General features: G+C 52.7%; 2 protein-coding genes across 4 annotated transcripts in view; one reads left to right on the top strand and one right to left on the bottom strand.

The window, feature by feature from the left end:
• LOC140390354 (nuclear factor 7, ovary-like) overlaps positions 1–3,637 on the bottom strand; it is a 9,802-nt gene extending 6,165 nt beyond the window's left edge. Inside the window, exons 1-2 of the mRNA XM_072475430.1 lie at positions 3,209–3,637; positions 2,421–2,618 (exon numbers count right to left, since the gene is read on the bottom strand). Coding sequence (XP_072331531.1) covers positions 2,421–2,618; positions 3,209–3,556 — 546 coding nt within the window. The 5' untranslated portion in view covers positions 3,557–3,637. The remainder of the gene's footprint in view (positions 1–2,420; positions 2,619–3,208) is intronic.
• A 13,638-nt stretch (positions 3,638–17,275) lies between these two features.
• On the top strand, positions 17,276–62,667 carry LOC140390353 (E3 ubiquitin-protein ligase TRIM39-like). Of its 3 annotated transcripts, none has more exons than XM_072475428.1 (6): positions 17,276–17,743; positions 22,368–22,463; positions 29,143–29,373; positions 33,049–33,071; positions 39,583–39,698; positions 61,776–62,667. In XM_072475428.1, exons 1-6 carry the CDS (start codon positions 17,324–17,326, stop codon positions 61,910–61,912), a joined length of 1,023 nt encoding a protein of 340 aa, XP_072331529.1. In that variant the 5' UTR covers positions 17,276–17,323; the 3' UTR covers positions 61,913–62,667. The 3 variants fall into 3 exon arrangements, with proteins under 3 accessions (XP_072331529.1, XP_072331527.1, XP_072331528.1); XM_072475426.1 differs by lacking the exon at positions 61,776–62,667 and adding an exon at positions 42,448–44,733 and having other exon boundaries at positions 17,281–17,743; XM_072475427.1 differs by lacking the exon at positions 61,776–62,667 and adding an exon at positions 42,448–44,733 and having other exon boundaries at positions 17,282–17,473.
• The last annotated feature ends 6,552 nt before the right edge of the window (positions 62,668–69,219 follow it).

Genomic DNA, 69,219 nt, shown 5'->3' with positions numbered 1-69,219 from the left:
TTCTCCCTCTCTCCCCCACATTCTCCCTCTTTCTCCCCCACATTCTCCCTCTCCCCCACATTCTCCCTCTCTCTCCCCACATTCTTCCTCTCTCCCCCACATTCTCTCCTTCATTCTCCCTCTCCCCACATTCTCCCTCTCTCTCCCCCACATTCTCCCTCTCTCCCCCACATTCTCCCCTTCATTCTCCCTCTCCCCCACATTCTCCCTGTTTCTTCCCCACATTCTCCCTCTTCCCCACATTCTCCCTCTCTCCCCCACATTCTCTCACCCCACATTCTCTCTCTCCCAGATTTGTTCTCTCTTCCCTCCCACATTCCCCCTCTCCCTCACACATTCCCCCCTCTCCCCACATTTCTCCTCTCTCCCCCACATTCCCACACTCTCCCCCACATTGTCCCTCTTACCCACATTCTCCCTCTCTCACCCACATTCTCTTTCTCCCCCACATTCTCCCTCTCCCCCACATTTTCTCTCTCCCCCACATTCCCCCACTCTCCCCCACATTGTCCCTCTTACTCACATTCTTCCTCTCCCCCACATTCTCTCTCCCCCCCACATTCTCGCTCTCCCTCACACATTCTCTCTCTCCCCATCATTCACTCTCTCTCTCCCATTCTCTCTCCCCCACATTCACTCTCTCCCCACATTCTCTCTCCCCCACATTCTCTCTCCCCCACATTCTGTCTCTCCATCTATCTCCCACATTCTCTCTCTCCCCCACATTCTCTCTCTCTCCCAGATTTGTTCTCTCTCTTCCCCCCCACATTCCTCTCCCCCCCAATTCCCCCATCTCTCCCCCACATTGTCACTCTTACTTACATTCTCTTTCTCCCCCACATTCACTCTCTCCCCCACATTGTCCCTCTTACTCACATTCTCTCTCCCCCACATTTTCCCTCTCTCCCACATCCTCTCTCTCTTCCCCACATTCTCTCTCTCTCCCACATCCTCTCTCTCCCCCACATTCTCTCTCCCCCCACATTCTCTCGCCCCCACATTCTCTCTCTCCTCCAGATTCTCTCTCTCTCTCACCCACATTCTCTCTCTCCATCTATCTCACACATTCTCTCTCTCCCCCACATTCTCCCTCTCTCTTGCCCCCACATTCTCTCTCCCCCACATTCTCTCCCCCACATTCTCTCTCTCTCCGCCCCACATTCTCTCTCTTCCCCACATTCTCTCTCCCCCCCACATGCTCTCTCTCCCCCACATTCTCTCTCCCCCACATTCTCCCTCTCTCTCCCCACATTCTCCCTCTCTCCCCACATTCTCTCTTTCTCCCCCATATTCTCCCATTCTCTCTCCCCCACATCCTCTCTCTCTCTCCCGAAATTCTCTCTTCCCACTTTCTCGCTCTCCCCACATTCTCTTTCTCGGCCCCAGATTTGCTCTCTCGGCACAGTAGCACCGTGGTTAGCACTGTTGCTTCACAGCACCAGGGTCCTAGGTTCGATTCCCGCTTGGGTCACTTTCTGTGCGGAGACTGCACATTCTCCCCGTGTCTGCGTGGGTTTCCTCCGGGTGCTCCGGTTTCCTCCCACAAGTCCCAAAAGTCGTGCTTGTTAGGTGAATTGGACATTCTGAATTCTCCCTCAGTGTACCCGAACAGGCGCCGGAATGTGGCGACTAGGGACTTTACACAGTAACTTCAATGCAGAGTTTATGTAAGCCTATTGTGACAATAAAGATTATTATTAATAAAGATTATTATCGGGGAAGCACCGTTGCGCAGTGGGTTAGCCCTGCTGCCTCACGGCGCCGAGGTCCCAGGTTCGATCCCGCCCCGGGTCACTGTCCGTGTGGAGTTTGCACATTCTTCCCGTGTTTGCGTGGGTCTCACCCCCACAACCCAAAAAGATGTGCAGGGTAGGTGGATTGGCCACGCTAAATTGCCCCTTAATTGGAAGAAGATAATTGGGCATTCTAAATTTATTTAAAAAAAATAAAGATTATTATCTCGTCCACATTCTCTCTTAGCGGTCCCCTGATACGCTCTCGGGAGCCAGTCAGTTTAAGTGCAATTAGAAATGGACAACACACGCCTGCTGCCCTGTGACCATTATCGGGTTTCAGGTAGTTAGTTACAAAGCAACATCACTCTTCCTCTACCTCACCATGCTTCTCTGCATTATACCCCTTCAAGGCTGCAATTATTTGAACATATTCTGAGTCAAAATATCTAGCCCCAATGGAAAATAAGTGAATATTTCTATAATTACACTGGGAGGCCAAAACAGACGTAGCTCTCTTTAATCTTCATTTTCATAATTCCCCAAAATTGGGAGAGATTTGTCTCAATAAAATGAATGAAATCTCCACATTCTAAATGAGGGGTGCCTTTATTTATCGGCTTGACGAGCAAGAGTGTTACCCTTATAATGGTTGAAACAGCAGCTGCAGGGGGGTTCAAGAAGTACCTGCAGAAAATTCCACATCACTTGGCCGAAGGAAAGATTCATCTCAGCAGTCGTTCTGGCTCCGCTCCTCCCTCTGGACAGCATTTCTTGCTCTCTCCGGTTGAGTCTTCTCTTCATCTCCTGTTCTTCTTCATTAAGAATCTGGTGCAATTCAGCAAATTCCCCTTCGAAACGATGTGTCAGCTTCTTCGCCTTCCTCTGCAGAAAATAACAAGACTGCATTGTACTCCCTTTGACAGGAGACGAGTATCCATAACAGAAGATTAATTCCAATTATTAATTCGGAAGCAAGCTGGAAAAATTCCAGTTTCCAACCTCTGATGTAGTTGAATGAGCGGAGACATTTTTGAGTTAAATAAAGATACCAGGGATAAAATATCAAAGAGAAAATTGAGGGCATTATTTGTTTAATTTTCTTCGTGCATTTTATTGATGGTATGTGGGTGCCGCTTGTTAGGCCAGCATTTGTTGCCCTTTGTAAGGTGGTGGCGAGCTGCGTCAGATCATAGAATTTACAGTGCAGGAGGCCATTCGGCCCATCGAATCTGAACCAGCCCATGGAAAGATCACGGTACCGAAACCACCCTATCCCATAAACCAGTAGCCCCATCTAACATTTTTGAAAGCTGAGGGCAATTTATCACGGCCTAGCCACCTCTCGTCTCGTGAATGAGTCATTTGGCATTGGCAGAGATATGTTCAACAAAAAATAAAGCCCACACCCAGTGGGCTGCTGAACAATTACTGGCGGGAACGGTGAAGGAAGATGCCCCCCCCCCCCCCCCCACCTTGATGTGCCCAGTGTTGGGGCTGGTCGGGAAGGACACACTCAGCTTCTCGACAGTCTCTCCTCCTCTTCCTTGCCAGGCCAGAGTCAGGGACCGCACCGTGCTCACGATATTCGCCATCTGCCTGTTTGGCCTCAGCGCCTTCCCCGGCGACAGGAGCCGACACTCGGGGCAAGAGCTGTCGCCCCCCAGCCAGAAGCCCAAAATGCAGGCTCGGCAGAAGCCATGCCCGCAGTCCAGGGAGACGGGCTCCTCCAGAAAGTCCAGGCAGATGGAGCATGAGACCTCCTTGGTCAGGTTCTCCAAGTGTTTCCTTTCCTCCATTTCAGGCCGGCTGCTGCTGCGCATTTTCTCACTCTCACTTTCGCTTTGCTGAGGAAGGGTGGGGTTCACAGCCCGGCCACCGCTGCGGGGGCCACACCCTGAGCCACAGGTAGAATTCCCCCAGATCCAACTCCTCATTGACAGAAAGTTGGTGGGGGTAAGGGGGGTTAGGTGGGAGGGGTGGTGGGGGAGTCTGAGTTTGGGGGGGAGTGGGGGGCACTGAGTCGGGTGGGGTTCAGGGGGGCTGAGTTGGGTGGGGTTTGGGGGCTGAGTTGGGTGGGGTTTGGGGGCTGGGTTGGGAGGGGTTTGGGGGCTGAGTTGGGAGGGGTTTGGGGGCTGAGTTGGGAGGGGTTTGGGGGCTGAGTTGGGAGGGGTTTGGGGGCTGAGTTGGGAGGGGTTTGGGGGCTGAGTTGGGAGGGGTTTGGGGGCTGAGTTGGGTGGGGTTTGGGGGCTGAGTTGGGTGGGGTTTGGGGGCTGAGTTGGGTGGGGTTTGGGGGCTGAGTTGGGTGGGGTTTGGGGGCTGAGTTGGGTGGGGTTTGGGGGCTGAGTTGGGTGGGGTTTGGGGGCTGATTTGGGTGGGGTTTGGGGGCTGAGTTGGGTGGGGTTTGGGGGCTGAGTTGGGTGGGGTTTGGGGGCTGAGTTGGGTGGGGTTTGGGGGCTGAGTTGGGTGGGGTTTGGGGGCTGTGTTGGGTGAGGTTTGGGGGCTGAGTTGGGTGGGGTTTGGGGGCTGAGTTGGGTGGGGTTTGGGGGCTGAGTTGGGTGGGGTTTGGGGGCTGAGTTGGGTGGGGTTTGGGGGCTGAGTTGGGTGGGGTTTGGGGTCTGGGTTGGGTGGGGCTTGGGGGCTGAGTTGGGTGGGGTTTGGGGGCTGAGGTGGGTGGGGTTTGGGGGCTGAGTTGGGTGGGGTTTGGGGGCTGGGTTGGGAGGGGTCTGGGTAGGGTAGGGTTTGGGGGCTGAGGTGGGTGGAGTTTGGGGGCTGAGTTGGGTGGGGTTTGGGAGTTGGATGGAGTTTGGGGGCTGGGTTGGGAGGGGTTTGGGGGCTGAGTTGGGTGGGGTTTGGGGGCTGAGTTGGGTGGGGTTTGGGGGCTGAGTTGGGTGGGGTTTGGGGGCTGAGTTCGGTGGGGTTTGGGAGTTGGATGGAGTTTGGGGGCTGGGTTGGGAGGGGTCTGGGTAGGGTAGGGTTTGGGGGCTGAGTTGGGTGGGGTTTGGGGGCTGAGTTGGGTGGGGTTTGGGGGCTGAGTTGGGTGGGGTTTGGGGGCTGAGTTGGGTGGGGTTTGGGGGCTGAGTTGGGTGGGGTTTGGGGGCTGGGTTGGGTGGGGTTTGGGGGCTGGGTTGGGTGGGGTTTGGGGGCTGGGTTGGGTGGGGTTTGGGGGCTGTGTTGGGTGGGGTTTGGGGGCTGAGTTGGGTGGAGTTTGGTGGCTGAGTTGGGTGGGGTTTGGGAGTTGGATGGAGTTTGGGGGCTGGGTTGGGAGGGGTTTGGGGGCTGAGTTGGGTGGGGTTTGGGGGCTGAGTTGGGTGGGGTTTGGGAGTTGGATGGAGTTTGGGGGCTGGGTTGGGAGGGGATTGGGGGCTGAGGTGGGTGGGGTTTGTGGGCTGGGTGGGGATTGGGGGCTGGGTTGGGAGGGGTTTGGGGGCTGAGGTGGGTGGGGTTTGTGGGCTGGGTGGGGATTGGGGGCTGAGTTGGGTGGGGTTTGGGGGCTGAGTTGGGTGGGGTTTGGGGGCTGAGTTGGGTGGGGTTTGGGGGCTGAGTTGGGTGGGGTTTGGGGGCTGAGTTGAGTGGGGTTTGGGGGCTGGGTTGGGAGGGGTTTGGGGGCTGGGTTGGTAGGGGTTTGGGGTCTGGGTTGGGTGGGGTTTGGGGGCTGAGTTGGGTGGGGTTTGGGGACTGAGTTAGGTGGGGTTTGGGGGCTGCGTTGGGTGGGGTTTGGGGGCTGAGTTGGGTGGGGTTTGGGGTCTGGGTTGGGAGGGGTTTGGGGGCTGAGTTGGGTGGGGTTTGGGGGCTGTGTTGGGTGGGGTTTGGGGGCTGGGTTGGGTGGGGTTTGGGTGGGGTTTGGGGGCTGTGTTGGGTGGGGTTTGGGGGCTGTGTTGGGTGGGGTTTGGGGGCTGGGTTGGGTGGGGTTCAGGGGGGCTGGGTTGGGTGGCGTTCAGGGGGGCTGAGTTGGGTGGGGTTTGGGGGCTGTGTTGGGTGGGATTTGGGGGCTGTGTTGGGTGGGGTTTGGGGGCTGAGGTGGGTGGGGTTTGGGGTCTGAGTTAGGTGGTGTTTGGGGGCTGTGTTGGGTGGGGTTTGGGGGCTGTGTTGGGTGGGGTTTCGGGGCTGTTGGGTGGGGTTTGGGGGCTGGTTGGGTGGGGTTTGGGGGCTGGGTTGGGTGGGGTTTGGGGTCTGGGTTGGGTGTTTGGGGGCTGAGTTGGGTGGGGTTTGGGGGCTGTGTTGGGTGGGGTTTGGGGGCTGAGTTAGATGGAGTTTGGGGGCTGAGTTGGGTGGGGTTTGGGGTCTGGGTTGGGTGGGGTTTGGGGGCTGAGTTGGGTGGGGTTTGGGGGCTGTGTTGGGTGGGGTTTGGGGGCTGGTTTGGGTGGGGTTTGGGGGCTGAGTTGGATGGGGTTTGGGGGCTGAGTTGGGTGGCGTTTGGGGGCTGTGTTGGGTGGGGTTTGGGGGCTGTGTTGGGTGGGGTTTGGGGGCTGTGTTGGGTGGGGTTTGGGGGCTGTGTTGGGTGGGGATTGGGGGCTGAGTTGGGTGGGGTTTGAGGGCTGAGTTGGGTGGGGTTTGGGAGCTGGGTTGGGAGGGGTTTGGGGGCTGAGTTGGGTGGGGTTTGGGGGCTGTGTTGGGTGGGGATTGGGGGCTGAGTTAGCTGGGGTTTGGGGGCTGTGTTGGGTGGGGATTGGGGGCTGAGTTGGGTGGGGTTTGGGGGCTGGTTTGGGAGGGGTTTGGGAGCTGGGTTGGGTGGGGTTTGGGGGCTGTGTTGGGTGGGGTTTGGGGGCTGAGGTGGGTGGGGTTTGGGGGCTGTGTTGGGTGGGGTTTGGGGACTGTGTTGGGTGGGGTTTGAGAGCTGAGTTGGGTGGGGTTTGGGGGCTGAGTTAGGTGGGGTTTGGGGGCTGTGTTGGGTGGGGTTTGGGGGCTGGGTTGGGTGGGGTTTGGGGTCTGAGTTAGATGGAGTTTGGGGGGCTGAGTTAGTGGGGGGTCGTGGGGTTCTGTGTTGCTGGGGCTGCCTTGGTGGGGGTGTTGGGTGGTACATGGGAGAGGCTGGGTGCTGTGGGGTGGGGCAGAGCAGTGTGTTTGGAGTGAGGCTAGGTGGTGTGTGGGTGGAACTGGTGGTGTGTGTGCGGGCTTGAGTGGTGTGTATGTGGGGGTGGGTGGCTTTTCGGTGTGTGTGGGGGTGGGGCAGGGTACCGTGTGGGGGTGGGGCTGAGTGCCGTGTGTGGGGGGTGGGGCTGGGTGCCGTGTGGGGGTGGGGCTGGGTGGCGTGTGGGTGCGTGGGGTCGGGCTGGGTGGCGTGTGGGTGTGTGGGGTGGGGCTGGGTGGCGTGGGGGTGGGGCTGGTGCTGGGTGGCGTGTGGGAGGGTGGGGTCGGGCGTGTGGTAGGTGTGGGGATGGGGCTGGGTGGCGTGTGGGGGGGGTGAGGCTGGGTGGTGTGGGGGGGTGAGGCTGGGTCGTGTGTGTGGGGCTGGGTCGTGTGTGTGTGGGGGGGGGTGGGGCTGGATGTGTGGGGGTGGGGCTAGGTCGTGTGTGTAGGGGGGGTGGGGCTGAGTGGCATGTGGGGGTGGGGCTGTGTCGTGTGTGTGTGGGGGTGGGACTGGGTCGTGTGTGTAGGGGGGGGGTGGGGCTGAGTGGCGTGTGGGGGTGGGGCTGTGCCGTGTGTGTGGGGCTGGGTCATGTGTGTAGGGGGGTGGGGCTGTGGCGTGTGGGGTGGGGCTGGTGCTGGGTGGCGTGTGGGAGGGTGGGGTCGGGCGTGTGGGAGGTGTGGGGATGGGGCTGGGTGGCGTGTGGGGGGGGTGAGGCTGGGTGGTGTGGGGGGGTGAGGCTGGGTCGTGTGTGTGGGGCTGGGTCGTGTGTGTGTGTGGGGGGGGGTGGGGCTGGATGTGTGGGGGTGGGGCTAGGTCGTGTGTGTAGGGGGGGTGGGGCTGAGTGGCATGTGGGGGCGGGGCTGTGTCGTGTGTGTGTGGGGGTGGGACTGGGTCGTGTGTGTAGGGGGGTGGGGCTGGGTCGTGTGTGTAGGGGGGTGGGGCTGAGTGGCGTGTGGGGGTGGGGCTGTGCCGTGTGTGTGGGGCTGGGTCATGTGTGTAGGGGGGTGGGGCTGTGGCGTGTGGGGTGGGGCTGGGTGGCGTGTGGGGGAGTGGTGGTGGGTAGTGTGTGTGGGGTGGGGCTTGGTGACGTGGGGTGGGGTGGGGCTGGGTGGCGTGTGGGAGGGTGGGGTGGGGCGTGTGGGAGGTGTGGGGATGGGGCTGGGTGGCGTGTGGGGGGGTGAGGCTGGGTGGTGTGGGGGGGTGAGGCTGGGTTGTGTGTGTGGGGCTGGGTCGTGTGTGTAGGGGGGGTGGGACTGGGTCGTGTGTGTAGGGGGGGTGGGGCTGAGTGGCGTGTGGGGGTAGAGCTGGGTCGTGTGTGTGTGTGTGGGGGGGGTGGGGCTGGGTCGTGTGTGTAGGTGGGGTGGGGCTGAGTGGCGTGTGTGGGGGGGGGAGCATGAGGGAGCGAGTGAAGGAAGAGTTGGGAACTGCATAATTCTGTTTTTCTCGGGCTAACAATCTCAAAAGCATCAGGTTCAGAGTGAACATCGATGCAACTGTGTGGATCAGGTACCCTTTTCTGAACTCTTCATTTTGCTCCACTCCTGTAACTCCGCAATTCTCTCAAGATCCAACCTATGAGATGATGAACTTATTTGTTTCCTTAACTGACATTCTGTGCAAGCCTGCCAGACACCAATGATGGTAATGGTCTCTGAAGTTACCTCCTATCGACCAATCAATACTACAAGACTATTTCAAACTGCAACAACACGTCCATTCTACGTACTGTGGCGATCTCCCACTGCCATTTTAATGGGACACCCTTTGGGGCTGTTTTGCCCTCTGGTGAATTCCATCGCCAGTTCTGAGTTGGGGTGAACCAAGGATGTTGTGTCATGTGGTGTTCACCATCTAAATCACAGAGCTTATTTTAAATATAGTCAGTACTTTGAAGATCTGTGCTCCGAAACGGCGTGTGTATCACACCGGCACGCTACACCGAGGCAGTTGACCTCAGTGTTGTCTGTTTGTAAGCAAATGCATAAATGAGGGATATTGATCTTTCGGGGATGGGACATTGAACCAAAATTTGTTTGCCTGCTCGAGTGGACAAAGAACAAGAACAAAGAACAAAGAAATGTACAGCACAGGAACAGGCCCTTCGGCCCTCCAAGCCCGTGCCGACCATGCTGCCCGACTAAACTACAATCTTCTACACTTCCTGGGTCCATATCCCTCTATTCCCATCCTATTCATGTATTTGTCAAGATGCCCCTTAAATGTCCCTATCGTCCCTGCTTCCACCACCTCCTCCGGCAGCGAGTTCCAGGCACCCACTACCCTCTGCGTAAAAAACTTGCCTCGTACATCTACTCTAAACCTTGCCCCTCTCACCTTAAACCTATGCCCCCTAGTAATTGACCCCTCTACCCTGGGGAAAAGCCTCTGACTATCCAAAAGGCCAAGGACGTGGAAGACCTTGTCCTAGAAAGGGTTACTCATCAGTTTTTGCAAGTGTTGGCACACACCAGCTGTAAGACGACTGAAATATTATACAATCCTGCATGTGTAAATCGGCTTTGATCTGAGCATTTTGCAATTTTGCATTTCTTAAAATTTCAGTAAATTTCAAATGTTTTTTCATAACCTTGTCCCGCTGATGTCCTCTGTGAGTATGTCCAGCTTGGAACAGGGGTTCATGGCGGTGTGCAGTTTTATTTTGGCGTGGGGAGACAAATGAAATCCCAGTAAGTACAAGCAGCCCAGTCATTGTGTAACAATTATTAAAGACTATTGAAAACCAAACGGTGTCATTTATGGATTTGGGCTTCGCTGGCTGGGTCAGCATTCATTGCCCATCTCTAGTTGCCCTTGAGAGGGTAGTGGTGAGCTGCCATCTAAGCCTCTGCAGTCCCTGAGGCGTAGGTACACCCCCATTGCTGTTAGAGAGGGAGTTCTAGGATTTTGTCCCAGCGACAGTGAAGGAATGGCTGATGTATTCCCAAGTCAGGATAGAGTGTGGCTTGGGAGAGGAACCTCCAGGTGGTGGTGTTCCTCTGGATCTGCTGCCCTTGTCCTTTTAGATGGTAAGAAGTCTTACAACACCAGGTTAAAGTCCAACAGGTTTGTTTCGATGTCACTAGCTTTCGGAGCGCTGCTCCTTCCTCAGGTGAATGAAGAGGTCTGTTCCAGAAACATATGTATAGACAAATTCAAAGATGCCAGACAATGCTTGGATGACGAGCATCAGCAGGTGATTCAATCTTTACAGATCCAGAGATGGGGTAACCCCAGGTTAAAGAGGTGTGAATTGTGTCAAGCCAGGACAGTTGGTAGGATGCCGCAGGCCAGATGGTGGGGGATGAATGTAATGCGACATGAATCCCAGGTCCCGGTTGAGGCCACACTCATGTGTGCGGAACTTGGCTGTAAGTTTCTGCTCGGCGATTCTGCGTTGTCGCGCGTCCTGAAGGCCGCCTTGGAGAACGCTTACCGAGAGATCAGAGGCTGAATGCCCTTGACTGCTGAAGTGTTCCCCGACTGGAAGGGAACATTCCTGCCTGGTGATTGTTGCGCGATGTCCGTTCATTCGTTGTCGCAGCGTCTGCATGGTCTCGCCAATGTACCACGCTTCGGGACATCCTTTCCTGCAGCGTATGAGGTAGACAAAGTTGGCCGAGTCGCCGAGTATGTACCGTGTACCTGGTGGGTGGTGTTCTCACGTGTAATGGTGGTATCCATGTCGATGATCTGGCACGTCTTGCAGAGATTGCCATGGCAGGGTTGTGTGGTGTCGTGGTCACTGTTCTGAAGGCTGAGTAGTTTGCTGCAAACAATGGTTCGTTTGAGGTTGCGCGGTTGTTTGAAGTTGGCCAACGTTGTCTACCTCATACGCGGCAGGAAAGGATGTCCCGAAACGTGGTACATTGGCGAGACCATGCAGACGCTGCAACAACGAATGAACGGACATCGCGCGACAATCACCAGGCAGGAATGTTCCCTTCCAGTCGGGGAACACTTCAGCAGTCAAGGGCATTCAGCCTCTGATCTCCGGGTAAGCGTTCTCCAAGGCGGCCTTCAGGACCCGCGACAATGCAGAATCGCCGAGCAGAAACTTATAGCCAAGTTCCGCACACATGAGTGCGGCCTCGACCGGGACCTGGGATTCATGTCGCATTACATTCATCCCCCACCATCTGGCCTGCGACATCCTACCAACTGTCCTGGCTTGGTACAATTCACACCTCTTTAACCTGGGGTTAACCCATCTCTGGATCTGTAAAGATTGAATCACCTGCTGATGCTCGTATTCCAAGCATTGTCTGGCATCTTTGAATTTGTCTATATAAATGTTTCTGGAACATACCTCTTCATTCACCTGAGGAAGGAGCAGCGCTCCGAAAGCTAGTGACATCGAAACAAACCTGTTGGACTTTAACCTGGTATTGTAAAACTTCTTACTGTGGTCACCCCAGTCCAACGCCGTCATCTCCACATCTTCTAGATGGTAGCAACCTTGTGTTGCCCTATTACATTTTTTTAAAAAAAATAAATATTTTATTGAAAATTTTTGGTCAACCAACACAGTACATTGTGCATCCTTTACACAATATTATAACAACACAAATAACAATGACCTATTTTATAAACAAATAATGAATAAATAATAAATAACAAAAATGAAAACTAACCCTAATTGGCAACTGCCTTATCACAAGTAACACTCTCCAAAAATATAATTTAACAGTCCAATATATAATTATCTGTCGCAACGACCTATACATATTATACAGTATATATTAACAACCCTGAGAGTCCTTCTGGTTCCTCCTCCGCCGCCCCCCCCCTCCCACTCCCCCCCCCCCCCCTCCCCCCACCCCCCTCCCCCGATCCTGGGCTGCTGCTGCTGCCTTTTTCCCATTCCGTCTATCTTTCTGCGAGGTATTCGACGAACGGTTGCCACCGCCTGGTGAACCCTTGAGCCGACCCCCTTAGAATGAACTTAATCCGCTCTAGCTTTATAAACCCTGCCATGTCATTTATCCAGGTCTCCACCCCCGGGGGCTTGGCTTCTTTCCACATTAACAATATCCTGCGCCGGGCTACTAGGGACGCAAAGGCCAAAACATCGGCCTCTCTCGCCTCCTGCACTCCCGGCTCTTGTGCAACCCCAAATATAGCCAACCCCCAGCTTGGTTCGACCCGGACCCCCACTACTTTTGAAAGCACCTTTGTCACCCCCATCCAAAACCCCTGTAGTACCGGGCATGACCAAAACATATGGGTATGATTCGCTGGGCTTCTCGAGCACCACGCACACCTATCCTCCACCCCAAAAAATTTACTGAGCCGTGCTCCAGTCATATGCGCCCTGTGTAATACCTTAAACTGAATCAGGCTTAGCCTGGCACACGAGGACGACGAGTTTACCCTGCTTAGGGCATCTGCCCACAGCCCCTCCTCGATCTCCTCCCCCAGCTCTTCTTCCCATTTCCCTTTTAGTTCATCTACCATAGTCTCCCCTTCGTCCCTCATTTCCCTATATATATCTGACACCTTACCATCCCCCACCCATGTCTTTGAGATCACTCTGTCCTGCACCTCTTGTGTCGGGAGCTGCGGGAATTCCCTCACCTGTTGCCTCGCAAAAGCCCTCAGTTGCATATACCTGAATGCATTCCCTTGGGGCAACCCATATTTCTCGGTCAGCGCTCCCAGACTCGCGAACTTCCCATCCATAAACAGATCTTTCAGTTGCGTTATTCCTGCTCTTTGCCACATTCCATATCCCCCATCCATTCCCCCCGGGGCAAACCTATGGTTGTTTCTTATCGGGGACCCCCCCAAGGCTCCAGTCTTTCCCCTATGCCGTCTCCACTGTCCCCAAATCTTCAGTGTAGCCACCACCACCGGGCTTGGAACCCCTCAATGCTATCGCCAGGGGCTCAATCGCCAGTGCAAACAATAATGGGGACAGAGGGCATCCCTGCCTTGTCCCTCTATGGAGCCGAAAATATGCAGATCCGCGTCCATTCGTGACCACGCTCGCCATCGGGGCCCTATACAACAGCTGCACCCATCTAACATACCCCTCTCCAAAACCAAATCTCCTCAACACCTCCCACAAATAATCCCACTCCACTCTATCAAATGCTTTCTCGGCATCCATCGCCACTACTATCTCTGTTTCCCCCTCTGGTGGGGCCATCATCATTACCCCTAATAGCCTCCGTATATTCGTGTTCAGCTGTCTCCCCTTCACAAACCCAGTTTGGTCCTCGTGGACCACCCCCGGGACACATTCCTCTATTCTCATTGCCATTACCTTGGCCAGGATCTTGGCATCTACATTTAGGAGGGAAATAGGTCTATAGGACCCGCATTGTAGCGGGTCCTTTTCCTTCTTTAAGAGAAGCGATAGCGTTGCTTCAGACATAGTCGGGGGCAGTTGTCCTCTTTCCTTTGCCTCATTAAAGGTCCTCGTCAATACCGGGGCGAGCAAGTCCACATACTTTCTATAGAATTCGACTGGTAATCCATCCGGTCCCGGGGCCTTCCTCGCCTGCATGCTCCTAATTCCTTTCACCACTTCTTCTACCTCGATCTGTGCTCCCAGTCCCACCCTTTCCTGCTCTTCCACCTTGGGAAATTCCAGCCGATCCAAGAAGCCCATCATTCTCTCCCTCCCATCCGGGGGTTGAGCTTCATATAATTTTTGATAAAATGCCTTGAACACTCCATTCACTCTCTCCGCTCCCCGCTCCATCTCTCCTTCCTCATCCCTCACTCCCCCTATTTCCCTCGCTGCTCCCCTTTTCCTCAATTGGTGTGCCAGCAACCTGCTCGCCTTCTCCCCATATTCGTACTGTACACCCTGTGCCTTCCTCCATTGTGCCTCTGCAGTGCCCGTAGTCAGCAAGTCAAATTCTACATGTAGCCTTTGCCTTTCCCTGTACAGTCCCTCCTCCGGTGCTTCCGCATATTGTCTGTCCACCCTCAAAAGTTCTTGCAGCAACCGCTCCCGTTCCTTACTCTCCTGCTTCCCTTTATGTGCCCTTATTGATATCAGCTCCCCTCTAACCACCGCCTTCAACGCCTCCCAGACCACTCCCACCTGGACCTCCCCATTATCATTGAGTTCCAAGTACTTTTCAATGCACGCCCTCGCTCTTAGACACCCCCCTCATCTGCCATTAGTCCCATGTCCATTCTCCAGGGTGGGCGCCCTCCTGTTTCCTCCCCTATCTCCAAGTCTACCCAGTGTGGAGCGTGATCCGAAATGGCTATAGCCGTATACTCCGTTCCCCTCACCTTCGGGATCAACGCCCTTCCCAGCACAAAAAAGTCTATTCGCGAGTAGACTTTATGGACATAGGAGAAAAACGAGAACTCCTTACTCCTAGGTCTGCTAAATCTCCACGGGTCTACACCTCCCATCTGCTCCATAAAATCTTTAAGTACCTTGGCTGCTGCCGGCCTCCTTCCAGTCCTGGACTTCGACCTATCCAGCCCTGGTTCCAACACCGTATTAAAATCTCCCCCCATTATCAGCTTTCCCATCTCTAGGTATGGAATGCGTCCTAGCATCCGCCTCATAAAATTGGCATCATCCCAGTTCGGGGCATATACGTTTACCAAAACCACCGTCTCCCCCTGTAGTTTGCCACTCACCATCACGTATCTGCCCCGTTATCCGCCACTATAGTCTTTGCCTCGAACATTACCCGCTTCCCCACTAATATAGCCACCCCCCTGTTTTTCGCATCTAGCCCCGAATGGAACACCTGCCCCACCCATCCTTTGCGTAGCCTAACCTGGTCTATCAGTTTCAGGTGCGTTTCCTGTAACATAACCACATCTGCCTTAAGTTTCTTAAGGTGTGCGAGTACCCGTGCCCTCTTTATCGGCCCGTTCAGCCCTCTCACGTTCCACGTGATCAGCCGGGTTGGGGAGCTTCCTACCCCCCCCCTTGTCGATTAGCCATCCCCTTTTTCCAGCTCCTCACCCGGTTCCCACGCAGCTGTATCTCCCCCAGGCGGTGCCCCCCCCACCCATCCCCTCCCATACCAGCTCCCCCCTCTCCCCAGCAGCAGCAACCCAGTAATTCCCCCCTCCCACCCCCCCCCCCCCGCTAGATCCCCCGCTAGCGTAATTACTCCCCCCATGTTGCTCCCAGAAGTCAGCAAACTCTGGCCGACTCGGCTTCCCCCCCGTGACCTCGGCTCGCACCGTGCGACGCCCCCATCTTCTCTATTCCCGCCATGATTATCATAGCGCGGGAAACCATGCCCGCGCTTCTCCCTTGGCCCCGCCCCCAATGGCCAACGCCCCATCTCCTCCACCTCCCCTCCTCCCCCCATCACCACCTGTGGAAGAGAGAAAAGTTACCACATCGCAGGATTAGTACATAAAACTCCTCTTTCCCCCCTTTTTAACCCCCCTCTTCGCCCCCCACATTCGCCCCACCACTTTGTTCAAACGTTCTTTTTAATAACCCGCTCATTCCAGTTTTTCTTCCACAATAAAAGTCCACGCTTCATCCGCCGTCTCAAAGTAGTGGTGCCTCCCTCGATATGTGACCCACAGTCTTGCCGGTTGCAGCATTCCAAATTTTATCTTCTTTTTATGAAGCACCGCCTTGGCCCGATTAAAGCTCGCCCTCCTTCTCGCCACCTCCGCACTCCAGTCTTGATAAACGCGGATCACCGCGTTCTCCCATTTACTGCTCCGAGTTTTCTTTGCCCATCTAAGGACCATTTCTCTATCCTTAAAACGGAGGAATCTCACCACTATGGCTCTGGGAATTTCTCCTGCTCTCGGTCCTCGCGCCATCACTCAGTATGCTCCCTCCACCTCCAACGGACCCGCCGGGGCCTCCGCTCCCATTAACGAGTGCAGCATCGTGCTCACATATGCCCCGACTTCCGCTCCCTCCGCACCTTCAGGAAGACCAAGAATCCTCAGGTTGTTCCTCCTTGCGTTGTTCTCCAGTGCCTCCAACCTTTCCACACATCGTTTCTGATGTGCCTCATGCGTCTCCGTCTTCACCACCAGGCCCTGTATGTCGTCCTCATTCTCGGCTGCCTTTGCCTTCACGACCCGAAGCTCCCGCTCCTGGGTCTTTTGTTCCTCCTTTAGCCCTTCGATCGCCTGTAGTATCGGGGCCAACAGCTCTTTCTTCATTTCCTTTTTGAGCTCTTCCACACAGCATTTCAAGAACTCTTGTTGTTCAGGGCCCCATGTTAAACTGCCACCTTCCGACGCCATCTTGGTTTTTGCCTGCCTTCCTTGCCGCTGTTCTAAAGGATCCACTGCAATCCTCCTTTTTTCATCCGTATCCAGGGGGGATTCCCTTCTGGTTTACCGCACAGTGTTTTTAGCCGTCAAAATTGCCGTTGGGGCTCCTATCAAGAGCCCAAAAGTCCGTTTCACCGGGAGTTGCCGAAACGTACGACTCAGCTGGTCATCGCCACACCCGGAAGTCACATATTTTATTTTCATGTACAAATGATCTGTTTGAGCTGCACGCAGAAAAATAATTTTCATTGTACCTCAGTACGTGTGACAATAAACAAACAAATCCAGTTGTGGCTTTGGAAGGCACTGCCCAAGGAACCTTGGCGAGTCCCTGCAGTGGGTCTTGCAATTGGTACGCACGGCTGCCGATGTTGTGAGTCGGGGGTGGAGGGAGTGAATGTTTTGTGGCAATTTTCAGGCATCGCCTTCAGGTCAGGACCATCGAAGTGTCGAAACTAGGAAACGTACCCGCACTGGCTGGTGGCCCGCAGTGCCTGCCAGAATAGAAATGCATCATAGAACAGAATCATAGAATGATAGAATCTCTACTGTGCAGGGGAGGCCATTCGGCCCATCGTGTCTGCACCGACCTTCCGAAATGGCACCCTACCCAGGCCCATGACCCCACCCTATGCTTTTGGACACGAAGGGACAATTTAGAATGGTCAATCCATCTAATCTGCACATTTTTGGACTGCGGGAGGCAACTGGGGCACCCGGAGGAAACCCACGCAGACACGAGGAGAACGTGCAGACTCCACACAACAGTCACATGGCCAATATTTATCTTTCAGTCAACATTCCTGTACCAGCCTCCCCGAACAGGCGCCGGAATGTGGCGACTAGGGGCTTTTCACAGTCACTGCATTTGAAGCCTGCTTGTGACAATAAGCGATTTTCATTTTCATTTCATTCTAAAAACCTCGGTCTGGAGTCCCCGGTCCTCCAGCTGCCTGTTCCTTGGCGGTGGGATGTCCGCTGGCGGCGGGATGCTAGACTCCTGCCGCTTGTCAATGGGATTTCCCATGGAAGCCACCCCATGTCACCGGGGAAGCCCGGATAATTCCGGCCCCGATGACCCGGTTCTTGATGAGCCGAATCCCCTACACACCAGCACAGGGACTATTCTTCATAAGCCTTTGGCTGGAAGGCACTCAGGAAACTCCTGATGGTGAGATAGGCGCTATATAAATGCAACGTTTTATTTTTGTCTCTCCTGTCGCTTCCCTGCCACACTTCCTGGTTGGACGAAAGTGAAAGTTGCAGGGCGCTGGCTGCGGCAATGGCCACGTCTAAAGTGCTGGGGGACATGAGAGACGAGGCGATCTGCCCCATCTGCCTGGACTTCTTCACCCACCCGGTGACCATAGACTGCGGCCACAACTTCTGCCAGGGGTGCATCCTGGGCTACTGGGCTCCGCAGCGGGGCAAGGTGAGCTGCCCGCAGTGCCGGCGCCAGTTCACCCAGAGGAATGTCAGGCCCAACCACTTCGTCTCCAACATTGTGGCGGGCGTCAGGCAGCTGAGCCTGGACGGGGGGCAGGCGGGCGCCGGCACCGAGCCCCTCTGCCTGGAGCACGGCGAGGGGCTGAAGCTGTTCTGCCAGGAGGACCAGAGGGCCATCTGTGTGGTGTGCTCCCTGTCCCGGGACCACAAGCCGCACACCGTCAGCCCCATAAAGGAGGCGGCCGACCTCTACAAGGTAATAATAACCAGCTCCAGCCAACCCCTGCAGTGGGGGAGGAGGCCATTCAGCCCATCGAGTTTGCGCCGGTCCCTCCGAAAGAGCACCCTTGCCTCGGTCGCACCCTGGGCGCGATTCTCCGAGCCCCGCGGCGGGCCGAAAAGCCGCCGCAACCGCGCGACGCCGGCGCGCGACTCTCCGAGGTGCGGAGAATCGGCGGCAGTCGCGCCGGCGTGTTTGGCGCGGGGCCGCTGTATGAGGCCGGGCCGCCCCATTCTCCGGCCCGGATGGGCCGAGCGGTCACACGGGGAAAAAGCAGAGTCTCGCCGGCGCCGTCCTCACCTGGTCGCTGCCCGCGGGAACTCTGCGCGAAGGGGTCGGGGGGGGGGCTCCGTCCCGGGTGGGGCCTCCGATGGGGTCTGGCCCGCCATCGGGGGCCCACCGGTCGGCGGGCCGGCCTCCCCCCCCCCCCAGGCCGACTTGGTTGCGCAGGTTGGCGCGTTTTACGACGGCGCGAAACGGGCCAGTGCCGTAGGGGCCAGAATCGGTAGTCCCCGCGCCCGTTTCGCGCCGTCGTGAAACACGATGCCGTTCACGACGACGGCGCGAACACTCTGTCTCCATTTCGGAGAATCGTGCCCCCCTATCTCCCTAACCCCCCCCCGCCCCAAGTATCCCTCAGATTTTTCGACACTAGTGGGCAATTTAGCATCGTCAATCCTCTAACCTGCACCATCTTTGGACTGTGGGCACAAGCGGGAGCACTCGGAGGGAACCCAGGCAGACACTGGGATAACGTGCAAATTCCGCACAGCCACCCCCCCAAGGCCGGAATCGAACTGGGGTCCCTGGCGCGGTGAGGCTGCAGTGCTAACCACCGTGCCATTCTTGCGCTTGTTGGTATCACTGATTGCCGAGGCAGGGGTTGAAGGGGCCAATAACGAGGAGAAGGGGAATTTTAATCTTCAGGTGAGGGACATGGAGGTGTAGAGCGGATTTGAGGAAAAAGAAACATTTCAACCAGAGAGTAGTCAGGTTCTGGAAAGGGAGGTCGGTTTAGCTCAGTTGGCCGGACGGCTGGTTTGGGATCCGGAGCGCCGGCAACAGTGCGGGTTCAATTCCCGTGCCGGCTGAGGCTGTTCGTTATCTTCTCAACCTTGCCCCTCGCCTGAAGTGTGACGACCCTCTGATTAAATCGCCACCAGCCAGCTCTCAAAAGACGAGAGCAGCCTATGGTCCTCTGGGACCGTGGCAGCCTGTAGAGAGGAGGCGGTGACACTGCTGGACAAGTAATCCAGAGGCCCAGGATAATTCTCTGGGTGGCTTGGGGTTCGAATACCACCGCAGCAGGTGGTGGAATTTAGAAAGCTCAATAAAACATCTGGAATGCGCTGCCTGGGAGGGTAGAAGAGGCAGAAAACCTCACAACCTTTTAAAAAGTTACGTGGATGAGCACTTAACATTCAAGGCTATGGACCAAGTGCTCGAAAGAGGGATGAGTGTAGATTTAGTGTAGTTTTTGTCGGTACATAGTCGATGGGCCGAAGGGTCTTTTCTGTACCATATGACTGAAAAGGGGGAGGTGGCGGCACATGGACTAGCAATCCAGGGAGTCCTGGGCAAATGTCCTGGGGACCATGACATTTGGGGCAGCACGATAGCACAGTGGATAGCATTGCGGCTTCACAGCGCCAGGGTCCCAGGTTCGATTCCCCGCTGGGTCACTGTCTGTGCGGAGTCTGCACGTTCTCCCCGTGTCTGCGTGGGTTTCCTCCGGGTGCTCCGGCTTCCTCCCACAGTCCAAAGACGTGCAGGTTAGGTGGATTGGCCATGATAAATTTCCCTATAGTGTCCAAAACGTTTAGGAGGGGTTATTGGGTTATGGGGATAGGGTGGAAGTGAGGGCTTAGGTGGGTCGGTGCAGACCCGATGGGCCGAATGGCCTCCTTCTGCACTGTATGTTCTATGACAGCTGAGGGAATTCAAATCGGCTAAAAATTCATTGAGTTTACGATGAATAAATCTAGATTTTTTTTGTTTAGAATGCTCGTCCGCCAGACTATAAAACCACCGTGGATTGTAGGGGGGGGAAAAATCCACCTGGTTCATGACTACCCCTTTTAGGGAAGGAACTCTGCCATCCTTAGCCGGTCTGGCCTACATGTGATTCCAAGTCCGCAGTAATGTGGTTGACTCTCCCCCCCCCCCCCCCCCCCCCCCCCCCCCCCCCCCCCCACTCCTGAAATGGCTTGGAAAGCTGTCCAGTGTCAGGGCAATTGGAGACAGGCAGCAAACACTGGTCTGACCAGCAACATGCACAACCCATGAAAGAGTAAAGAGGAAACAAAAAACAAGTAAAGAAATGATATGCGTTTGTGGAGTGACTTCAGCCGGATAAACCATCCGGAGGAGCTTCACAAGAGCGATTGTCAGACAACATAGAACATACTGTGCAGAAGGAGGCCATTCGGCCCATCGAGTCTGCACCGACCCACTTAAGCCCTCACTTCCACCCTAACCCCGTAACCCAATAACCCCATCTAACCTTTTTGGTCACGAAGGGCAATTTATCATGGCCAATCCACCCAACCTGCACGTCTTTGGGCTGTGGAGGAAACCGGAGCACCCGGAGGAAACCCACGCAGGCACGGGGAGAACGGGCAGACTCCGCACAGACGGTGACCCAGCGGGGAATCGAACCTGGGACCCTGGCGCTGTGAAGCCACAGTGCTAGCCACTTGTGCGACCGTGCTGCCCTAAACATTCGGCAGCGAACCAAATGAGGCGATATTGGGAGAGTTGACATGAAGTTTGTTCAAAGAGGCTGGTGAGTGACTTGAGGTAGACAGAGAGAGAGAGAGGGAGAGTGAGAGGCAGGAAGGAGGGGAAGGAATTCCATAATGTTTGGGTGCAACCATGTAGCCACCTGAGTTGGCCACTTGCCGACTTAAAATGGAGAACCGCAAATGCTGAAGGGAAATTTAGCCAACACAGGCAAAGACTAGCAAATACAGGAATCATGTGTATTAAGACCTGTAAGGAACCAGACAGCACTGAAACCAGCAGCCATCTGCATAGTAATGTAGCAGCCATCTACATATTAATGAGCGATCCCCGGGAACAATCAAAACATTTTAAGGTAAACAAGGCCAAGCCAGACTCCTCGGCGCCAGCAGGAGCCAACACAAAAGAGGTTAACGGACACTTAAAGACTGCCCAACGACCAGGGAACCGCTCCAGCATTGGAGAAATCGAACCAAGCGATTGGAACGAAGTCCAATCACTTGGAACCAGGTACAGGGTCCGCCCCGAAAGGCAGGAAGCCCCTGGGGACTATAAAGTAAAGCCCCCAAGTTCAAATCGCCCTTCTTGACAGGGTCATTCAGCAACGCGAAGCAACCCCTGAGAGTGAACTGTCCAGCGGCCTCCAAGCAAGTAAGTCTCAAGTCATCGAACGCTACGAGATAGGCGCTCCTAGCAACCAGTCCATACCAGCTTTTGAATTACCTAGACTCAGGACCTGAATGAAAGGCCATTTGTTCCCCTGACCTGGTGGGCCAGTCCAAAGCTAAGTATAGGCCTGTTAGTGATAGAAATAGCTTAGAAAGTAGAGTTTATGCATGAGTAGTGATTTACTGTGTATAATAAATGTGCTTTGATTTGAATCTTACTAATTGGTGTTCATTACTTGAACTTGAACCTCGTGGCGGTATAAAGATACCTGGCGACTCTAGCGCAAAGGTTATAAAACAGAGCCAATTGAACCAACCAAAAGTTAGCAACAACCACCAACAGCGGGTCTTTGAAAATTGGCAATGTTCCGGGTTTGGAGCAATGTAGAAACCTGGGAGTGTTGTAGGACTGGAGGAATTGCAATCATACCCCCCAGGTCCTCTCCTCTCTCAAAAGAAGTCTGTGCCATATTCAGCATATTCGTGGCAGCACGGTAGCACAAGTGGCCAGCACTGTGGCTTCACAGCGCCAGGGTCCCAGGTTCGATTCCCCGCTGGGTCACTGCCTGTGCGGAGTCTGCCCATTCACCTCGTGCCTGCGTGGGTTTCCTCCCACAGTCCAAAGACGTGCAGGTTAGGTGGATTGGCCTTAGTGACCAAAGGGGTTATTGGGTTACGGGGATAGTGTGGAAGTGAGGGCTTAAGTGGGTCAATGCAGACTCAATGGGCCGAATGACCTCCTTCTGCACTCTTATGTTCTAAAAGACAGAATCAAAACCATCATCTAACGAATAAAGCATTCGTGTCATGTATCGTGTCATCAGGCAATATTCTCTTCCAGGATATCGCATCTCAGGTGGCGATTCCATAATGGCATTTCCCCCTTGAAAAACCCGAACACCAACAGCCTATTCTCTCCACACTGACCTGTACCTTTGCTTCTATAATTGATTGTTTTTTTTCCCCCTGACAAATTGCATCGGGCCGTGCCTTAAGCACCCAAGTTTGCCAAAGCATTCGTTGCTCTAATGATAATCTCCCTGATGCACCATTTTCCTTCCCGATCACCTTTCGCCCATTTCCTCACTGCTGCCCCAGAGAGTGAACTCCATGATCAGCGGCGGCAGATTGTTTCTGTCCGCCCATCGCAAACGCTTGACGATTACCTTGTTAAAATGCCTGCCTTCCAGGGACTGCTGGAGAAAGCTGTGTATTCGCTTCAGAAGCAAATGGAGGCGATGTGCGCAAGTCAGAAGGAAGAAGAGGCAGATATAAAGACTCTGAATGTAAGTCCTTCTTCAGTACAGGGGCTGCAGTGCCATGCATGTGAATACTGACCCAGAACAGGGGGTTGGGGGATGTTTTTGTCAGAGAGTAGTTTTTGCGTTTAGATGATCATTCAGCTGGTCCTGAAATGGGAATAATCTGGAACCTGAAAGGAACTTTGTAGTTGTGAGTACGTGACAGAAACTTCCCTATTTCCTTTGATCTCCTTTGAAATTCAACCTGTTAAACTAATGCAACAAATTAAGGGACAAATCAAAAGGGGCCACTCCTTGAAGGGGCACAAAAACAAAGATTAATTGAACCTTAAAAAAACATGTGATTGAAAGGGTCGTAGGGCACCCCAGACCGTGCGGTGCCCACTGGGCATGGAAGGCCTCGATGGTGCCAGTGGACACCGCATGCTTCCTTTCATGGGGCACCTGGCCGCGGAAGAGGGGCAGACAGTAGGGGTGGATGACCCCCTCGATCGCCCGCTGCCTGGACCTGTTCATGGCAAGTTTCGCCTGGCCCAGGAGCAGGTTCACGAGGGGATCCCCCTTCCCCGCCCCGGGTTGAATAAAGAGACGATCGAAAGTGTATTGTTCTCCTTCGAGAAAAGAGGATGGCAGCGATTTGATAAGAGGTCGCTCAGAATCCATGGAAGGTTTTGATACAGCACACAACGTTTTCAGTTTTATAAAACTGAGGATTGTTTTAAAGCAATTATCTCAATGTGACTTGCCACTCCCGAGTGTCCCCATTATTGCTTACCGATTAAAATTAAACCCCTTAATTTGTATTTATTCTTCTCACCTTCTTACACAATGGTCTGGGGTTACCGTCTGTGTGGAGTTTGCACTTTCTCCCCGTGTCTACGTGTGTTTCCTCCCGCAGTCCAAAGATGGTGCAGATGGATTGGCCATGATTAATTTCCCTTTAGTGTCCAAAAGGTTAGGTGGCGGTTATGGGTATAGGGCGGGGGAGTCGCCCTAGGTTAGGGTGCTCTCTCGGAGGGTCGGTGCGGACCCGATGGACCGAATGGCCTCCTTCTGAACCGTAGGGATTCCATGCACAGGGCTGTTTAACACAGGGCTAAATCGCTGGCTTTGAAAGCAGACCAAGGCAGGCCAGCAGCACGGTTCAATTCCCGTAACAGCCTCCCCGAACAGGTGCCGGAATGTGGTGACTAGGGGCTTTTCACAGTAACTTCATTGAAGCCGACTTGTGACAATAAGCGATTTTCATTTTTTCATTTCATGATTCTATAAGGAATGACATCACAATTCTCTCTGTTAAATTGCGACTCCCCATTCCGCCTGTTTATCGAATTCTCGCGAAGTCTCTTTTGCAACTTTGTCATGTTGCATTTCATCTGGAAATTTTGAAAAGATGTCCTTTATGCTCGACTCCAGATCACTGGTGTATATGGAGGAGTGGCCCTGAAATCAGGTACTGGGGAACATAAGAACTAGGAGCAGGCCATCTGGCCCCTCGAGCCTGCTCCGCCATTCAATGAGATCATGGCTGATCTTTTGTGGACTCAGCTCCACTTTCCGGCCCGAACACCATAACCCTGAATCCCTTTATTCTTCAAAAAACTATCTATCTTTATCTTAAAAACATTTAATGAAGGAGCCTCAACTGCTTCACTGGGCAAGGAATTCCATAGATTCACAACCCTTTGGGTGAAGAAGTTCCTCCTAAACTCAGTCCTAAATCTACTTCCCCTTATTTTGAGGCTATGCCCCCTAGTTCTGCTTTCATCCACCAGTGGAAACAACCTGCCCGCGTCTATCCTATCTATTCCCTTCATAATTTTATATGTTTCTATAAGATCCCCCCTCATCCTTCTAAATTCCAACGAGTACAGTCCCAGTCTACTCAACCTCTCCTCGTAACCCCTTCAGCTCTGGGATTAACCTAATGAATCTCCTCTGCACACCCTCCAGCGCCAGTACGTCCTGTCTCAGGTAAGGAGACCAAAACTGAACACAATACTCCAGGTGTGGCCTCACTAACACCGTATACAATTGCAGCATAACCTCCCTAGTCTTAAACACCATCCCTCTAGCAATGAAGGACAAAATTCCATTTGCCTTAATCACCTGTTGCACCTGTAAACCAACTTTCTGCGACTCGTGCACTAGCACACCCAGGTCTCTCTGAACAGCAGCATGTTTTAATATTTTAACATTTAAATAATAATCCCTTTTGCTGTTATTCCGAACAAAATGAATAACCTCACATTTGTCAACATTGTATTCCATCTGCCAGACCCTAGCCCATTCACTTAACCTATCCAAATCCCTCTGCAGACTTCCAGTATCCTCTGCACTTTTTGCTTTACCACTCATCTTAGTGTTGTCTGAAAACTTGGACACATTGCCCTTGGTCCCCAACTCCAAATCATCTATGTAAATTGTGAACAGTTGTGGGCCCAACACTGATCCCTGAGGGACACCACTAGCTACTGATTGCCAACCAGAGAAACACCCATTAATCCGGTAATGCAGGCCACTGTCTCCGATGTGCAAAATAACCATTTACCAATGCTCTCTGGCCCTTTGCCAGCCTTATGCCGACACACCACAGCACCTTTAATTACGTGGGAGTCAACTCTATTGTGGGAGCTTATCGAACACCTTTCTAAAATTTACTCGCGTAATGTCAGCCACACCCTGCTTACCCGTCCTCGCCCATCACCCCACCAAATGACTCGGTCAAGTTCGCCCAACTGGATTTGGCTCAAATGATTCTGTGGCGACTTTAACTCGTGCGTCCCCGAGTGCCAAGTATCTCCGACCAATGCCTCCAGTAGTTGACCCACCATTGAAGTTAAGCCGATGGAGCTGTAGTTGTGGTTTTACACATCTTCCCCATTCTTGAATAGGGGAGTTAAAATTGACAGGCCACGATTTTTTTACTGCCGCTCTTTTCCAGTGGGTTTGGCGACGGGAGTGGAAAACTTTGCGAGAGGCCCGAATCGCGTTTTACATTGACGGGGAGTCTTGGCTCGCTTGTCCTCGTCCCCTGCCTATTTTAAGCATTATAATAAATTTGAATCTCATTATCAAACCTTTATGATTGATCATCCCCGCCCCCCCACCCCCAACCACCATTAGATAACCCATTCACATCGGCAAAAAAGAGGTACGATTACGCCCATAGCCTTTACTTTTCAAGTAGCACTCCAATACCTGAGAACTCTTAAATGATTCCGGCCTGAAAACTGGGTGATTTCTCCGGTTGCCAACCTTTTAAGTACTTCATTTATAATGTATTTTTATCCTTTCGAGTTGCTCTTGAAGGTCCCATCCTGTCCCCGCTGGCAGTCCATTGGTGACTTGCACTCCAGAAAGGCCAGAAAATAAATCCTGAGGTGCTGGTTCAAAGGCACTCAGTGCTTCGTTCAGGGCCTTGACATCTGGAAAGTGCGATGGTGGGGGGTGTGGTAGTTCAGAGTCAGCCTCACATCTTTTTCTGTCAACACCCCGTCCCCTCCCCCTCCACCCCGTGATCCCCCCCCCTCCCTCCGTCATCGCCCTTGGCGCTAATGGGCTTCCTGTGGCTGCATTACCGGCCGCAGCCATGCCTCACTGATGGCGCTGCTAAGCAATGAAGCATCGCCAGCCAACCTCTAATTGGCTGGCGGCACTCAGTGGGTGGCACTTCTGACCCCCTGACATTTCTATGGTATAGAGATGAGGAGAGAGAGAGGGAAACTAAGCATGAGGAAAATCTCAAGCGAAGAGACTGACCTCATCAACAAAATTGCTTGAAGACAAAGAGGTGCGAAATAGAACATCAGAGTTACCCTGAGCCCTTGGAAAGATTTTCTTTTTCTTTAAATTTAGAGTACCCAATTTTCTTTCCAATTAAGGGGCAATTTAGCGTGGCCAATCCACCTACCCTGCAGATCTTTCGGGTTGTGGGGGTGAAACGCGCGCAGACACAGGGAGAATGTGCAAACTCCACACGGACAGTGACCCAGGGCCGGGATTCGAACCCGGGCCCTCAGCGGCGTAGTCCCAGTGCTAACCACTGCGCCACGTGCCGCCTTCCCTTGGAAATGATTTCTGATGTAATCAAATCGGATATTATGGTTTGGCCACAACCAAATCTATTTGACCAACGTTGCACATTTGTAATGTACAAAACTGATACTCCATAGGGTGTTCCAGTTTATCTTACACTTCTTGCATGTACTTTACATAGGTCTGTGAGTTAGTCAACAATTAATTCATATCGTTTGTAAAGGGGCAAACTGATTTCGACAATCCCACTGTGTAAAGCTAAAGTAGCAAAATGTCCACATTAAGGTATTTGTAGTATTAAATAACAACATCCTGAAGGGACTAGAACGTCCTCTGCTCATTTTATACCATTGAGACACATTTCAATGTTCCTTCCCGAACCCTTTCTCCGGTTCACGTTTTTTGGCCACATTTGTCGCAACTGTGAAGACTTTTCATTACCGCCAATGTGAGCTGGGGTGAAATTGGCTTAATCACGGAGAAATTGAGTAGATCGATCGCATTCCAAGAACGCCTCAGTACTTGGCCAAAACAACTACTGTTTAAGCCTCAATAATGACCGAGTGCTGCCAAGGTATTTAAAAGCTGTACAGGAGACGGGTGTGGGCGCTGGAGCTCAACTGAGGTTTAGTTTAAGACTGAGATCGTGAAGCAAAACTAGCAAAATGGATTTGAGGTACAGGTCAATCATAATTGAATCAAATGGTGAAACAATCTTGAGGGGTGTTTGATCTACCCCTTATCCGGTGATCCCATAGATGTATTCCAAATATGATTATCCGCTTCATTGGCTATAGGCTCTTTTCATCAAAAGTCATGATTGAGAGAGGACATTCTGACTAATATTTCACCTTTGAGGTCCCAGAGCCACTGGAGCTAATTGTTTCGCCCAGGTTTCTAATCTAGCTAAATTCATCCAACAACGAGGAATGGACGCTCCAGTCTACTTGATCTGCACGGCTCAATTATTAACCGTAGGAACCCAAAAGCTGTCAGTGGAATTTTCCAATATTTTCCCGGGACCCACTTTTGCCCACCTTCAATTCCCGCTCCGGCCGACCTTCGCGGCACATGGCACGTTTTCTTGGGAGCCTACTTGGTCCTCACGATCTCACAGGAGAAGACGGCATTGCGTATATCAGGTGGAGAGTTAAGCCGATTCCCTTGCGCCGCCCTCTTCGTCTCACCAGACTTGGTAACTTGGTTGCGGTGCTCCCCTTACCTTGCATAATTTTTCTCCTCCACCAAATCCCCTCTACCCATGCGTCACTGCCACAGCCAACCGTGGCTGGCCGCATGCGCGCCCGTGCAACCCCAGTCCTCCGCACATGCCACGTGTCTCCATTTCCAAGTGCCACACACCAAATAAGCCCACCCGCAGGCACCTAGTGTAAAATACCAATCAAAACATGACACTAGTTAGACCTCAGCAGGAATATTTTGTGCAATTCTGCACGGTTCACTATAGGGAGGAAGTGAACACGTTGGAGAGAGAGTAGAAGAGGTTGACAAGAATGGCCCCAGGGATGGGGAAATTCAGTCATGCGGATCGATTGGGAGAGGTTGGGACTGTTCCCCTTGGGGAGAAGAAGGCTGAGAGCGATGTTCAAAATCATGAGGGGACTGGACAGAATAGATAGGACGAAAACTGTTCCCCTTCGTAAAAGGATCAAGAAGGAGAGAGCATAGATTTAAAGTCTTTTGAAAAAGGTTAAAAGATGGTGTGATTTAAAAAAAACTTTTTCACCCAGCGAGTGAGTGGTTGAGACCTGGAATGCATTGCCTGCAAGTGTGGTGGTGGCAGGTTCAATCGAGGCGTTCGAGAGGGCATTGGACAATTGTTTCTATTCAAGTAATGAGAAGGGGTATGGGGAAAAGGCAGGGGAATGGTACCAAGTCATTTAGTGTCCTTTTAATCTTCTCAGTTAGTTTAAATTGTACTCTAGAGCTGATCGCCATGTGATGTCTGTAATTCTGATCGGTTTGTGGAGCCAGTTATTCCAATGGCCTCCTAGCCGACCTTCCACCGACCAACCTCCCTGAACCTGAACTCGTCCCTGAACTTTGAGTGCCTACAAAAATCCACTCTCTGTACCCTGACTTGCGACACATCCCGCTTACCCATCATTCTAGTGTTTGTGCACTTGTATTATGTCCAGGTCCAAGAATTGCAGAACACCTTTGGTCCATCCACAAGCAGGACTCGGGCCTTCCTGTCGCTTACCATTTCAACTCATCGTCCTGTTCCCACGTCCGCATGTCCACCCTTGGCCTGCTGCAATGTTCCAGTGAAGCCCAACGCAAACTGGAAGAACAGCGCCTCATCTTCCGATTAGGCACGTCACAGCCTTCCGGACTTAACATTGAGTTCAACAACTTCAGTCTGTGGACTCTCTCCTCCACCTTCACCCCATTTTTATTTCTATCAATTCATTTTCATTTCTTCCATCGATCCGCTTTCCCCTCCCATTGTTCCCCCGTCTCTCCCCACCCCACGAGGCTCCTTAAAACCTTCCTTTCTTCGGCTAAACATTTGAAACCCGTCCTAATATCTCCTCCCGCGGCCCAACAGCAGGTTTCGGTTTGATGATCATGTGTCCAAGTCGCCTTGGAGCAGGTTGCTGCAACGGTGCTTTTGACTGCAAGTTTCCATTCACTTTAACAGCAACAAGCCAAGGGTCTGCGGAAAAACATTGCGTCCAAGTTCGACCAATTGCACCAGTTTCTGCACCAAGAGGAAAAGGACCTGAAAACAAAACTGCAGCAAAATGAGGAGTCGATCTTACAAAAAATAAAGGAAAACCTGAACAAAATCTCTGAACAACAAGTGGCCTTTGAGCGAACACTGACGGAAATGCAGAGGAGGTTGACCCTGCAAGAGGCTGAGTTCCTGAAGGTACATTGTCCACTCTTTCATAAAGCAAGCGAGTTCTCATAGCAGTTGATCGGCATAAAGATTATGGGCTGGATTCTCCGGACCACTAGTTTCTCGGCCGCGTGGCATTTCCTGATGGCGGGATTCCCTACTAGCGGCGCTTGTCAATGGGATTTCCCATTGAAGCCATCCCACATCACCCGGGAAACCAGCGGGGTGAGGGGTGGCGGGGGGGGTGGGGGGGTTTCCTCCGGGTGCTCCGGTTTCCTCGCACAGTCCAAAGATGGGGATTGACCATGCTAAATTGCCCCTTAGTGACCAGGGATGTACTGGTTAGATGGGGTTACGGGGGTAGGGTGGGGGAATGGGCCTGGGGTAGGGTGCTTTCAGAGGGTTGGTGCAGGCTCGATGGGCCAAATGGCCTCCTTCTGCACTGGAGGAGTTCTATGTCTATGGAATGGAATACACTCCGCTTGCCCAGATGAGCGCAGCTCTGACAACACTCCGGCAGCTAGACACTGTCCAGGTTAAAGCAGCCCAGTTGACCAGCGCAGTGTATCATTTATACGATGCACTGCAGCAACTTGCCGAGACTCCTTTGACAGCCCCTTCCAGACCAGACCCACAATCTCTACCAATTCAAAAGAGCAAGGGGTGCAGCACGTATACAGGGACACCACCATTGGAGTGTTCCCGCAGTCTGTGTAGCCTTACTTGGATCTACATGGCAGTCCTGCGCTTTCGCTGGGTCACAGCCCTGGACCTCCCTTCCTCACGGCACCGATGACGTACACGCACCTCGAGGGCGGCAGTGCTTTCAGAAGGTGGCTTGCCGCCACCCTCCCCAGGGCAGTTCAGGATGGGCAATAAATTTGGGCCTTGCCGATGAGGCTCACATCCCATGAACAAGTATGATAAGACAAAATGTAACAACATGGGTCCAGAATAATGTTGAGATCTAAAATGTGTCGGCTAAGAAAAGGTTCGGTATGTGACCTTTGAGGTTTCGAATTTATTAGTCGCCACCCGTGCTTCACCTGAATGTGACCCGACGCAAAAAAAACTATACAGTCGCAAAGTTTTTACAGCACAGAAAGAGCCTTCGGCCCATCGTATCTGCCGGCCCATCAAGCACCTATCTCTTCTAATCCCACTTTCCAACACTTGGTCTGGAGCTTTGTATGATATGACATTACAAGTGCTCATCGAAATGCTTCTTAAATGTTGACGGTTCCCACCTCTACCATCCTTTCAGGCAGTGAGCTCCAGACCCTCTGGGCGAATACGTTTCCTCAAATCCCCTCTAATCTCCTTCCCCGTAAATCTCTGCTCCCTGGTTATTGATCCCTCTATTAAGGGGAAAGGTTCCTTCCCATCTATCCTATCTGTCTCCATCATACTTTTGTCCACCTCATTCAGATCCCCCCCCCCCTCAGCTTTCTCGGCTCTTCAGAAAAACAATCCCAGCTGAACCAGCCTCTCTTCATAGCTGAGATGTTCCAGCCCAGGCAACATCCTGGTGAATCTACTGTGCACCCTCTACAATATAATCACATCCTTCCTACGATGTGGCGACCAGAACTGCACCCAGTACTCCAGCTGTGGCCTCACCGGTGTTTTATACAGCTCCATCATAACCTCCCCGCTCATCATCATAGATCATAGAAATTACGGTACAGAAGGAGGCCATTCAGCCCATCGAGTCTGCACCGGCTCTTGGAAAGAGCACCCTACCCAGGCCCACACCTCCAGCCTATCCCCATAACCCAGTAACCTCACCCAACACTAAGGGCAATTTTGAACACTAGGGGCAATTTAGCATGGCCAATCCACCTAACCTGCACATCTTTGGACTGTGCGAGGAAACCGGAGCACCCGGAGGAAACCCACACAGACACGGGGAGGACGTGCAGACTCCGCACAGACAGCGACCCAAGCGGGAATCGAACCCAGATCCCCGGTGCTGTGAAGCAACAGTGCTAGCCGCCATGCCACCGTGCTGCCCATATCTATTCTAATCCTATTCGCTAACACTTGGCCCATAGCCTTGTGTGAGCTGTGGCATTTCAAGTACTCATGTAAATACTCTTTAAATGTTGTGAGGGTTCCTGGCTCGCCCACCCTTTCGGGCGGTGAGTTCCAGATTCCCACCACCCTCTGGCCGAAAAAGTGTTTCCTCAAATCCCCTCTCAATCTGCTCCCCCCTCAGCCTTCTCTGCTCAAAAGACAACAACCCCAGCCTCACCAGCCTCTAATTTCATAGCTGAAACACTCCACCCCCGGCAACATCCTGGTGCATTTCTCTGCACCCTTCCCAGTGCAATAACATCCTTCCCATGGTGTGATCACCAGAAAGGCACTCAGTAATCCATATGGGGCCTAACCTGTGTTTTATACAGCTCCATCACTACCTCCCCGCTCTTACATTCTATGCCTCGGTTCAGAAAGGCAAGGGTACCAACTGCCTTCTTAACCAGCTTATCTACTTGTCCTGCTGTCTTCAGGGATCTATGAACATAGAACAGTGCAGAAGGAGGCCATTCGGCCCATCAAGTCGCACCGACCCACTTAAGCCCTCACTTCCACCCTATCCCCGTAATCCAATAACCCCTCCCAACCTTTTTGGACACTAAGGGCAATTTATCATGGCCAATCCACCTAACCTGCACGTCTTTGGACTGGGAGGAAACCAGAGCATCCGGAGGAAACACACGCAGACACGGGGAGAACGTGCAGACTCTGCACACAGTGACCTAGCGGGGAATCGAACCTGGGACCCTGGCGCTGTGAAGCTACAGTGCTAACCACTGTGCTACCGTGCTGCCCCTGACATGCACACCAACAGCCCTCTGATCCTCTGTACTTCATACCATTCATTGTCAGTCCCTTGTCGTGTTCGTCCTCCCAAAATGCATCACCTCACATTTTTCAGGGTTAAATCCTATTTGTCACTGTTCCGCAGAGAAAATACCCTGACCGACTCTGGTTGTTCCACAGCCATTTCACACTCGAGTGAGCGTAAATTGGCTGCAGGCGGGACTTCTGCCTCCTCACTTGGGAGGACGTCTCGCCTTCGAGAGCTGCCGATCAGTCTGCTTGCCCAGCAACAGTATTACTGTAGCGACAGGATCTGCAGTGGATGGAAGAGGCAGTGCATGAAGATGATAAGAGCCAAAGTCCCAGTCCAAAAGGGGGTTTTCTCGAGCCCGGGGAGGGGGTGAGGGGGCTGGGGGTTGGAAATGAGGTCTTGGGGAAGGGAGCCCCAGCGACCTCGGGTCCAACGGAGCCCAAAGTTAGAAGGGGGTTTCTGATGGAGGCCTCCTCTTTCCCCCCCCCCCCCCCCCCCCCGCTCTCCGCCCCCCTCTCTTACCACCTGAGACCTAAGCCCACCTATCTTCAGGCTTCCTCCAAGCTTGAGACATTCCGCTGCCAACTTAAAAATGGAGGCTGGACAGGAAACAGCGCTTCGAAGCCAATAATTGCCCCCTCCAGAGCCTCAATTGCGACAAAGACCCTTCTGAGGCCTTGCCCCACCCAGCCTAAAAGCCCACCAGCGGGCGGGTGCGAAAATTAGGCCTGCGTCTAATTACAAATTAAACCTTAAGGGCAGCAAAATAGAACTGATTGCCGAAGGATTTTTTTTCTGATAGTTTAAACATCTGGCTCTCTATAATAAAATTTTTCTTTTTTTTTTAGGGCATCAATTGTATTCTTGACAGGTATGTGACCTTTTCTTCACCATGTTCGGCTGACAGTTAAATCTCGATGCGTCCTCATGTGGCTCTATTGATATTCATAGACATGCTATTATATAATTGGCGGGATTCTCCAGCCTGCCAGTCGCGTGTGTCTCGAATGGCGGGCGGCTGGATTCTATCTTCCCGCCGATTGTCAACGGGATTTCCCACTGTGACCTTGCCACCCGCTGGCAGGGAGGCACTGTCGGTCGGCAAATTGATTCGCAAGGACCACAGAATTCCTGCCATTGTATCTGAGCGTTATGTTCAGTTCCCCAGGAAGGAGCCCATCCCAGTGCCATCGAATGTGCGTTAGAGGCTGGAGCCTAGTGATGAGCATCAACGCAGCACTGAGGGTGGGTCACACTGTCCGAAGAGCCGTCTTTCAGGTGCGGTCACAAACCGAGACCCTGTCTGGTGTTCTCAGATGGACATAAGAAGAGTTGGGGGGAGCTCTCCCTACTTACCTTCCCACACTCACCCCTTAACCAAAAATTTAAATCCCGGACTTCCGGGTGCGGCAATGACCAGCTGAGTCGCACGTTTCGGCAGCTCCCGGTGAAACGGACTTTTGGGCTCTTGATAGGAGCCCCAACGGCAATTTTGACGGCTAAAAACACTGTGCGGTAAACCAGAAGGGAATCCCCCCTGGATACGGATGAAAAAAGGAGGAGAAAGTGGCCGGATTGCAGTGGATCCTTTAGAACAGCGGCAAGGAAGGCAAGCAAAAACCAAGATGGCGTCGGAAGGTGGCAGTTTAACATGGGGCCCTGAACAACAAGAGTTCTTGAAATGCTGTGTGGAAGAGCTCAAAAAGGAAATGAAGAAAGAGCTGTTGGCCCCGATACTACAGGCGATCGAAGGGCTAAAGGAGGAACAAAAGACCCAGGAGCGGGAGCTTCGGATCGTGAAGGCAAAGGCAGCCGAGAATGAGGACGACATACAGGGCCTGGTGGTGAAGACGGAGACGCATGAGGCACATCAGAAACGATGTGTGGAAAGGTTGGAGGCACTGGAAAACAACGCAAGGAGGAACAACCTGAGGATTCTTGGTCTTCCTGAAGGTGCGGAGGGAGCGGACGTCGGGGCATATGTGAGCACGATGCTGCACTCATTAATGGGAGCGGAGGCCCCGGCGGGTCCATTGGAGGTGGAGGGAGCATACCGAGTGATGGCGCGAGGACCGAGAGCAGGAGAAATTCCCAGAGCCATAGTGGTGAGATTCCTCCGTTTTAAGGATAGAGAAATGGTCCTTAGATGGGCAAAGAAAACTCGGAGCAGTAAATGGGAGAACGCGGTGATCCGCGTTTATCAAGACTGGAGTGCGGAGGTGGCGAGAAGGAGGGCGAGCTTTAATCGGGCCAAGGCGGTGCTTCATAAAAAGAAGATAAAATTTGGAATGCTGCAACCGGCAAGACTGTGGGTCACATATCGAGGGAGGCACCACTACTTTGAGACGGCGGATGAAGCGTGGACTTTTATTGTGGAAGAAAAACTGGAATGAGCGGGTTATTAAAAAGAACGTTTGAAAAAGTGGTGGGGCGAATGTGGGGGGCGAAGAGGGGGGTTAAAAAGGGGGGAAAGAGGAGTTTCATGTACTAATCCTGCGATGTGGTAACTTTTCTCTCTTCCACAGGTGGTGATGGGGGGAGGAGGGGAGGTGGAGGAGATGGGGCGTTGGCCATTGGGGGCGGGGCCAAGGGAGAAGCGCGGGCTTCGTTCCCGCGCTATGATAATCATGGCGGGAATAGAGAAGCAGGAAGGAGGGGGCGTCGCACAGTGCGAGCTGAGGTCACGGGGGGAAGCCGAGGTCGGCCAGAGTTTGCTGACTTCTGGGAGCAACATGGGGGGAGTAATTACGCTAGCGGGGGATCTAGCGGGGGGGATGGGAGGGGGGAATTACTGGGTTGCTGCTGCTGGGGAGAGGGGGGAGCTGGTATGGGAGGGGATGGGCGGGGGGGCACCGCCTGGGGGAGATACAGCTGCGTGGGAACCGGGTGAGGAGCTGGAAAAAGGGGATGGCTAATCGACAAGGGGGGGGGGGGTAGGAAGCCCCCCAACCCGGCTGATCACGTGGAACGTGAGAGGGCTGAACGGGCCGATAAAGAGGGCACGGGTACTCGCACACCTTAAGAAACTTAAGGCAGATGTTGTTATGTTACAGGAAACGCACCTGAAACTGATAGACCAGGTTAGGCTACGCAAAGGATGGGTGGGGCAGGTGTTCCATTCGGGGCTAGATGCGAAAAACAGGGGGGTGGCTATATTAGTGGGGAAGCGGGTAATGTTCGAGGCAAAGACTATAGTGGCGGATAACGGGGGCAGATACGTGATGGTGAGTGGCAAACTACAGGGGGAGACGGTGGTTTTGGTAAACGTATATGCCCCGAACTGGGATGATGCCAATTTTATGAGGCAGATGCTAGGACGCATTCCGGACCTAGAGATGGGAAAGCTGATAATGGGGGGAGATTTTAATACGGTGTTGGAACCAGGGCTGGATAAGTCGAAGTCCAGGACTGGAAGGAGGCCGGTAGCAGCCAAGGTACTTAAAGATTTTATGGAGCAGATGGGAGGTGTAGACCCGTGGAGATTTAGCAGACCTAGGAGTAAGGAGTTCTCGTTTTTCTCCTATGTCCATAAAGTCTACTCGCGAATAGACTTTTTTGTGCTGGGAAGGGCGTTGATCCCGAAGGTGAGGGGAACGGAGTATACGGCTATAGCCATTTCGGATCACGCTCCACACTGGGTAGACTTGGAGATAGGGGAGGAAACAGGAGGGCGCCCACCCTGGAGAATGGACATGGGACTAATGGCGGATGAGGGGGTGTGTCTAAGGGTGAGGGGGTGCATTGAAAAGTACTTGGAACTCAATGATAATGGGGAGGTCCAGGTGGGAGTGGTCTGGGAGGCGTTGAAGGCGGTGGTTAGAGGGGAGCTGATATCAATAAGGGCACATAAAGGGAAGCAGGAGAGTAAGGAACGGGAGCGGTTGCTGCAAGAACTTTTGAGGGTGGACAGACAATATGCGGAAGCACCGGAGGAGGGACTGTACAGGGAAAGGCAAAGGCTACATGTAGAATTTGACTTGCTGACTACGGGCACTGCAGAGGCACAATGGAGGAAGGCACAGGGTGTACAGTACGAATATGGGGAGAAGGCGAGCAGGTTGCTGGCACACCAATTGAGGAAAAGGGGAGCAGCGAGGGAAATAGGGGGAGTGAGGGATGAGGAAGGAGAGATGGAGCGGGGAGCGGAGAGAGTGAATGGAGCGTTCAAGACATTTTATAAAAAATTGTATGAAGCTCAACCCACGGATGGGAGGGAGAGAATGATGGGCTTCTTGGATCGGCTGGAATTTCCCAAGGTGGAAGAGCAGGAAAGGGTGGGACTGGGAGCACAGATCGAGGTAGAAGAGGTGAAAGGAATTAGGAGCATGCAGGCGGGAAAGGCCCCGGGACCGGATGGATTCCCAGTTGAATTCTATAGAAAATATGTGGACTTGCTCGCTCCGGTATTGACGAGGACCTTTAATGAGGCAAAGGAAAGGGGACAACTGCCCCCCGACTATGTCTGAAGCAACGATATCGCTTCTCTTAAAGAAGGAAAAGGACCCGCTACAATGCGGGTCCTATAGGCCTATTTCCCTCCTAAATGTAGATGCCAAGATCCTGGCCAAGGTAATGGCAATGAGAATAGAGGAATGTGTCCCGGGGGTGGTCCACGAGGACCAAACTGGGTTTGTGAAGGGGAGACAGCTGAACACGAATATACGGAGGCTGTTAGGGGTAATGATGATGGCCCCACCAGAGGGGGAAACGGAGATAGTAGTGGCGATGGATGCCGAGAAAGCATTTGATAGAGTGGAGTGGGATTATTTGTGGGAAGTGTTGAGGAGTGAGGAAGGGATTCTTAGAGCGTAGCAGGGATAGGGGGGGTCTGGCACTACCGAGCCTAAGTGAGTATTATTGGGCCGCTAATATTTCAATGGTGAGTAAGTGGATGGGAGAGGAGGAGGGAGCGGCGTGGAATAGATTAGAGAGGGCGTCCTGTAGGGGGACTAGCCTACAGGCTATGGTGACAGCCCCATTGCCGTTCTCACCGAGGAACTACACCACAAGCCCGGTGGTGGTGGCTACACTGAAGATTTGGGGACAGTGGAGACGGCATAGGGGAAAGACTGGAGCCTTGGGGGGGTCCCCGATAAGAAACAACCATAGGTTTACCCCGGGGGGAATGGATGGGGGATATGGAATGTGGCAAAGAGCAGGAATAACGCAACTGAAAGATCTGTTTGTGGATGGGAAGTTCGCGAGTCTGGGAGCGCTGACCGAGAAATATGGGTTGCCCCAAGGGAATGCATTCAGGTATATGCAACTGAGGGCTTTTGCGAGGCAACAGGTGAGGGAATTCCCGCAGCTCCCGACACAAGAGGTGCAGGACAGAGTGATCTCAAAGACATGGGTGGGGGATGGTAAGGTGTCAGATATATATAGGGAAATGAGGGACGAAGGGGAGACTATGGTAGATGAACTAAAAGGGAAATGGGAAGAAGAGCTGGGGGAGGAGATCGAGGAGGGGCTGTGGGCAGATGCCCTAAGCAGGGTAAACTCGTCGTCCTCGAGTGCCAGGCTAAGCCTGATTCAGTTTAAGGTATTACACAGGGCGCATATGACTGGAGCACGGCTCAGTAAATTTTTTGGGGTGGAGGATAGGTGTGCGAGGTGCTCGAGAAGCCCAGCGAATCATACCCATATGTTTTGGTCATGCCCGGCACTACAGGGGTTTTGGATGGGGGTGACAAAGGTGCTTTCAAAAGTAGTGGGGGTCCGGGTTGAACCAAACTGGGGGTTGGCTATATTTGGGGTTGCACAAGAGCCGGGAGTGCAGGAGGCGAGAGAGGCTGATGTTTTGGCCTTTGCGTCCCTAGTAGCCCGGCGCAGGATATTGTTAATGCGGAAAGAAGCCAAGCCCCCGGGGGTGGAGACCTGGATAAATGACATGGCGGGGTTTATAAAGCTAGAGCGGATTAAGTTTGTTCTAAGGGGGTCGGCTCAAGGGTTCACCAGGCGGTGGCAACCGTTCGTCGAATACCTCGCAGAAAGATAGACGGAATGGAAAAAAGAAGGCAGCAGCAGCAGCCCAGGATCGGGGGAGGGGGGGGGGTTGAGGAGGAACCAGAAGGACTCTCAGGGTTGTTAATATATACTGTATAATATGTATAGGTCGTTGCGACAGATAATTATATATTGGACTGTTAAATTATATTTTTGGAGAGTGTTACTTGTGATAAGGCAGTTGCCAATTAGGGTTAGTTTTCATTTTTGTTATTTATTATTTATTCATTTTTTGTTTATAAAATAGGTCATTGTTATTTGTGTTGTTATAATATTGTGTAAAGGATGCACAATGTACTGTGTTGGTTGACCAAACATTTTCAATAAAATATTTATTAAAAAATAAATAAAATTAAAATCCCAAATCTGGAACCGAAAGTCTCATGATGATCATTGTCGATTGTCACAAAAACCCCATGTGGTTCACTCATGTCCTGTAGGGAAGGAAATCTGCCGTCCTTACCCGGTCTGGCCTACATGTGACTCCAGACCCACGGCAATGTAGGCGACTCTTAAAATGCCCTCCGAGCAATTAGGGACGGGCAACAAATGATGGCCCAGTCAGCCTCGGCCACGGCCCATGAATGAAGTTTCAAAAAATAAATCCGCTCGTCATCTCATTGCTGTTTGCGGAATGTTGATACACGCATTGTGTGCATCTTGCTTCTACCGCAGTGCAAAAGTACAGAATTCACGGTAAAGTGCTTTGAGGTGACCCGAAGCTGAGAAAGGCACAATATAAATGCAAGATTTTAGAACATAGAACGATACAGCGCAGTACAGGCCCTTCGGCCCACGATGTTGTACCGAAACAAAAGCCATCTAACCTACACTATAGAACATAGAACATGTCCTTTGATCCGCTATGTCAACGTTTGGCCCTACAATCAGAATGACCACCTTGGAGGGGTGGCACGGCGGTCAGCGCTGCTGCCTCACAGCACCAGGGACCCGGGTTCAATTCTGACCTTGGGTGGCTGTCTGTGTGGAATGTGCACATTCGCCCCATGTCTGCGTGGGTTTCCTCCCGGTGCTCCGGTATCCTCCCACAGTCCAAAGACATGCAGGTTAGGTGGATTGGCCATGATAAAATTGCCCGTTAAGTGCTGGTTCGGTGAGTTGGTGGGGGGGGGGGGGGGAGTGGGTCTAGGTCGGGTACTCTTTCGGAGGGTTGGTGCAGACTGGTTGTGCCGAATGGCCTCCTTCTGCGCCGGAGGGATTCAATGGTTCTGTGGAATTTGGTGCCGATTAGGTACTGAAATCTGAGCCTCCGTGCCATTTAATTTTGGCCGTGGGGCATCTTTCTGTGTCAAGTTTTCAGCTGCCCCTCCTATTCTCCAGTCTCAGTTACATTCTCCATTTTGAACTTTGCCCAGGGCCGTAGTGCAGTTTAAGAAGCCCACAAGGATCTCCACCGATCTGGGCCCTGGCGATTTTAACGGCCCTCTGCAGTTCATCGCTTGGAAACGGATGCTGAAGCTGATTGACCCAGGTAACGCTTGTTGTTTTGGTCGGGACGGAGGGGCATTTGGGCCAATCGCCACTGTAGTATATTTCACCCGGGAGTAGGGGAGACGCAGGGAGACTCGAATAGAGACGCCCAAAATTATGCCATTGTTTGATTGGATAAATTAAGATCGTGGGCGGGATTCTCCGTCCCGCCGCGCCAGATTTCTGCTTCAGCACTCCGGCGGGATGCTCCGTTTCGCCGGCTGGTCGATGGGGTCTCCCATTGTGGGGCAGCCCCACGCCGTCGGGAAACCCCCCGGACTGCCGGCAAAAACGGAGCGTCCCGCCGGCGGAGAACTCAGCCCGAAGTGTTTCCGCTGGCGAAAAGGTTGACATGACCGGCGAACAGAGGTGTTGGGTCGATCCCAAACGATCCAGAGGCTACACCAGGAGATTTTGTTTTTTAAACCCATGAGTTGAGGGTAGACCGGCTGTCTCACAGCGCCGAGGACCCGGGTTCGATTCCGGCCCCGGGTCACTGTCCGTGTGGAGTTTACACATTCTCCCCTTGTCTGTGTGGGTCTCACCCCCACAACCCAGCACAGTAGCACAGATGTCTTGACAGGGTCCCAGGTTTGATTCCCTGCTGGGTCACTGTCTGTGCGGAGTCTGCACGTTCTCCGCGTGTCTGCGTGCGTTTCCTCCGGGTGCTCCGGTTTCCTCCCACAGTCCAAAGATGTGCCGGTTAGGGTGGATTGGCCATGATAAATTGCCCTTAGTGACCAAAAAGGTTAGGAGGGGTTATTGGGTTACGGGGATAAGGTGGGAGTGAGGGCTTAAGTGGGTCGGTGCAGACTCGATGGACCGAATGGCCTCTTTTATGTTCTATGTTCTAACCCAAAGATGGATTAGGTGAATTGGCTACACTAAATTACCCCTAATTGAAAAAAAAAAGGAATTGGGTACTCCAAATTTATATTTTAAAAAACAATAAAAAAACAATGAGTTCATGTCTGCAGTGGATGGTAGAAGCAGATTCAGTCATGACTTTCAAAGTACGCGACTGAAGGGGAGAGAATTATCGGGCGATAAGAAAAAGCAGGGGAGTGGAACTAATCAGACAGCTCTTTCAAAGTGCTGACACTAGCACGATGGGCAGAATAGCCATTCCCACAACTTTTAACAGATTGTGGTATGGGGAGCACACGACTCACTCTACAGGCGTGGTACAGCAGAAATGGAAAAGTATTTTTTAAAGCAAAACAATGTTTATTCTATGAACTCAAGTTAACCTTTTTAAAACATACAGCGAACATCTTAGCAACCATCAATTCAAATACAAACCCCAAAGAATACAACACTAAGTAATCCTTCAGCTGTCCTTTTAACATCCATAAGACTTAGAAAAAAAAACCTTTAAACAGAAGCATATCAGGTTGAAGTCACTACTGAGAGCAGTTATTAGTTTTAAATCACCAAAGGATCGATTTACAGTCTTTAGATTACAGAGCGAGAGACTAATACCCCTTCTAGCTGTGAATGCAGCTATCCAGCTCTGAAAACTAAAACACACCCTGCAGCAAACAACCTAAAACGAAAGCAAAATGCTGACAGACAGCCCAACTCCACCCACACTCTGACATCACTGATAAACACCCATTTCTTAAAGGTACATTTCTTAAACACTCATTTCTTAACGGTACTCCCACATGACAACTGTAAAATGCTATGTTCCTATGATTATAGGAACGGCATGGTAGCACAGTGGTTCACAGCGGCCGGGTCCCCGGATCGATTCCCGGCTTGGGTCACAGGCTGTGCGGCGTCTGCACGTTCTCCCCGTGTCTGCGTGCGTTTTCTCCGGGAGCTCCAGTTTCCTCCCACAAGTCCCGAAAGACATGCTGTTAAGTAATTTGGACATTGTGAATTCTCCCTCTGTGTACCCGAACAGGCGCCGGGTCATGGCGACTAGGGGCTTTTCACAGTAACTTCATTTCAGTGTTAATGTAAGCCTACTTGTGACAATAATAGAGATTATTATTATTGATTATTATATATTCACTAATCCTGAAAGCACATCTCACGTTCTTCTGTCATTGCTTTTAAAATAAGGCTCACCTCTCCTCAAACCTATTTCTCTTAATTTAATTGCATTTCGCTATTGTATAAATCCTGTACTCTTGATTATGGACAGGAGTATGTCACTCTCTGGCCAACCTTCTGCAGTCAAAATATATTCGGTTCCCTCAATTTACCATGTTAATCTCAATGAAAACAGCAATGCTGAAACAGGCAGCATGTCTGGCATTATCCGAGGGGAGATAAGTAGCAATAGGGCGATTTGAACACTTCCCGTTTTGGGCTAAATGCTGCTAGTTACACCGCTGCTTAATTTTGATCTTCATTTGAAGTTGATGGTGAGTCAGGGTCTGAAGCGAAAAATTCACCTGACCAGATTGGGTTTTTTGCTCAAATGAGACAGGTTAAAGTTCAAATTATTGACCGTTCACTAGTACTGGGAAGTTACTTTTGGGGATGAGCACCTTATAAGCCCAAGGGGAAGCTGGAGACAGGTCTGAAATAGGCTGAAGAGCAATTGAATTACTAAAGTTAATCACTCCCATTGCAATCTGCGTCGTGTGTTTGATGCTCATCGCTGGCCCATGTTTTGGCTGCAGCTACTGAGCTCAACTCTTTCCGGCTCATGTCCGCAGGGAGAACGGCAAACCTGCAGAGAGCTGGTCCATTAAACGGCTTGTTTCCCCGTCATTCTAACATTGCTCTTCCTTCAGTTCCAGCTGCTCTGAGCCTGGATCCGAACACAGCGCACCCCAGACTGGTCCTGTCCGACGCCCAGACCCGGGTACGATTTGGCGATCTCAAGCAGCAGGTCCCTGACACAGCCTGGCGATTCACCAACTGGCACATCGTCCTGGCCTGCCAGGGCTTCAATACCGGCAGACACCTCTGGGCCGTGGAGGTGGGCAAGAACAGCACCTGGGCCGTGGGAGTGGCAAAAGGCTCGGTGCCGCGAAAGAAGGACTTCTCGCCCGACCCCAAGTCTGGGGTCTGGGCCTTGTGGAGGTTGAAGGAGGAATACACCACTCCCACCACAACTCGCACCGCCCTCCGCCTCCCAACCAAACCCCGAAAGCTGGCAGTGTACTTGGATTACGAGGCAGGGCAGGTCTCGCTGTATGACGCTGATGACATGTCTCATCTGTACACTTTCACCGATAGATTCACGGAGAAACTCTACCCCTTACTCCTGACAGGCTGCTCACTCGATTCTTTGAATTTGGTCTCCTTGCAGATATGAAACCGTTTCATGACTGAAGCCCCCCCCCACACAGCGTCTGTAAATTGGCGCCTCATCGGAGCCGCTGCTCCACTTAAAGGGAGTGAGGACTATTTCATTACTACCCATCTCTGCATCACGCCAATTGCTGAAATTCCTCCACTTTCAAGAGTAAGAATTTTGCCTTCAAATGCTTCCAGCCCAAGCTCCGGAAGTTTGTTCCTAAACCTTACTCGCGTCTCTCCTCCTTTTCTAAAAAAGAAAGAATGCTCCTCGAGTGCTCCCCGTTTGGCCAAGCGAACGGGAATGGCCTTTGGACCTTGGCTTTTCCCTACCCCGTGAACCTAAAAAGTGTTCCAAACTTCAGAATGCAGTTGGCATTATTGTGCAACTTGAAAGATTCAGTTAGCTGGAGGTATCACACGCCCGTCGCAGAGTGTGGTTGTGTCTGGAACTGTATTGCGTTTGCTAGTGAGGTGAGATATACTTGAAAAGGTGGCCAAGAAGCTCGAGACCATCTCCAGACAAGGCGGCCCGCTTGATCAAAACCCCGCCCACCCACCGCCTTGACCGCTCACTCCCTCCACCATCGGTGCACAGTGGGTAACAGTGCGTGCCATCCACAAGGTCATAGAATTTATCGTGCAGAAGGAGGCCATTCGGCCCATCGAGTCTGCACCGGCTCTTGGAAAGGGCACCCTACCCAAGGTCAACACCTCCACCCTATCCCCATAACCCAGTCACCCCACCCAACACTAAGGGCAATTTTGGACACTAAGGGCAATTTAGCATAGCCAATCCACCTAACCTGCACATCTTTGGACTGTGGGAGGAAACCGGAGCACCCGGAGGAAAGCCACGCACACACGGGGAGAACGTGCAGACTCCGCACAGACAGTGACCCAAGCCGGAATCGAACCTGGGATCCTGGAGCTGTGAAGCAATTGTGCTAACCACAATGCTACCGTGCTGCACTAAGATGCACTGCAGCAACTGACACAAGGTGCTTTTGCCTGCTTTCAAAATCCATGACCCTGCATCAACTGGAAGGGCAAGGGGGGAGGGGGGGAATACCGGCTATTCCACGTCGCACATCACTTTGAATCGGAACTATGTTGCGATTCATCCATTGTCGCTGGGTCACGTTCCTGCACCTCCCTCCCGACAGTACGGCGTGTGGATATACACCACACGGCCTACAGCAGCATGGAAGGGCAGCTCACCACCTTGAGGGTAATTGGGGACGGGCAATAATGAATTCTGGCCGAGCCACATCCCAGGAACAAATACAGAAGCCTAAATAAAACCCGGTGCACGCCATTGAAACTCATTTGGGCAAACAGATGTAAGAGCTCAGGAAGTTTAACTTATGCTGCTTGTCCTTTCACCTCCCGTATTACAGTTCCAGACACAACCATATAGATTTGACTAATAACCCAGCCAAAACATTTCTACATTTCACTCAAAACATTACTACAATTTTTATGATGAATTGAATTTAAGAATAGTGGAGAAATACATATCGGAGAAATGCCCACAGAAAGACTTGTTTGCAATCCATGGTATATATCAATATCCTGAAATTCTGCATTTGTTTGAGCTTGGAGTGAATTTTTAAAAAAAAATTTCAGAGGTCACATTTGTAAACTCAAGCATTTCACTTTGAACCATGTTCTTCACCGGCATTAGCTGTTCATCCAGCTTATCTCTCCAATTGTTCTTCCTCTTTTGCAACGCAAAGTTACTCATTTAGTTATCAATAAAAACATATTTAACCTGATCGGTTGTGATGGATTCATAGATCCTGTCAGTAAATAAAAGAAGTTATGTCTCTCCTGTGTGTGACACAGTAACAAGGAGGTGCGCTAAGGGCAAGGTCCTTGCCTCTGATACAGAAGCTCAAGTCCCACCCCAGGACGTGATGGTCAAGGAAGGTGCATTTGTGACATGTCCAAACAGGTTATTTAAGGGCAGGCGACATTCCTGGTCAGCTATTTGATGGAGAGAAACTGGAACTTCTATCATCATGTCTCCGTACCTCCTGGCCATGTAGCAACAACATGCATGTAAAAAATAAAATTGCCATTGTGCCAGATGACCAGAGGTTGCATTCCTCTTTGAGGGGTTGGGGGGGGGGGGGGGGGGAGCTGACTGGCGGTGATTTAACCTGATGGTCACCACACCTCAGGCGAGGTGCAAGGTTGAGAAGGTGGGGCCTTCATGAATAACCTCAGCCAGCACGGGGATTGAACCCACGCTGCTGGCCTCACTCTGCATCACGAACCAGCCGTCCAGCCAACCGAGAGAGCAAGCGAGCTAGAGAGAGCAAGCAAGCTAGAGAGAGGGAGCGAGCTAGAGAGAAAGAGCAAGCGAGCTAGAGAGAGCATGCGAGCTAGAAAGAGAGCGAGCGAGCTCAAGAGAGCAAGCAAGCTGGAGAGAGGGCAAGCGAGCTACAGAGAGCAAGCGAGCCTGAGGGTCACCACACTCAGCTTGGAGACCTCCCTTCTTGTCCTACCCTCGGTGGAGAGCCTGGTGCTGTGGGCCAGACACTCTCTAGCTCGCTTGCTCTCTCGCTCGCTTGCTCTCTCTCTCTAGCTCGCTTGCTCTCTCTCTCTCTAGCTCGCTTGCTCTCTCTCTCTAGCCCGCTTGCTCTCTCTCTCTAGCTCGCTTGCTCTCTCTCTCTAGCTCACTTGCTCTCACTCCCTAGCTCGCTTGCTCTCTCTAGCTAGCTTGCTCTCTCTCTCTAGCTCGCTTGCTCTCTAGCTCGCTTGCTTTCTCTCTAACTCGCTTGCTCTCTCTAGCTCGCTTGCTCTCTCTAGCTCTCTCTCTCTCTAGCTCGCTTACTCTCTAGCTCGCTTGCTCTCTTTAGCTCGCTTGCTCTCTCTCTCTAGCTCGCTTGCTCTCTCTCTAGCTCGCATGCTCTCTCTCTCTAGCTCGCTTGCTCCCTCTAGCTCGCTTGCTCTCTAGCTCGCATGCTCTCTCTCTAGCTCGCTTGCTCTCTAGCTTGCTTGCTCTCTTTAGCTCGCTTGCTCTCTCTCTCTAGCTCGCTTGCTCTCTCTCTAGCTCGCATGCTCTCTCTCTCTAGCTCGCTTGCTCTCTCTCTAGCTCGCTTGCTCTCTGTAGCTCACTTGTTCTCTCTCTCTAGCTCGCTTGCTCTCTAGCTTGCTTGCTCTCTTCAGCTCGCTTGATCACTCTCTCTAGCTCGCTTCCTCTCTCTCTAGCTCGCTTGCTCTCTCTCTCTAGCTCGCTTGCTCTCTCTAGCTCGCTTGGTCTCTCTAACTCGCTTGCTCTCTAGCTCACTTGCTCTCTCTCCCTAGCTCGCTCTCTCTAGCTCGCTTGCTCTCTCTAGCTCGCTTGCTCACTCTCTCTAGCTCGCTTGCTCTCTCTCTAGCTCGCTTGCTCTCTCTAGCTCGCATGCTCTCTCTCTCCAGCTCGCTTGCTCTCTAGCTTGCTTGCTCTCTTTAGCTCGCTTGCTCTCTCTCTCTAGCTCGCTTGCTCTCTCTCCCTAGCTCGCTTGCTCTCTCTAGCTAGCTTGCTCTCTCTCTCTAGCTCGCTTGCTCTCTAGCTCGCTTGCTTTCTCTCTAGCTCGCTTGCTCTCTAGCTCGCTTGCTCTCTCTCTCTAGCTCGCTCTCTCTAGCTCGCTTGGTCTCTCTAGCTCGCTTGCTCTCTAGCTCGCTTGCTCTCTCTCTCTAGCTCGCTCTCTCTAGCTCGCTTGCTCTCTCTAGCTCGCTTGCTCACTCTCTCTAGCTCGCTTGCTCTCTAGCTCGCTTGCTCTCTCTAGCTCGCATGCTCTCTCTCTCTAGCTCGCTTGCTCTCTAGCTTGCTTGCTCTCTTTAGCTCGCTTGCTCTCTCTCTCTAGCTCGCTTGCTCTCTCTCTAGCTCGCATGCTCTCTCTCTCTAGCTCGCTTGCTCTCTCTAGCTCGCTTGCTCTCTGTAGCTCACTTGTTCTCTCTATCTAGCTCGCTTGCTCTCCCTAGCTCGCTTGCTCTCTCTAGCTCACTTGCTCTCTCTAGCTTGCTTGCTCTCTCTAGCTCGCTTGCTCTCTCTCTAGCTCGCTTGCTCTCTCTCTAGCTCACTTGCTCTCTCTCTAGCTCGCTTGCTCTCTCTCTAGCTCACTTGCTCTCTCTCTCTAGCTCGCTTGCTCTCTCTCAAGCTCACTTGCTCTCTCTCTCTAGCTCGCTTGCTCTCCAGCTCGCTTGCTCTCTCTCAAACTCACTTGCTCTCTCTCTCTAGCTTGCTTACTCTCTCTCTAGCTCACTTGCTCTCTCTAGCTCACTTGCTCTCTCTAGCTCGCTTGCTCTCTCTAGCTCGCTTGCTCTCTCTCTAGCTCGCTTGCTCTCTCTAGCTCACTTGCTCTCTCTAGCTCGCTTGCTCTCTCTCTCTAGCTCGCTTGCTCTCTCTAGCTCGCTTGCTCTCTCTCTCGCTCACTTGCTCTCTCTAGCTCGCTTGCTTTCTCTAGCTCGCTTGCTCTCTCTCTAGCTCACTTGCTCTCTCTCTCTAGCTCGCTTGCTCTCTCTCAAGCTCACTTGCTCTCTCTCTCTAGCTCGCTTGCTCTCTAGCTCGCTTGCTCTCTCTCAAGCTCACTTGCTCTCTCTCTCTAGCTTGCTTGCTCTCTCTCTAGCTCCCCTGCTCTCTCTAGCTCGCTTGCTCTCTCTAGCTCGCTTGCTCTCTCTAGCTCGCTTGCTCTCTCTCTCTAGCTCAATTGCTCTCTCTAGCTCGCTTGCTCTCTCTCTCTAGCTCGCTTGCTCTCTCTCTCTAGCTCTCTTGCTCTCTCTCTAGCTCACTTGCTCTCTCTAGCTCGCTTGCTCTCTAGCTCGCTTGCTCTTTCTCTCTCTAGCTCGCTTGCTTTCTCTCTAGCTCGCTTGCTCTCTAGCTCGCTTGCTCTCTCTAGCTCGCTTGCTCTCTCTAGCTCGCTTGGTCTCTCTAGCTCGCTTGCTCTCTAGCTCGCTTGCTCTCTCTCTCTAGCTCGCTCTCTCTAGCTCGCTTGCTCTCTCTAGCTCGCTTGCTCACTCTCTCTAGCTCGCTTGCTCTCTCTCTAGCTCGCTTGCTCTCTCTCTCTAGCTCGCATGCTCTCTCTCTCTAGCTCGCTTGCTCTCTAGCTTGCTTGCTCTCTTTAGCTCGCTTGCTCTCTCTCTCTAGCTCGCTTGCTCTCTCTCTAGCTCGCATGCTCTCTCTCTCTAGCTCGCTTGCTCTCTCTCTAGCTCGCTTGCTCTCTGTAGCTCACTTGTTCTCTCTCTCTAGCTTGCTTGCTATCCCTAGCTCGCTTGCTCTCTCTAGCTCACTTGCTCTCTCTAGCTTGCTTGCTCTCTCTAGCTCGCTTGCTCTCTCTCTAGCTCGCTTGCTCTCTCTCTAGCTCACTTGCTCTCTCTCTAGCTCGCTTGCTCTCTCTCTAGCTCACTTGCTCTCTCTCTCTAGCTCGCTTGCTCTCTCTCAAGCTCACTTGCTCTCTCTCTCTAGCTCGCTTGCTCTCCAGCTCGCTTGCTCTCTCTCAAACTCACTTGCTCTCTCTCTCTAGCTTGCTTACTCTCTCTCTAGCTCACTTGCTGTCTCTAGCTCGCTTGCTCTCTCTAGCTCGCTTGCTCTCTCTAGCTCGCTTGCTCTCTCTCTAGCTTGCTTGCTCTCTCTAGCTCACTTGCTCTCTCTAGCTCGCTTGCTCTCTCTCTCTAGCTCGCTTGCTCTCTCTCTCTAGCTCGCTTGCTCTCTCTCTCGTTCACTTGCTCTCTCTAGCTCGCTTGCTTTCTCTAGCTCGCTTGCTCTCTCACTAGCTCACTTGCTCTCTCTCTCTAGCTCGCTTGCTCTCTCTCAAGCTCACTTGCTCTCTCTCTCTAGCTCGCTTGCTCTCTAGCTCGCTTGCTCTCTCTCAAGCTCACTTGCTCTCTCTCTCTAGCTTGCTTGCTCTCTCTCTAGCTCCCCTGCTCTCTCTAGCTCGCTTGCTCTCTCTAGCTCGCTTGCTCTCTCTAGCTCGCTTGCTCTCTCTCTCTAGCTCACTTGCTCTCTCTAGCTCGCTTGCTCTCTCTCTCTAGCTCGCTTGCTCTCTCTCTCTAGCTCGCTTGCTCTCTCTCTAGCTCACTTGCTCTCTCTAGCTCGCTTGCTCTCTCTAGCTCGCTTGCTCTTTCTCTCTCTAGCTCGCTTGCTCTCTCTCTAGCGCACTTGCTCTCTCTCTCTTGCTCACTTGCTCTCTCTAGCTTGTTTGCTCTCTCTAGCTCGCTTACTCTCTCTAGCTCGCTTGCTCTCTCTAGCTCGCTTGCTCTCTAGCTCGCTTGCTCTCTCTAGCTCGCTTGCTCTCTCTAGCTCGCTTGCTCTCTAGCTCGCTTACTCTCTCTAGCTCGCTTGCTCTCTCTAGCTCGCTTGCTCTCTCTCTAGCTCGCTTGCTCTCTCTAGCTCGCTTGCTCTCTCTAAATCGCTTGCTCTCTAGCTCGCTTGCTCTCTCTAGCTCACTTGCTCTCTCTCTAGCTCGCTTGGTCTCTCTAGCTCGCTTGCTCTCTCTCTAGCTCGCTTGATCTCTCTCTCTAGCTCTCTCTCTCTCTAGCTCGCTTGCTCGCTCTCTCTAGCTCGCTTGCTCTCTCTAGCTCGCTTGCTCTCTCTAGCTCGCTCTCTCTCTAGCTCGCTTACTCTCTAGCTCTCTTGCTCTCTTTAGCTCACTTGCTCTCTCTCTCTAGCTCGCTTGCTCTCTCTAGCTCGCTTGCTCTCTCTCTAGCTCGCATTCTCTCTCTCTAGCTCGCTTGCTCTCTCTAGCTCGCTTGCCCTCTGTAGCTCACTTGTTCTCTCTCTCTAGCTCGCTTGCTCTCCCTAGCTCGCTTGCTCTCTCTAGCTCACTTGCTCTCTCTAGCTTGCTTGCTCTCTCTAGCTCGCTTGCTCTCTCTCTAGCTCACTTTCTCTCTCTAGCTCGCTTGCTCTCTCTCAAGCTCACTTGTTCTCTCTCTCTAGCTCGCTTGCTCTCTCTCTAGCTCACTTGCTCTCTCTAGCTCGCTTGCTCTCTCTCAAGCTCACTTGCTCTCTCTCTAGCTCGCTTGCTCTCTAGCTCGCTTGCTCTCTCTCAAGCTCTCTTGCTCTCTCTAGCTCGCTTGCTCTCTAGCTCACTTGCTCTCTCTAGCTCGCTTGCTCTCTCTAGCTCGCTTGCTCTCTAGCTCGCTTGCTCTCTCTCTAGCTCACTTGCTCTCTCTAGCTCACTTGCACTCTCTCTAGCTCACTTGCTCTCTCTAGCTCGCTTGCTCTCTCTAGCTCGCTTGCTCTCTCTCTCTCTAGCTCGCTTGCTCTCTCTCTCTAGCTCGCTTACTCTGTGTAGCTCGCTTGCTCTCTCTAGCTCGCTTGCTCTCTAGCTCGCTTGCTCTCCCTAGCTCGCTTACTCTCTCTGGCTCGCTTGCTCTCTCTCTCTAGCTCACTTGCTCTCTCTAGCTTGTTTGCTCTCTCTAGCTCGCTTACTCTCTCTAGCTCGCTTGCTCTCTCTAGCTCGCTTGCTCTCTAGCTCGCTTGCTCTCTCTCTAGCTCGCTTACTCTAGCTCGCTTGCTCTCTCTAGCTCGCTTGGTCTCTCTAGCTCACTTGCCCTCGCTAGCTCGCTTGCTCTCTAGCTCGCTTGCTCTCTCTAGCTCACTTGCTCTCTCACTAGCTCGCTTGGTCTCTCTAGCTCGCTTGCTCTCTAGCTCGCTTGCTCTCTCTCTCTAGCTCGCTCTCTCTAGCTCGCTTGCTCTCTCTAGCTCGCTTGCTCTCTCTCTAGCTCGCTTGCTCTCTCTAGCTCGCTTGCTCTCTCTAGCTCGCTTGCTCTTTCTCTCTCTAGCTCGCTTGCTCTCTCTCTAGCTCACTTGCTCTCTCTCTCTTGCTCACTTGCTCTCTCTAGCTTGTTTGCTCTCTCTAGCTCGCTTACTCTCTCTAGCTCGCTTGCTCTCTCTAGCTCGCTTGCTCTCTAGCTCGCTTGCTCTCTCTAGCTCGCTTGCTCTCTCTAGCTCGCTTGCTCTCTAGCTCGCTTACTCTCTCTAGCTCGCTTGCTCTCTCTAGCTCGCTTGCTCTCTCTCTAGCTCGCTTGCTCTCTCTAGCTCGCTTGCTCTCTCTAAATCGCTTGCTCTCTAGCTCGCTTGCTCTCTCTAGCTCACTTGCTCTCTCTCTAGCTCGCTTGGTCTCTCTAGCTCGCTTGCTCTCTCTCTAGCTCGCTTGATCTCTCTCTCTAGCTCTCTCTCTCTCTAGCTCGCTTGCTCGCTCTCTCTAGCTCGCTTGCTCTCTCTAGCTCGCTTGCTCTCTCTAGCTCGCTTGTTCTCTCTAGCTCGCTCTCTCTCTAGCTCGCTTACTCTCTAGCTCTCTTGCTCTCTTTAGCTCACTTGCTCTCTCTCTCTAGCTCGCTTGCTCTCTCTAGCTCGCTTGCTCTCTCTCTAGCTCGCATTCTCTCTCTCTAGCTCGCTTGCTCTCTCTAGCTCGCTTGCCCTCTGTAGCTCACTTGTTCTCTCTCTAGCTCGCTTGCTCTCCCTAGCTCGCTTGCTCTCTCTAGCTCACTTGCTCTCTCTAGCTTGCTTGCTCTCTCTAGCTCGCTTGCTCTCTCTCTAGCTCACTTTCTCTCTCTAGCTCGCTTGCTCTCTCTCAAGCTCACTTGTTCTCTCTCTCTAGCTCGCTTGCTCTCTCTCTAGCTCACTTGCTCTCTCTAGCTCGCTTGCTCTCTCTCAAGCTCACTTGCTCTCTCTCTAGCTCGCTTGCTCTCTAGCTCGCTTGCTCTCTCTCAAGCTCTCTTGCTCTCTCTAGCTCGCTTGCTCTCTAGCTCACTTGCTCTCTCTAGCTCGCTTGCTCTCTCTAGCTCGCTTGCTCTCTAGCTCGCTTGCTCTCTCTCTAGCTCACTTGCTCTCTCTAGCTCACTTGCACTCTCTCTAGCTCACTTGCTCTCTCTAGCTCGCTTGCTCTCTCTAGCTCGCTTGCTCTCTCTCTCTCTAGCTCGCTTGCTCTCTCTCTCTAGCTCGCTTACTCTGTGTAGCTCGCTTGCTCTCTCTAGCTCGCTTGCTCTCTAGCTCGCTTGCTCTCCCTAGCTCGCTTACTCTCTCTGGCTCGCTTGCTCTCTCTCTCTAGCTCACTTGCTCTCTCTAGCTTGTTTGCTCTCTCTAGCTCGCTTACTCTCTCTAGCTCGCTTGCTCTCTCTAGCTCGCTTGCTCTCTAGCTCGCTTGCTCTCTCTCTAGCTCGCTTACTCTAGCTCGCTTGCTCTCTCTAGCTCGCTTGGTCTCTCTAGCTCACTTGCCCTCGCTAGCTCGCTTGCTCTCTAGCTCGCTTGCTCTCTCTAGCTCACTTGCTCTCTCACTAGCTCGCTTGGTCTCTCTAGCTCGCTTGCTCTCTAGCTCGCTTGCTCTCTCTCTCTAGCTCGCTCTCTCTAGCTCGCTTGCTCTCTCTAGCTCGCTTGCTCTCTCTCTAGCTCGCTTGCTCTCTCTCTCTAGCTCGCTTGCTCTCTCTAGCTTGCTTGCTATCTCTAGCTCGCTTGCTCTCTAGCTCGCTTGCTCTCTAGCTCGCTTGCTCTCGCTAGCTCGCTTGCTCTCTCTCTCTAGCTCGCTTGCTCTCTCTCTAGCTCGCTTGCTCACTCTCTCTAGCTCGCTTGCTCTCTCTAGCTCGCTTGCTCTCTAGCTCGCTTGCTCTCTCTCTAGCTCACTTGCTCTCTCTCTCTAGCTCGCTTGCTCTCTCTAGCTCGGTTGCTCTCTCGCTCGCTTGCTCTCTCTCTAGCTCACTTGCTCTCTCTCTCTAGCTCGCTTGCTCTCTCTCTCTAGCTCACTTGCTCTCTCTCTCTAGCTCACTTGCTCTCTCTAGCATGTTTGCTCTCTCTAGCTCGCTTACTCTCTCTAGCTCGCTTGCTCTCTCTCTCTAGCTCACTTGCTCTCTCTAGCTTGTTTGCTCTCTCTAGCTCGCTTACTCTCCCTAGCTCGCTTACTCTCTCTAGCTCGCTTGCTCTCTCTCTCTAGCTCACTTGCTCTCTCTAGCTTGTTTGCTCTCTCTAGCTCGCTTACTCTCTCTAGCTCGCTTGCTCTCTCTTGCTCGCTTGCTCTCTAGCTCGCTTGCTCTCTCTCTAGCTCGCTTACTCTCTAGCTCGCTTGCTCTCTCTAGCTCGCATGCTCTCGCTAGCTCGCTTGCTCTCTAGCTCGCTTGCTCTCTCTCTCTAGCTCACTTGCTCGCTCTCTAGCTCGCTTGGTCTCTCTAGCTCGCTTGCTCTCTAGCTCGCTTGCTCTCTCTCTCTAGCTCGCTTGCTCGCTCTCTCTAGCTCGCTTGCTCTCTCTAGCTCGCTTGCTCACTCTCTCGAGCTCGCTTGCTCTCTCTCTAGCTCGCTTGCTCTCTCTCTAGCTCGCTTGCTCTCTCTAGCTCGCTTGCTCTCTCTAGCTCGCTTGCTCTCTAGCTCCCTCTAGCTCGCTTGCTCTCTCTAGCTCGCTTGCTCTCTCTCTCGTTCACTTGCTCTCTCTAGCTCGCTTGCTCTCTCTAGCTCACTTGCTCTCTCTAGCTCGCTTGCTCTCCCTCTAGCTCGCTTGCTCTCTCTCTCTAGCTCGCTTGCTCTCTAGCTCGCTTGCTCTCTAGCTCACTTGCTCTCTCTCTCTAGCTCGCTTGCTCTCTCTAGCTCGCTTGCTCTCTAGCTCGCTTGCTCTCTCTCTAGCTCACTTGCTCTCTCTCTCTAGCTCGCTTGCTCACTCTCTCTAGCTCACTTGCTCCCTCTCTCTAGCTCACTTGCTCTCTCTAGCTTGTTTGCTCTCTCTAGCTCGCTTACTCTCTCTAGCCCGCTTGCTCTCTCTAGCTCGCTTGCTCTCTCTCTAGCTCGCTTGCCCTCTCTCTCTAGCTCACTTGCTCTCTCTAGCTTGTTTGCTCTCTCTAGCTCGCTTAATCTCTCTAGCTCGCTTGCTCTCTCTAGCCCGCTTGGTCTCTCTCTCTAGCTCTCTCTAGCTCGCTTGCTCACTCTCTCTAGCTCGCTTGCTCTCTCTAGCTCGCTTGCTCATTCTCTCTAGCTCGCTTGCTCTCTCTCTAGCTTGCTTGCTCTCTCTCTCTAGCTCGCTTGCTCTCTCTAGCTCGCTTGCTCTCTAGCTCCCTCTAGCTCGCTTGCTCTCTCTAGTTCGCTTGCTCTCTCTCTAGTTCACTTGCTCTCTCTAGCTTGCTTGCTCTCTCTAGCTTACTTGCTCTCTCTCTCTAGCTTGCTTGCTCTCTCTCTAGCTTGCTTGCTCTCTCTCTAGCTCGCTTGCTCTCTCTAGCTCGCTTGCTCTCTCTCTTGCTCACTTGCTCTCTCTCTCTAGCTCGCTTGTTCTCTCAAGCTCACTTGCTCTCTCTCTCTAGCTCGCTTGCTCTCTCTCTAGCTCGCTTGCTCTCTCTCTAGCTCACTTGCTCTCTCTCTCTAGCTCGCTTGCTCACTCAAGTTCACTTGCTCTCTCTCTAGCTCGCTTGCTCTCTCTCAAGCTCACTTGCTCTCTAGCTCGCTTGCTCTCTCTAGCTCACTTGCTCTCTCTAGCTTGTTTGCTCTCTCTAGCTCGCTTACTCTCTCTAGCTCGCTTGCTCTCTCTAGCTCGCTTGCTCTCTCTCTGGCTCGCTTGCTCTCTCTCTCTAGCTCACTTGCTCTCTCTAGCTTGTTTGCTCTCTCTAGCTCGCTTAATCTCTCTAGCTCGCTTGCTCTCTCTAGACAGCTTGGTCTCTCTCTCTAGCTCTCTCTAGGTCGCTTGCTCACTCTCTCTAGCTCGCTTGCTCTCTCTAGCACGCTTGCTCACTCTCTCTAGCTCGCTTGCTCTCTCTCTAGCTCGCTTGCTCTCTCTCTAGCTCGCTTGCTCTCTCTCTAGCTCGCTTGCTCTCTCTAGCTCGCTTACTCTCTCTAGCTCACTTGCTCTCTCTAGCTCACTTGCTCTCTCTAGCTCGCTTGTTCTCTCTCTCTCTAGCTCACTTGCTCTCTCTAGCTCACTTGCTCTCTCTCTCTAGCTCACTTGCTCTCTCTAGCTTGTTTGCTCTCTCTAGCTCGCTCTCTCTAGCTCGCTTGCTCTCTCTAGCTCGCTTGCTCTCTCTCTAGCTCACTTGCTCTCTCTCTCCTGCTCACTTGCTCCCTCTAGCTTGTTTGCTCTCTATAGCTCGCTTACTCTCTCTAGCTCGCTTGCTCTCTCTAGCTCGCTTGCTCTCTAGCTCGCTTGCTCTCTCTCTAGCTCGCTTACTCTCTCGCTCGTTTGCTCTCTCTAGCTCGCTTGCTCTCTCTAGCTCGCTTGCTCTCTCTAGCTCGCTTGCTCTCTAGCTCGCTTGCTCTCTCTCTCTAGCTCACTTGCTCTCTCTCTAGCTCGCTTGGTCTCTCTAGCTCGCTTGGTCTCTCTCGCTAACTCGCTTGCTCGCTCTCTCTAGCTCGCTTTCTCTCTCTAGCTCGCTTGCTCTCTCTAGCTCGCTTGCTCACTCTCTCTACCTCGCTTGCTCTCTCTCTAGCTCGCTTGCTCTCTCTCTCTAGCTCGCTTGCTCTCTCTAGCTCGCTTGCTCTCTCTAGCTCGCTTGCTCTCTAGCTCCCTCTAGCTCGCTTGCTCTCTCTAGCTCGCTTGCTCTCTCTCTCGTTCACTTGCTCTCTCTAGCTCGCTTGCTCTCTCTAGCTCACTTGCTCTCTCTAGCTCGCTTGCTCTCCCTCTAGCTCGCTTGCTCTCTCTCTCTAGCTCGCTTGCTCTCTAGCTCGCTTGCTCTCTAGCTCACTTGCTCTCTCTCTCTAGCTCGCTTGCTCTCTCTAGCTCGCTTGCTTTCTAGCTCACTTGCTCTCTCTCTAGCTCACTTGCTCTCTCTCTCTAGCTCGCTTGCTCTCTCTCTCTAGCTCACTTGCTCCCTCTCTCTAGCTCACTTGCTCTCTCTAGCTTGTTTGCTCTCTCTAGCTCGCTTACTCTCTCTAGCTCGCTTGCTCTCTCTAGCTCGCTTGCTCTCTCTCTAGCTCGCTTGCTCTCTGTCTCTAGCTCACTTGCTCTCTCTAGCTTGTTTGCTCTCTCTAGCTCGCTTAATCTCTCTAGCTCGCTTGCTCTCTCTAGCCCGCTTGGTCTCTCTCTCTAGCTCTCTCTAGCTCGCTTGCTCACTCTCTCTAGCTCGCTTGCTCTCTCTAGCTCGCTTGCTCACTCTCTCTAGCTCGCTTGCTCTCTCTCTAGCTTGCTTGCTCTCTCTCTCTAGCTCGCTTGCTCTCTCTAGCTCGCTTGCTCTCTCTAGCTCGCTTGCTCTCTAGCTCCCTCTAGCTCGCTTGCTCTCTCTCTAGTTCACTTGGTCTCTCTAGCTTGCTTGCTCTCTCTAGCTTACTTGCTCTCTCTCTCTAGCTTGCTTGCTCTCTCTCTAGCTTGCTTGCTCTCTCTCTAGCTCGCTTGCTCTCTCTAGCTCGCTTGCTCTCTAGCTCGCTTGCTCTCTCTCTAGCTCACTTGCTCTCTCTCTCTAGCTCGCTTGTTCTCTCAAGCTCACTTGCTCTCTCTCTCTAGCTCGCTTGCTCTCTCTCTAGCTCGCTTGCTCTCTCTCTAGCTCACTTGCTCTCTCTCTCTAGCTCGCTTGCTCACTCAAGCTCACTTGCTCTCTCTCTAGCTCGCTTGCTCTCTAGCTCGCTTGCTCTCTCTCAAGCTCACTTGCTCTCTAGCTCGCTTGCTCTCTCTAGCTCACTTGCTCTCTCTAGCTTGTTTGCTCTCTCTAGCTCGCTTACTCTCTCTAGCTCGCTTGCTCTCTCTAGCTCGCTTGCTCTCTCTCTGGCTCGCTTGCTCTCTCTCTCTAGCTCACTTGCTCTCTCTAGCTTGTTTGCTCTCTCTAGCTCGCTTAATCTCTCTAGCTCGCTTGCTCTCTCTAACTCGCTTGGTCTCTCTCTCTAGCTCTCTCTAGGTCGCTTGCTCACTCTCTCTAGCTCGCTTGCTCTCTCTAGCTCGCTTGCTCACTCTCTCTAGCTCGCTTGCTCTCTCTCTAGCTCGCTTGCTCTCTCTCTAGCTCGCTTGCTCTCTCTCTAGCTCGCTTGCTCTCTCTAGCTCGCTTACTCTCTCTAGCTCACTTGCTCTCTCTAGCTCACTTGCTCTCTCTAGCTCGCTTGTTCTCTCTCTCTCTAGCTCACTTGCTCTCTCTAGCTCACTTGCTCTCTCTCTCTAGCTCACTTGCTCTCTCTAGCTTGTTTGCTCTCTCTAGCTCGCTCTCTCTAGCTCGCTTGCTCTCTCTAGCTCGCTTGCTCTCTCTCTAGCTCACTTGCTCTCTCTCTCCTGCTCACTTGCTCCCTCTAGCTTGTTTGCTCTCTATAGCTCGCTTACTCTCTCTAGCTCGCTTGCTCTCTCTAGCTCGCTTGCTCTCTAGCTCGCTTGCTCTCTCTCTAGCTCGCTTACTCTCTCGCTCGTTTGCTCTCTCTAGCTCGCTTGCTCTCTCTAGCTCACTTGCTCTCTCTAGCTCGCTTGCTCTCTAGCTCGCTTGCTCTCTCTCTCTAGCTCACTTGCTCTCTCTCTAGCTCGCTTGGTCTCTCTAGCTCTCTTGGTCTCTCTCTCTAACTCGCTTGCTCGCTTTCTCTAGCTCGCTTGCTCTCTCTAGCTCGCTTGCTCTCTCTAGCTCGCTTGCTCACTCTCTCTACCTCGCTTGCTCTCTCTCTAGCTCGCTTGCTCTCTCTCTCTAGCTCGCTTGCTCTCTCTAGCTCGCTTGCTCTCTCTAGCTCGCTTGCTCTCTAGCTCCCTCTAGCTCGCATGCTCTCTCTAGCTCGCTTGCTCTCTCTCTAGTTCATTTGCTCTCTCTAGCTCGCTTGCTCTCTCTAGCTCACTTGCTCTCTCTCTCTAGCTCGCTTGCTCTCTCTCTAGCTCGCTTGCTCTCTCTCTCTAGCTCGCTTGCTCTCTCTAGCTCACTTGCTCTCTCTAGCTCGCTTGCTCTCTCTAGCTAGCTTGCTCTCTTTCTAGCTCACTTGCTCTCTCTCTAGCAGGTTATTTAAGGGCAGGCGACATTCCTGGTCAGCTATTTGATGGAGAGAAACTGGAACTTCTATCATCATGTCTCCGTACCTCCTGGCCATGTAGCAACAACATGCATGTAAAAAATAAAATTGCCATTGTGCCAGATGACCAGAGGTTGCATTCCTCTTTGAGGGGTTGGGGGTGGGGGGAGCTGACTGGCGGTGATTTAACCTGATGGTCACCACACCTCAGGCGAGGTGCAAGGTTGAGAAGGTGGGGCCTTCATGAATAACCTCAGCCAGCACGGGGATTGAACCCACGCTGCTGGCCTCACTCTGCATCACGAACCAGCCGTCCAGCCAACCGAGAGAGCAAGCGAGCTAGAGAGAGCAAGCAAGCTAGAGAGAGGGAGCGAGCTAGAGAGAAAGAGCAAGCGAGCTAGAGAGAGCATGCGAGCTAGAAAGAGAGCGAGCGAGCTCAAGAGAGCAAGCAAGCTGGAGAGAGGGCAAGCGAGCTACAGAGAGCAAGCGAGCCTGAGGGTCACCACACTTTCAGCTTGGAGACCTCCCTTCTTGTCCTACCCTCGGTGGAGAGCCTGGTGCTGTGGGCCAGACACTCTCTAGCTCGCTTGCTCTCTCTCCAGCTCGCTTGCTCTCTCTCTCTAGCCCGCTTGCTCTCTCTCTCTAGCTCGCTTGCTCTCTCTCTCTAGCTCGCTTGCTCTCTCTCCCTAGCTCGCTTGCTCTCTCTAGCTAGCTTGCTCTCTCTCTCTAGCTCGCTTGCTCTCTAGCTCGCTTGCTTTCTCTCTAGCTCGCTTGCTCTCTCTAGCTCGCTTGCTCTCTCTAGCTCGCTCTCTCTCTAGCTCGCTTACTCTCTAGCTCGCTTGCTCTCTTTAGCTCGCTTGCTCTCTCTCTCTAGCTCGCTTGCTCTCTCTCTCTAGCTCGCATGCTCTCTCTCTCTAGCTCGCTTGCTCCCTCTAGCTCGCGTGCTCTTTAGCTCGCAAGATCTCTCTCTCTAGCTCGCTTGCTCTCTAGCTTGCTTGCTCTCTTTAGCTCGCTTGCTCTCTCTCTCTAGCTCGCTTGCTCTCTCTCTAGCTCGCATGCTCTCTCTCTCTAGCTCGCTTGCTCTCTCTCTCGCTTGCTCTCTGTAGCTCACTTGTTCTCTCTCTCTAGCTCGCTTGCTCTCCCTAGCTCGCTTGCTCTCTCTAGCTCACTTGCTCTCTCTAGCTTGCTTGCTCTCTCTATCTCACTTGCTCTCTCTCTAGCTCGCTTGCTCTCTCTCTAGCTCACTTGCTCTCTCTCTAGCTCGCTTGCTCTCTCTCAAGCTCACTTGCTCTCTCTCTCTAGCTCGCTTGCTCTCTTTCTAGCTCGCTTGCTCTCTCTCGAGCTCTCTTGCTCTCTCTCTCTAGCTCGCTTGCTCTCTCTCAAGCTCACTTGCTCTCTCTCTCTAGCTCGCTTGCTCTCTAGCTCGCTTGCTCTCTCTCAAGCTCACTTGCTCTCTCTCTCTAGCTTGCTTACTCTCTCTCTAGCTCACTTGCTCTCTCTAGCTCGCTTGCTCTCTCTAGCTCGCTTGCTCTCTCTAGCTCGCTTGCTCTCTCTCTAGCTCGCTTGCTCTCTCTAGCTCGCTTGCTCTCTCTAGCTCACTTGCTCTCTCTAGCTCGCTTGCTCTCTCTCTCTAGCTCGCTTGCTCTCGCTCTCTAGCTCGCTTGCTCTCTCTCTAGCTCACTTGCTCTCTCTAGCTCGCTTGCTTTCTCTAGCTCGCTTGCTCTCTCTCTAGCTCACTTGCTCTCTCTCTCTAGCTCGCTTGCTCTCTCTCAAGCTCACTTGCTCTCTCTCTCTAGCTCGCTTGCTCTCTCGCTCGCTTGCTCTCTCTCAAGCTCACTTGCTCTCTCTCTCTAGCCTGCTTGCTCTCTCTCTAGCTCCCCTGCTCTCTCTAGCTCGCTTGCTCTCTCTCTCTAGCTCACTTGCTCTCTCTAGCTCGCTTGCTCTCTCTCTCTAGCTCGCTTGCTCTCTCTCTCTAGCTCGCTTGCTCTCTCTCTAGCTCACTTGCTCTCTCTAGCTCGCTTGCTCTCTCGAGCTCGCTTGCTCTCTCTCTAGCTCACTTGCTCTCTCTAGCTTGTTTGCTTAACTAGCTCGCTTACTCTCTCTAGCTCGCTTGCTCTCTCTAGCTCGCTTGCTCTCTCTCTAGCTCGCTTGCTCTCTCTAGCTCGCTTGCTCTCTCTAGCTCGCTTGCTCTCTAGCTCGCTTACTCTCTCTAGCTCGCTTGCTGTCTCTAGCTCGCTTGCTCTCTCTCTAGCTCGCTTGCTCTCTCTAGCTCGCTTGCTCTCTCTAGCTCGCTTGCTCTCTAGCTCGCTTGCTCTCTCTAGCTCACTTGCTCTCTCTCTAGCTCGCTTGGTCTCTCTAGCTCGCTTGCTCTCTCTCTAGCTCGCTTGGTCTCTCTCTCTCTAGCTCTCTCTCTCTCTAGCTCGCTTGCTCGCTCTCTCTAGCTCGCTTGCTCTCTCTAGCTCGCTTGCTCACTCTCTCTAGCTCGCTTGCTCTCTCTAGCTCGCTTGCTCTCTCTCTAGCTCGCTTGCTCTCTCTCTCTAGCTCGCTTGCTCTCTCTAGCTCGCTTGCTCTCTCTAGCTCGCTTGCTCTCTAGCTCGCTTGCTCCCTCTAGCTCGCTTGCTCTCTGTAGCTCGCTTGCTCTCTCTCTAGCTCGCTTGCTCTCTCTCTCTAGCTCGCTTGCTCTCTCTCGCTCGCTTGCTCTCTCTAGCTCGCTTGCTCTCTAGCTCGCTTGCTCTCTCTCTAGCTCACTTGCTCTCTCTAGCTCACTTGCTCTCTCTAGCTAGCTTGCTCTCTTTCTAGCTCACTTGCTCTCTCTCTAGCTCGCTTGCTCTCTCTCTAGCTCGCTTGCTCTCTCTAGCTCGCTTGCTCTCTGTAGCTCTCTTGCTCTCTCTCGCTTGTCTGCTCTCTCGCTCTCTCACTCGCTTGCTCTCTCTAGCTCGCTTGCTCTCTCTAGCTCGCTTGCTCTCTCTCTCTCTAGCTCTCTTACTCTCTCTCTCTAGCTCGCTTGCTCTCTCTCTCTCTAGCTCTCTTACTCTCTCTCTCTAACTCGCTTGCTCTCTTGCTCCCATGCTCTCTACCTCGCTTGCTCTCTCTCTCTCTAGCTCGCTGACTCTCTCTCTCTCGCTTACTCTCTCTCTCTCTAGGTCGCCTGCTCTCTCTCTCTCTCTCTCTCTCGCTCGCTTGTTCCCTCAGTCTGACATGAACAGTCATTTCCATGTTTTGAAATTTCTTGAATGGTGGATCAGCTTTGAGGGGCTGAATTGCCTACTCTTGCTCCTATTCCGGCTTAACGAACTTCATTGCAGAAGTATTTTTTATTCTATATCAGCAGGAATGTTTTGAAATTTTGGAAAAGAAACCATAGAATAACCATCCAGCCCAATGAGCCTACTCTGGTCCTCTGAAGGAGCAATTCATCTTGTCCCACTATCCTGTCATTTCCCTGGAGCTATGCAAACATTTACATGTCGGTAATGATCCATTTCCCTTTTGAATATCTCAGTTACATTTGCCTCCAGCACACTCAAGCATTGCAATCCAAGTCACAACCAACGGCTGGCTGTCTCCAATTATCAATTGCCTTAAAAGTATGCCGCCTACGTCTGACTCCTTCAACGGTTTCTCCTCCCTATACCTCTGAAAGGAACACCCTGCCCCTCTGAAAGACCACCATACCTAGGATAACTCCCCTGCCCTATCCCCATACTCCACCTAACCTGAACATCTTTGTGACACTAAGGGGAAAATTCGCATGCCCAATCCACTTAACCTGCACATCTTTGGACTGTGGGAGGAAACCGGAGCACCCGGAGGAAACCCGCGCAGACACTTGGAGAACGTGCAAACTCCACACAGACCCTCGGCCAAGACCGGAATCGAATCCGGGTCCCTGGCGCTGTGAGGCAGCAGTGCTAACCGCTGTGATATATGCTGTTTTCATTCCATGATCTCCAATTTTGCTCACAGGTCTGTTGTGCGGAACTTTATCAACTGCCTTTTTTGGAAGCCAAGCACATCACATCGCAAGTATGACCCTCATCAACCTTCTCTGCTACCTCATAGGAAGTCCAGCAAATTTGCCAAACATGATTTGTATTCCCTAAATAATCTGCTTTTGAACATGCATCTATCAGGCTTGTCTTGGTGGATTCCCCACCACTGAACTTAGACTAACTGGCTTGTAGTTGCTGGGGTTGTCTTAACAAAGGTTTGGATCAAGGGTGTAACGTTTCCTGCCCTCTGGTACCATTCCTGCTGTAGGAGCGGTTTCACGACCTGTGTATTGAGTCAGCTTCCACGTGGGGTTATTCCCTGTGGCTCAACTCAGTACAGAGAGGAACAAACACCACAACCCGGACAAAGATGGCTTAGTTAATCAAGCTTGTTACGTGCACACGGAGAACAGACTGGATATCGGCCAAGGCCTGTTCTGCCGAACAAAGAGCCGAGCACAGTAATTGTACAACGTTCAAAAATCAATAGCCCACCCCAGTTGAACGCGATACAATCCCTGAAGCTGCTTCTTTTAAACTTATCCAATAGAATTGCAAGCAGTGTTTAAACTTCACCCAATAGAGGCGCAAGCATCGCATGATTGACCCTCATCCTGACAGCTATGTACAAGCCCAGCAGCCTTGCTGACTGTTTGTGAGAAACAGAACAACAGAACCAGCACCCTGCATTGTTTCACAAAGACAGGATGTCAGAAGTAATGTCCTTTTGGTCAAGTTAGCTATCCTAAATCCCATTTCATTACTTATTACTGCTCTGTCCTAAAAATACATGTTTAATGGTTAATAATGATTACTCAGTCCTATAATTCATCTCAATCCTTAATAAAATAACTTATGGAAAACTACTCTAGTGGCATGCTAACGATTCTGTTTTAAGAGGTATCATCGCTGAACCCTTCACCTGTATCTAAGGAAGATTGAAAATGATGATCAGTTCCTCCATTATTTCCATTCTCACTTCCTTCAATACCCTTGTGTGCATTTCATCCAGTCCTGGTGTCTCAGCAAGTTTAAGTACGGACAGCTTAACCCACATTTCTTGCTTACGTTTTGGTCCCAGTGGTGTCATAACTGGACAGGAAGATCCCAGAATGGAACTTAGGCTCAAAATATCATGGATGGGATTCTCCGGTCCGTCAGCCACGTTTTCCGGCGCGGCACGCCCCTGCGGCAGCGGAATTCTCCGTTCCCGCAGCCGGCCAATGGGGTTTCCCATTGTGGCCACCTCACGCCTTCGGGGAAACCCGCAGATGTGGGTGCGCTACCAGCGGACCAGATGATCCCGCCGCCGGCGAATCCCGCTGCATAACTTTTACCTTTCTTTTAGAAAAGGCAGCGCAACAGAGTCATAGGACTGTTAATTAGTTTTAACAACAAGTAAAAAAAAATGACTAAACATGAAAAGTTTGATTATGAAACAATCGTCCTTTACTTCTAACATAGCGTTGCAAATAGACACAGATTTTAATGTTAACACGGGTTACAAAGTAAACCTTAACCTACAATGGTCTCAATAACACAAAGTCCCTTTAAACACAAAAGCTGGCTGTGGTAAGACGCACACTCTGCTCTGAAGCCAAGTAGATGTCTATTTATTTCTCCTCAAAATCCCTCCAGATGGTTCCCAAACCGTGAGACACCTTTTCTCACTGAACTCTGGATTTCGCATGAATGATTTTGCATTCCGCTTTCAAAAGACACACTTTCAAGTCTTCTTTTAAACAGGGATTCCCAGGTTTTCCAAACGACTCTCTCAAACAAAGCTTCCATTCCACTTTTAACGAGGAATCCAGCATCCAGGTTTTATATCTCCCACTTCAGGATTTCTTTGTCTTGAATGTTGCACCAATTGTTTACAATTGCTTTAACTGGCAATTGTCAGACTCTTATCAAGGTGGCACCAAACTTTTGATTTACCTCTGAAGTCTGCTTTTCCACTTTAATTCTGGTTCCTGCAGCTGCCTTTTCAACGCAGAACACTTTGGGCGCGATTTAACACCCAAAAAACATAGGGCTGGATTCTCCGGCAGCGCATTCACCCCCACGGTGTGGGGTGCCCACAATGCGATTCCCCATTGGCCGGCTGGCGGAACGGAGGATCCCGCTGCCGGCGGGGCACGCCACACCAGAAAATGTGTGCGGCGGAATGGAGAATCCCGTCCATAGAGTCCTAATTTGTGCACGTATAGCGGAGTGTTTTGCGACACCTGCAGCGTGGAGAACAACCCTGCTATCAAACGGGACTTTGTTTTCCTTTTGGTCTCGGCGAGGAACGCCCTGCTGAGGCCATACTTTTCTCATTTGTTGCACTGATGAGCTGAGCTGGGTCTGGTTGCCCTACCTTTTCCCAGGTGGTCAGGGTCAGGACGGGATGGCACCCTGGCTGTTCCACTACCTTGCCAGTGCCAGCCAGGAACCTTGGCACTGCCACCCTGGTACTGTCAGGGTGCCTGGGTGACACTGCCAGGCTGGCATGGGGACTGCTGGGTTGTAGAACCAGGTTGCCCAGGTGCCAGGGTGGCACGGCCAAGGGGTGGGGCTTGACGGGGCTTTCCCCATGAAAGGGGAGAACGAGATGGGTATGGAGGGTGGGGGAGGGGTGAAGGGTGGCCTCCTCAAGATTATGGTGTGGGTCCTGAAAGGGGTGACCTGAAAGTAGGCTTGAAAAGAGGAGGGGGGGGGGCTCAGCGACTCCATAGTAGGGTGCCCTCACTTGGGGCCATGTGGGGTAATGCCCATGCGTGCAGGGGTGACATTGTCCATTGGTGAGGGGTGCGGGGGACCTCAAGCTCATTTAGAGATAGGAGCATCCTTTCAAAATGGTGGCCCGATCGTTGAGGAGCCGGTCTCGCCAGGCACGTTCAGCTCTCCATTGGTGCAAAAACATATGTGTGGCCTAGACTGGGGAGAAGATCTGCAATGCCCCCACGGGAAACTCCCCGTGAAAACTCACCCAGAATTACACTGACAACGTTTTGGTTAAACACCACCCCTCACCCCGCCCACACCACCCCTCACCTCGCCCACACCACCCCTCACCCCGCCCACACCACCCCTCACCCCTCCCACACCACCCCCCACCTCGCCCACACCACCCCTCACCCCGCCCGCACCACCCCTCACCCCGCCCACACCACCCCTCACCCCGCCCACACCACCCCTCACTCCGCCCACACCACCCCTCACCCCGCCCGCACCACCCCCCACCCCGCCCACACCACCCCTCACTCCGCCCACACCACCCCTCACCCCGCCCACACCACCCCCCACCCCGCCCACAACACCCCTCACTCCGCCCACACCACCCCTCACCCCGCCCACACCACCCCCCACCCCGCCCACACCACCCCTCACCCCGCCCACACCAACCCTCACCACGCCCACAATACCCCCCACCCCTCCCACACCACCCCTCACCCCGCCCGCACCACCCCTCACCCCTCCCACACCACCCCTCACCCGTCCCACACCACCCCTCACCTCGCCCACACCACCCCTCACCCCGCCCACACCACCCCTCACCCCGCCCACACCACCCCTCACCCTGCCCACACCACCCCTCACCCCTCCCACACCACACCCCACCCCGCCCACACCACCCCTCACCCCGCCCACACCACCCCTCACCCAGCCCACACCACCCCTCACCCCGCCCACACCACCCCTCACCCCGCCCACACCACCCCTCACCCCTCCCACACCACCCCTCACCCGTCCCACACCACCCCTCACCTCGCCCACACCACCCCTCACCCCGCCCACACCACCCCTCACCCCGCCCACACCACCCCTCACCCCGCCCACACCACCTCTCACCCAGCCCACACCACCCCTCACCCCGCCCACACCACCTCTCACCCCGCCCACACCACCCCTCACCCCGCCCACACCACCCCTCACCCCGCCCACACCACCCCTCACCCCGCCCACACCACCACCCCCACCCCACCCACACCACCGCTCACCCCGCCCACACCGCCCCTCACCCCACCCACACCACCCCCCACCCCACCCACACCACCCCCACCCCGCCCACACCACCCCTCACCCCGCCCACACCACCCCTCACCATGCCCACACCACCCCTCACCCTGCCCTCACCACCCTTCACCCCACCCACACCACCCCTCACCCCACCCACACCACCCCCCACCCCACCCACACCACCCCTCACCCCGCCCACACCACCGCCCACCCCGCCCGCACCACCGCCCACCCCGCCCACACCACCCCTCACCCCGCCCACACCACCCCTCACCCCGCCCACACCACCCCTCACCCCGCCCACACCACCGCCCACCCCGCCCACACCACCCCTCACCCCGCCCACACCACCGCCCACCCCGCCCACACCACCCCTCACCCTGCCCTCACCACCCCTCACCCCGCCCACACCACCCCTCACCCCGCCCACACCACCCCTCACCCCACCCACACCACCGCCCACCCCGCCCACACCACCCCTCACCCCGCCCACACCACCGCCCACCCCGCCCGCACCACCGCCCACCCCGCCCGCACCACCGCCCACCCCACCCACACCATCCCTCACCCCACCCACACCACCCCTCACCCCGCCCACACCACCCCTCACCCCGCCCACACCACCCCTCACCCTGCCCTCACCACCCTTCACCCCACCCACACCACCCCTCACCCCGCCCACACCACCGCCCACCCCGCCCGCACCACCGCCCACCCCTCCCACACCACCCCTCAAGCCGCCCACACCACCCCCACCCCGCCCACACCACCCCTCAACCCGCCCACACCACCCCTCAACCCTCCCACACCACCCCTCACCCCGCCCACACCACCCCTCAACCCGCCCACACCACCCCTCAACCCGCACACACCACCCCTCACCCCGCCCACACCACCCCTCAACCCGCCCACACCACCCCTCACCCCGCCCACACCACCCCTCACCCCGTCCACACCACCCCTCATCCCTCCCACACCATCCCTCACCCCGTCCACACCACCGCTCACTCCTCCCACACCACCCCTCACCCCGCCCACACAACCCCTCATCCCTCCCACATCACCCCTCACCCCTCCCACACCACCCCTCATCCCTCCCACATCACCCCTTATCCCTCCCACACCACCCCTCATACCTCCCACACCACCCCTCATAAGAACATAAGAACTAGGAGCAGGAGTAGACCATCTGGCCCCTCGAGCCTGCTCCGCCATTCAATGAGATCATGGCTGATCTTTTGTGGACTCAGCCTCACTTTCCGGCCCGAACACCATAACCCTTAATCCCTTTATTCGTCAAACAACTATCTATCTTTATCTTAAAAACATTTAATGAAGGAGCCTCAACTGCTTCACAGGGCAAGGAATTCCATAGATTCACAACCCTTTGGGTGAAGAAGTTCCTCCTAAACTCAGTCTTAAATCTACTTCCCCTTATTTTGAGGCTATGCCCCCTAGTTCTGCTTTCACCCGCCAGTGGAAACAACCTGCCAGCATCTATCCTATCTATTCCCTTCATAATCTTATATGTTTCTATAAGATCTCCCCTCATCCTTCTAAATTCCAACGAGTACAGTCCCAGTCTACTCAACCTCGCCTCGTAATCCAACCCCTTCAGCTCTGGAATTAACCTAGTGAATCTCCTCTGCACACCCTCCTGTGCCAGTACGTCCTTTCTCAAGTAAGGAGGCCAAAACTGAACACAATACTCCAGGTGTGGCCTCACTAACACCTTATACGATTGCAGCATAACCTCCCTAGTCTTAAACTCCATCCCTCTAGCAATGAAGGACAAAATTCCATTTGCCTTCTTAATCACCTGTTGCACCTATAAACCAACTTTTTGCGACTCATGCACTAGCACACCCAGGTCTCTCTGCACAGCAGCATGTTTTAATATTTTATCATTTAAATAATAATCGCTTTTGCTGTTATTCCTACCAAAATGGATAACCTCACATTTGTCAACATTGTATTCCATCTGCCAGACCCTAGCCCATTCACTTAGCCTATCCAAATCCCTCTGCAGACTTCCAGTATCCTCTGCACTTTTTGCTTTACCACTTATCTTAGTGTCGTCTGCAAACTTGGACACATTGACCTTGGTCCCCAACTCCAAATCATCTATGTAAATTGTGAACAGTTGTGGGCCCAACACTTATCCCTGAGGGACACCACTAGCTACTGATTGCCAACCAGAGAAACACCCATTAATCCCCACTCTTTGCTTTCTATTAATTAACCAATCCTCTATCCATGCTACTACTTTCCCCTTAATGCCATGCATCTTTATCTTATACAGCAACCTTTTGTGTGGCACCTTGTCAAAGGCTTTCTGGAAATCCAGTTATACCACATCCATTGGCTCCTCGTTATCTACCGCACTGTTAATGTCCTCAAAAAATTCCACTAAATTAGTTAGGCACAACCTGCCCTTTATGAACCCATGCTGCGTCTTCCCAATGGGACAATTTCCATCCAGATGCCTCGCTATTTCTTCCTTGATGATAGATTCCAGCATCTTCCCTACTACCGAAGTTAAGCTAACTGGCCTATAATTACCCGCTTTCTGCCTACCCCACTTTTTAAACAGTGGTGTCACGTTTGCTAATTTCCAATCCGCCGGGACCACCCCAGAGTCTAGTGAATTTTGGTAAATTATCAGTAGTGCATTTGCAATTTCCCGAGCCATCTCTTTTAGCACTCTGGGATGCATTCCATCAGGGCCAGGAGACTTGTCTACCTTTAGCCCCATTAGCTTGCCCATCACTACCTCCTTGGTGATAACAATCCTCTCAAGGTCCTCACCTGTCATAGCCTCATTTCCATCAGTCACTGCCATGTTATTTGTGTCTTCCACTGTGAAGACCAACCCAAAAAACCTGTTCAGTTCCTCAGCCATTTCCTCATCTCCCATTACTAAATCTCCCTTCTCATCCTCTAAAGGACCAATATTTACCTTAGCCACTCTTTTTTTTTAAATGTATTTGTAGAAACTTTTACTATCTGTTTTAATATTCTGAGCAAGTTTACTCTCATAATCTATCTTACTCTTCTTCATAGCTTTTTTAGTAGCTTTCTGTTGCCCCCTAAAGATTTCCCAGTCCTCTAGTCTCCCACTGATCTTTGCTACTTTGTATGTTTTTTCCTTCAATTTGATACTCTCCCTTATTTCCTTAGATATCCACGGTCGATTTTCCCTCTTTTTACCGCCCTTCCTTTTTGTTGGTATAAATCTTTGCTGAACACTGTGAAAAATCACTTGGAAGGTTCTCCACTGTTTCTCAACTGTTTCACTATAAAGTCTTTGCTCCCAGTCTACCTTAGCTAGTTCTTCTCTCATCCCATTGTAATCTCCTTTGTTTAAGCACAAAACACTCGTGCTTGATTTTACCTTCTCACCCTCCATCTGT

This window comes from Scyliorhinus torazame, chromosome 14 (assembly GCF_047496885.1).
Source record: "Scyliorhinus torazame isolate Kashiwa2021f chromosome 14, sScyTor2.1, whole genome shotgun sequence".
In the NCBI taxonomy this organism is placed as follows: domain Eukaryota; kingdom Metazoa; phylum Chordata; class Chondrichthyes; order Carcharhiniformes; family Scyliorhinidae; genus Scyliorhinus; species Scyliorhinus torazame.
Note: the sequence above shows the minus strand (reverse complement) of the source record. Positions and strands in the feature narration are given on the sequence as shown.

Excerpts from the sequence above, each read along its gene's own strand:
- LOC140390353 (XM_072475426.1), top strand. The coding sequence starts at position 17,324 with ATGGCCACGTCTAAAGTGCTGGGGGACATGAGAGACGAGGCGATCTGC. Across the intron at positions 22,464-29,142 it reads CAGATATAAAGACTCTGAAT|CAACAAGCCAAGGGTCTGCG; the intron begins GTAAGTCCTTCT and ends TCACTTTAACAG. Across the intron at positions 33,072-39,582 it reads ATCAATTGTATTCTTGACAG|GGCCGTAGTGCAGTTTAAGA; the intron begins GTATGTGACCTT and ends AACTTTGCCCAG.